The following is a 57,633-nucleotide window of genomic DNA, read 5'->3' as shown; positions in this document are numbered from 1 at the left end:
TACTCATCTGAGAGTGAACTGATTTCCACACCCTTGTGGTTGGTTCCAGCTCCAATAAGAGGAGGCTGGGGAGCCTCTGAGTGGATCAGAGCTGTTTCAACTGTCTATCACAGAGCCGAAAGGCCCAGACTGGTATTGTTTAGTTTGTTTGGCACTTTTTGCTTAATGTATTTTTTCTTGCAAGTATTATTTTCATTTTCAAGGAACAAAGGAGAGCCTACAGGCCCAGTGAATACCCAGTAAAGGTAAGTCAGCAGAGGTGTAAGAATGTTCCCTCTAAGCTCGCACATTCTCAGTGCACAAGAAAATATATGCAGCGCATAAAATAAAATTCAACATAAACGTATTAATTAATATCTAACATTAGACCTAGTCTAGTCTAATTAATTAGACCAAAAAAATTGTTTTCTGTACCATTTTACAACGTAACTCAGTGAGTGACAGTTAAAAACAAATGAGCTAAATGTCTTTAAATCTTTCTTTGTATTAAATATTTTGATGCAATGATTGCACTATTACAAAACAATTAAAATATCTTTTAAGCTATATATTTTGAAAAATTTTAAAAAACTGCAATTTTGCATAGTTAAAACCCACAAGTAAAATGTATCTGTGTAAATATTTTAAAAGCAATTTTTTTTATTGTTAAAACAATCTTTCAATCTAGTGTTTATTCAGTGTTTTGTCAACTGTTGCAATCTCACAATGATTCAAGACTCTAAGACAATTTATTTTCTTTTTTTCTTTTGTAATGGTTTAGATATTATACCCAGTTGGAAAAGTGTGTGTTCACAAGCACAAGTGAATACACACTTTTCCAACTGGGCATAATATCTAAACTGTTAAAAAGACACTAGTAAAATAAAAGGACTGAATATGTGTTTTTTTTTTTCTCTAAATTGAAAACTAAAAAGTAAGATGTTTGTCAGTGTTTATACATATTTTAAAAGCTTCTTTTTGCTCTGTTAAAAAAATCTTAAAATATGTTTTAAGCTATGTATTTTTAAATTTAAAATATTTTGCATAGTTAAAACCCACAAGTAGTGTATTTAAATCTTTATTTGTGTTAATATTTTAAAAACAGTTTTTTAACTGTTAACAGACCTCACCCTCCCCCGCCCATATATATCTATGCCCCCGCCCCCCAGGGGCGTGATGCGGGGTCAGGAGAGGTCGCGGAAAAAAAAGAAATCGCATAAAAATATGTTCTTTGTTTTTTTTTTACCAACATGTCTGCATTACTTTGTGGCACAGGAGAACGTATACAAATACACTTTTAAATAATAACAACAATAACAAATACACAATTTAAATTTGAACTCTGTTTCGCCGCGACCTCTCACATCATCCCTCCCTTCTCGGTGGGAGTGGGAGGCAGACGGTACTCGTGCGAAAAATGTTTTTATGTATACATAAAAAGTTGATGTTTATATTCGCCTATATGTTCCGATATTGACAGCGACAAAGCCAGTCCGTCTCTATCGTCTCAGATGTTTTAATGTTTGATAAGGTCAGGTATGCATTACTAACCGTGGCACAGGAGAATGTATAAAAATACACTTAATTTAAAGTTTAACTATGTTTTGCCAGATTGCTGTTGGAGTTTTACAAACGCTCAACAAGTGTCATCCTTGTCCTCTCAAAGTGTAGTTAGACCACTTTGGCTGTTGTATCTGAACTAATATGTCTTGTTGATTTGGTTCAAAGGAGTAACTGTGACAAGCCATACGACAGTCATCTCTCCTCTCCACACAACCAGACTCTAGCAGTTCATACAGGAGCTGAAAACTAAAACAGAGACCTTCCCTTTTTCCTGAAGTCAAACACATGACAATCTGCTCCCAGGACTTTTTTAAAAGATCAAATGAAGCTTAGCTCGCAGTGACAATGCAACTACGACACATTTTCTTACCTAAATGTTTTGATCCATATTTCTGAAGAAAATGTGTTTGTTTTGTTTGCTCAGTCATAAAATCAATAAATTTATGAAGAAGATCCTCTTCCCCATACTACATAGTGCACTTCTAGGACATAAAATGTAATATTAGAATGAAAAAAACCTTTTGAGCTGGAATCTTTGGGTCACCTTACAGTTTGTTTATTTGTTGTTGTTTCAATTTGACAGTCGCAGCATTCATGTTGACATTGCCCTTACAAATAACACTAACTTTATTTCAATCGTTTATAAGTTTGTATTGCCTATTTTGTATATCACATTAAAGCATATTTTAGGCAGCTGTGTGTAGTCTACAGAATAATGAAGTTGTATTCTTAGATGCACTGATATTATAAAAATTTTGTATGCAGAATTCAGTTCTTTAATCTAGTGTGCCTACTATTGTAAACTGTGATAAGTTGAAGTAACATAAAAGTTACTCCATCGTGGGTGTGGGAGGCAGGCGGGTTGGGCGAAGGTCACCCGAAAAAATTATTATTGCCACTATCATCTCTCGACTGCTTGACATCTTTTATCCAAATCAAGACAAATGCTTGGTATATTTGTGGCGTCTCTGCTGCCAGCTCTTTACCGTGACATCTACTTAATATTTTTGTTTAAATTTGGTTAATTTGTTCGTGTGCTTTATTTTAATCTACTCAATTTAAACAGGTTATTCTTAAGCAACTGATTTGAGTTACATTAACTCAACTTTTAACAAGGTTAGATTAATAATAATGTGTGCAATCTGCTGCCTCAATTTTATTGAGTAGTTAATGTGTATCTCTTTTTACAGTGTAGCCTAGCCTACACCATATAAGCAATGTTATGATGAATATCCATAACACACTTCACAATACAGCATATTAGATGTAACACCAGAAGCATCTCTCAAACATTGCCTTTTCAAGCAGTCAACAGAGGGATATGCATTGACATGTGACACACACATACACACACACAGACTTTGAAACTACCGGTACTTGCAGTGCAGCGCTGTCCTCTCGCCAGTCCTCCTGTTTGTCTGGAGGACTGGCGGGACATGCCTGGAACACCTCCCTAGGGAGGAGTCCAGGGGCCATCTGGGACAGATGCCCGAACCACCTCAACTGACTTCTCTCTATGTGAAGGAGTAGTGGCTCTTCTCCAAGCTCCTCCCTGGTGACTGATGACTGACCTATGTCGAAGGGTGCGCCCAGCCACCCTACAGAGGAAGCCCATTTTGGCCGCGTGTATCCGGGATCTCGTTCTTTTGGTCATGACCCAAAGCAGAGATGAGATCCTGTGGTCCCCGAACTGGACCCCCTCCGGCCCTTTGCTGTACCTAGAAATTCTGTCCATAAAAGTAATGAACAGAACCAGTGACAAAGGGCAGCCCTGCTGGAGGCCAACGCGCACCGGGAACAAGTCCGAATCAGACTCCTGCTCCAGTCGTACAAGGACCGGACTGCCCTTAGCAAAGGGCCCCGAACCCCATACTCTCGGAGCACCCCCTGCAGGATGCCACGGGGGACACAGTTGAACGCCTTCTCCAGGTGCACAAAGCACTTGTGGACTGGTTGGGCGAACTACCATGAACCCTCAAGCAACCGCTGGAGAGTGTGTTCTGCGGCCAGGATCCTCATCTCCAGTACACTGGAATAGACTTTCTCAGGGAGGAATAGAGGAGTGTGATTCCCCGGTAGTTGAAACACACCCTCAGATCCCCCTTCTTGAAAAGAGGGACCACCACCCTGGTCTGCCAGTCCAGAGGCACTGTCCCCGACCTCCACGCGATGTTACAGAGACGTGTCAACGATGACAGCCCCTGCACATCCAGAGACTTAAGATACTCAGGGTGAATCTCATCCACCCCCGGTGCCTTGCCACCGAGGAGTTTGTCAACCACCTCAGTGACTTCGGCTTGGGTGATGGACGAGTCTACCTCTGAGAACTCAGCCTCTCCTTCCTCAGTGGAAGATGTGACGGAAGGTTTGAGAAGATCCTTGGAGTATTCCTTCCACCGCCCAACTACATCCCCAGTTGAGGTCAGCAGCTCCCCACCTCCACTGTAAAAAGTGTTGAAGCACTGCTTCCCCCTCCTAAGGCGACGGACTGTTTGCCAGAATTTCCTCGAGGCCGTCTGAAAGTCCTCCTCCATGGCTTCCCCGAACTCCTCCCAGGCCCAAATTTTTGCCTCCACAACAGCCCGGGCTGCAGCACGCCTGGTCTGCCAGTACCCATCAGCTGCCTCAGAAGTCCTTTGCGCTTGCAACGCCCGATAAGAATCCTTCTTCAGCTTGATGGCCTCCCTTACTTTTGGTGTCCACCACCGGGTTCAGGGATTGCCGCCACGACAGGCACCAGAGACCCTGCAACCACAGCTCAGAGCAGCTGCTTTGACAATGGAGGTGGACAACATGGTCCACTCGGATTCAATGTCTCCAGCTTCCCCTGGGATCTGTGAAAAGCTCGTCTGGAGGTGGGAGTTGAGGACCTCGCTAACAGAGGGTTCAGCCAGATGTTCCCAGCAGACCCTCACTACATGTTTGGGCCTGCCGAGTCTGACCGGCTTCCTCCCCTGCCAGCGCATCCAACTCACCACCAGGTGGTGATCAGTTGATAGCTCAGCCCCTCTCTTCACCCGAGTGTCCGAGACACACGGCCATACTCCGCACTGATGTTTGGGCCGTAGGCCGAGACGACAGTGAGAGACCTGTCCCCTACCTGAAGGTGTGCGACCCTCTCGTTCACCGGGGTGAACTCCAACACCTGGCGGCTGAGCTGTGGGGCTATGAGCAAGCCCACATCAGCCCGCCTCTCACCGCGGGCAACTCCAGAGAAGTGAAGAGTCCAGCCCCTCTCGAGGAGCTGGGTTCCAGAGTCCAAGCAGTGTGTGGAGGTGAGCCCAACTATGTCTAGCCGGTACCTCTCAACCTCCCACACAAGCTCAGGCTCCTTCCCCCCCAGTGAGGTGATATTCCATGTCCCAAAAGCCAAAAGCTGCGTCTGGGGATCGGGTCGTCTAGGCCAGTGTTTTTCAACCTTTTCTGAGCCACGGTACACTTTTTTCATTGAAAAAATCTCAAGTTACACCACCAGTCGATAATGTTAAAAAAAATGAAACTATGTAGCCCATATTAACAATATAAAGTAATTCTCGTCAAAGTGTCTTGAATTGGTATCAAATAAACACAAATACAAATATTTCTACTCACTCAGTGTGAAACCTGGGCTTGTTTGGATGAACACAAAGTTGATATCCTGGCAGAAATTGAAGAAAGACACACACGAAGCTCTTCATCAACAGCTCTCAGTCTCTCTCTGCTTTTAGTTTTTATAGCAGTCAGGCTTGAAAAGCTCACCTCACACAGATATGTCGTGGAAAATGGGAGCAAAGTCAAAATTGCTTTGTTTGCCAGAATAGGGAACTCCTTGGCAGTAGCCAACCAAAAACTATCCAAAGGTAGATCTGCAAAGCTTAGCTTTAAACCACGATTTTGTCTCAGTTCAGTTAGGTCCTCCTGCTCCTGTAAAGTCATGTCCTTTCCAACAACTGATGCTGAGCTATAAGGGTCCCTAACCCAGTCAAGGCATTCAGTGAAGGCTGAAGAGAAATAAAATGACATCTTCTCCTCAAAAGTTTTCAAATGTTTAACTATTATCTCACACAATGCAGCAGTGTTAACATCTTGGTGCACCCAACCATAGCTGCCGCTCCATCAGTGCAGACACTCGTGCAGTTTTCCCACTTAAGTCCTCCTTTTTCAAGATATTCTGATGTGACCCGAAAATTTTCCTCTCCTGTTGTTCTTTCTGGCAATGCCTTGCAAAAGAAGAAGTTTTCTCTGATTGCGTCTCCATCCACAAAACGCACATTGGCCAAGAGTTGAGCATGTCCACTAATATCAGTAAACTCATCAAGTTGCAAAGCAAATTTCTTACTGATACAGATCTTTTCCAAAACCACACTTTCGATGTCTGCAGACATGTCATCAATACGTCTGGATATTGTGTTATCTGAGAGAGGAACTTTGGCTATTTCTTTTCAGGTCCGAGCATCTCATTTACAATGGCTTTGCAGGCGGGAAGTATTAATGTCTCTGCCACAGTGTGGGACTTTTTTGATTTAGCTACAAGTTCTGCAACGTGGTAGCTCGCTTTAAGGGCTCTCTCATTTACCTTTGTGGTTTTTCTCATGAAAGTTGCCTGTTTCTCGAACAAAATAGTCCACATTCTTGTTTTGAAGTGAAGGGTGTTTCGTTTGGAGATGGCGTTTAAGCTTACTTGGGACCATAGCACTGTTGGATAGCTTTTCACCACACACCAAGCACAGCGGAGTTTGTGCCGTTGCATCCCCGGTGTAAGTAAATCCAAATGAAAGATAGCTTTCGCTGTATTGCCTCCAAACTTTGCTCGAGCTCACAGTCTTTGCTTTCTTTTGACCTCCACTTATACTAGGGCCTTCATCTGGGTCCGAATTTTGTCCAGGGTCCAGTTCGGAGTGAGCATTTTTCTTTTTCAAAAACTTCTCCATCACTGTTACCGTATATACTCGCTAGCCAAAATGTCGCTGTCACCGCCACCTGTCTGTCACATCAAAGTATCACTAATTCTCTTGTCTCAGAGTACAATGCAATTATCTACCTGCTGCCACCTACTGATATGGAAGAGTATTACATGATAACTGCCAGGCACTTGACAGCACAGACACTCGACTTCTTTTTTAGACCAATTAGGTGAAATTTGACCATTTCCCACGGCACACCTGACAATATCTCGCGGCACACTGGTTGAAAAACACTGGTCTAGGCCCCCGCCGTCAAGCCACAATGCACCCGACCCCTACGGCTTCCTCTGTGGGCGGTGACTCCACAGAAGGACAGGCCTGTGTCATCCTTTCGGGGCCCGGCCACCAGGCGCTCTCCTGTGGGCCCTAACCCCAGGCCTGGCTCCAGGGCGGGGCCCCAGCTCCGCCATGCCGGGCGACGTCACGGTCCTTGATTTTAAAACTTTCATAGGGGTTTATGAACTGCTTTTATTCTGACCTGTCACCTAGGACCTGTTTGCCTTGGGTGACCCGGCTGGGGGCATAAAGCCCCCGACAACATGATCCTTGAACAGGATCATTCGGGTGCTCAAACTCCCCCATCACGATAAGGTAGCAGTTCAGGGGGGAGGTATGTTTAATAGTCGTCATGTATAAAGACCTTGCAACAGACTAATCTCGCAATCTGACAGAATATGCCTCATTGTAGCTATCTTTTAGCACAATGTGTCCCTGCAAATCAAATAGCCCCTATTAGGAATTTAAGACAACCCCTGTACTGCACAACAACTTCCTCTTGTCAACGCACCTCTTCCTTCTACCTATGGGACTGATCCAAAGTATTGGACTGACTGACAGGTACCATGAGCCTCTGAAGAACTGCTCACTGTTTGAGTTAAGCTTTACTTTATTCAGTTTCCTCCTAATAGACTAGTAAATAAACAGTAAATAATTTTGGATAAATGTCCTCTCAGTGATTGTGATAATACAACAGTAGACAGTTATGATTAACTTCTCTGTAATTATTATTTGAGCGTCACAAAGTTGCCAATCAAAAAACAACAGCGTTGATCAGGCAAAAGGCCTTCACATGTCGGTAGGCCTAGTTATCCTTTATCTATCTTTACCTTATATGACAACAGCATTTATTTCTTCTCTTTTAGATTTGAAATATTAACACAATGAAGCAAGAGAACGAAATACTTATATTTAGAAATGTATAATTATTGAATAACAGGCACAGTCTGCCATGAATTTGAGCATATGTCTGATAACAGGTCTGGTCTGTGACAGCTCATCAAATGTCAGCTTTGTGCTGATGGCAAGGAAACATGTTCTCTCCTTATTCCTGTTCTAAACACAAATGTAGCCACTTGCCGGCTTCTGACTAATTCTCCTTTTCCCAGAGACGCTCTACAAGGTGCCAGGGTGCTGGTGACAATGGGTGCCAGTACAGACAGCGGGGGGCAGTTGGCATATCATCACACCAGGCTGGATGCCCAAAGAGTAACAACAACGAGAAGGGAGAAAGAGAGCATGTCACACAAGGTCTGTGCTCCTAAGAAAGTGACTGATGCAAAGTGTCACCTGTTGTGCACTTCCTTTTACACATCCATTACCATTTTCCGCCAGTTTCTTTCTTCATAAAACCATCTGCCTGGACTCATGGTCATGGAAACTGTTTTTATTGTTCATGAATAATAATTATTAACCCAAGTTCCATGAATGTGAATTGCTTGTCTTCAAACAACTGTCTAATTCAAACTAATTATTTCAGATTAAAACTTTACAAAGAACAATGCTTTAGTAGGTAGACGATGCTCTCTTTTTTTTTTTTGCATTACTTAAAATCACAACCTCAGTCAACATCATTTGATCCTGTTGAGCTACACAGAATGATAACAGACATACAAGGTGGTTTTATTCAAACAATAAGGCTTTTACCATGGTTATGAGTGGTGACAGCCATCAATGTATATGAAAGTGACGAGAAGAAGAAAAAGGTTGGTTAAAGGTTAAAGAAGAGGGATTGAGGCTGGGATCTGTGTTCCAGCTCCATGAAGGCTTTTTTCGGTATGTAACACTAATAAGGCATTCACACAAATGTATGAAGGTTGTTCCAGAGAATCCTCGCTTATTTCTTTCAAGAGTGTCATTATGACAGGACCTTTCTCAAAAACCTTGAAACTTTGTCTAGGCTATATTCTTATTGGCCAATAAACAAATGCACTTGACTCTTTTGTGTTGCCTAGCAACGGCAGCCAGTCCCTGATTTTTATATATGAAAACCAGCATGCTGCCAATCTGGAGACTTGCAGGGTGCGGTGTGAATGAGACCATCCACGATGCATTTATAATTAAACCATTGTAGGCTTTGGGGGCTGTTAGCATTGTCTGGGATCGTTACTATACAAATAAAGATTGATTAATTGATTAGGAGATGGATGCATGATTGATTTCCATGTGGAAATTATGATTTGGTGTTCAAATGCAACTTACATGTTGGCTTTATGTATGCTTTAGATTTCACTGATGGTAAATCAAACAATTTTTACCCTATATTGATCAAGTTGCATTTGAAAAAGTGACTACATTAAGAAGTATTTTTTTTCTGTTCAGTGTAGGCTGTTTTGTCATTCGTAACAGTCAATATAGGGATCCTGTCAGGTCACTCATGCAGGTATCCTGGTAACAACAGCAAAAATAGAGCACAAGTGGTGTGTTTTGTAATTATCTATAGCCACAGGATTTAACCACCATTTCCCTCCAATCAATTTAAATTCCTCTCTATATAAATGTTTATCCTAACATCTACTGCTTTTATATATTTAAGTTTTTTAGAATCTGACAAATGAAGAATTTTGATAATTAGAAATCTTTATGTCACTGTTTTTTTTTGTGTTTAAGTGAGATATTCTATTTGAATATGGCATTAGCTATCAGACTGGTTGTGGAGCTAAGAAAAGGACATATTTGACTTATATCTTTTCTTGCACCTCTGCCCTTCAGATGTGTTAGTAACTGAAGACGTATATTTTATTTAAAGATTTGTTTAATGATATCAACGTGAAGAAAATGCCTTGTGTACTACCTTATTCACAGCCAACATTCTGACCTGTGTGTGTGTGTGTGTATATATATATATATATATATATGTATATATATATATATATATATATATATATATATATATATATATACACACATATAAGGGGTGGGGGGTTGCTTTTGTGTTTATGACTCAGTCTTTGATGTTTTTGTGACAAAAAACTACTAGAACTACTAATTAGTTAAAATTAAGAAAAAACGCAGAAACACCACTGAAGTGCTACAGAAGTAATGTCCATAACAGTGAATGGGACAGTCCTTCAAGTCCACAGAATGATCTAACCCTCTCCCAATGATGGATGATGTGCATTTAGTCCACTACGTAATCAGTGTTAAACAGTTATGCTTTAAGGCTTTCTGGCAGCAAGCCATCTCAACTAAAAGGAAGAAATATGTTAGATGACAGTATGGAGTCTAAAAAGAAAAGAATCTAAAGAAGATTTATTTTCTATTCTCCTTTAGGACCCAGTACGTGTTGCTTAGTATTGTGTGGTGGTTTGAGATGAGAAGCTGATAAAATACACACAAGAGGTTTACACCAAGTTTTTATTTATAAAATTGAGTGTTAAGAAAATAGGAAATACAGTTTATTGATGAACAACTGATATTTGGATCAACAATTACATTTTTGAAGCACGAGATGTAAAAACTGTAGTCTAAAAAGGATTGTGATTGTGGATTTTTTTCAGTCTGTTTAATCTGCTGTTAACCTTTTTCTTTTCTTCTTTTCTTTTACTGTAGTCCCCTGAGGTTTTAAATCTGTTTATATTTTTAAATTCTTTTCCATGCATACAAGATGGTTTTGATTGCAAATTTGCTGGTGATTGAAATTACTGAACATGAAAGCTTCCAGTCACATAGACACAAATAGGCAAGTATGAATCAGGGCTTGTTTAAGGGCAGGTTCTGCACTGATGCAACTGAATAAAAAGGAGAAAACTCAATCACAGACATGACTGAAATTTGAACACATGATTTGTGCAGGTTTAAGCAGACGTAGACTGAAGTACACTGCTTGTGCTTAGAGGCAGACTGGGACTTGTTGTTCTCTGATAAGCGTCACAACAAAATCACTAGTCTTCCACTCAGCACCAACAACACTTCCATTCTCAGGAGCGCCACGTCCACAGCTTCATTCTGCAATAAAAAAGAAGATTAACAACCTTGTAACAACACAGAGCCTTGGTAACAATAAAGCTTGACTCTCCCCTGCACTGTTCGAATGTGACAAGTGATTTATCGATTCTGCATCGTCACCTGTACAGACTTCAGAGTTAAAAAAAATAAATTAAAAAAAACATTTCAGGCTGTGTCAGAGCTTTTGCATGGCATCAGAGTATTGTGCTGATAGCTTGTGAACTTTATGTTTGAGAGATGGAAATACTACATGCAATTCCCATCTCTCTCTTTCTCTCAAACCCATTTCTCTCTGAAGCCTGTTGACATTCCATCCGTCCTTTGTTGTTGTAATGCCAACCTTTCAGTTCCCCTCAAAAGAGAGAGACAGGATGGGGGGGGGGGGGGTCACAGAACAGCACTTAGAATAAATACTGTGGAACATATGCAATACAATGTAGATTAGATTGGGAAAAATATAAATGCCCCCCCCCATAAGTTACATTTGGACTGAAAGAGAAAAGAGACAGACAGATTGTCCTGCATCTCCAGTATGTTTCTAAGCTGGTAGCTATGCAACAAGACTGGGAGTCAGTGGAAGTGGGGGGATGGGAAGATGGGGACAGTTTAGTGAGAGGACGAAAGGGAGGGAGGATGGATGGAAGGAAGGAAGCAAGTAAGGAGGGAGGGAAAGGGGGTGTACAAACTAGAGAAAAGACTAAAGCTGAGCAGAGAGGACACACTATTTGGACAAAGAGGAACCCCAGAGGAGATAATATGTCCACTAAAGTCAATACTATAGTATTGGTTAGGAAGAAATTATTTCATCTGTTGCTAATAACGAGAGACCTGTTGATTTAAAAAAAAATCCATTAAGTTTAAAAACAGCAAGGACAACAACAATGAGCTCTAACAAAGCAAGACAATACAAATAAAGATGTTACTCCATCCACACTGTAGCAAAAGGGAAACGAGCAGCACCTCGACGTGGGAGCTGTCCACTGTCTCGGTGCTGAATGACGCCCTACTTTTCCTCCGCGTCCATCTCTTTCCTCCTCAGCATCTTGCCTCGACTCAGGCCCGGGAAAGAAAAAATAACATGCCACCTGTTGCTGCACCAGAGTTTCGCTCTCTTAGGAGGTTATCAAGCTGGATAGATGTCTAATATCTCACACATCTAACCTACAACGGCCCTGGTGTGGATCTAAAGTGAGGTCAACTTTCATGTTTTCGGTTTTCTTTGCTCAAATCACGGCAACACGACGACACGATAAACATTTTTCCTCCAGGCGAGGCAGGAAGAGAAGGAAGGGGCTGCTATTTTAATTTCTCGGCCACGCAGTATGGATTTGAACAGCCACGTTGAAAGATGTACTACAATGCTTTCCGCGTGTATAGCTTTTAAGTATTTGTGTTTTAAATTCTGAAGTGCAAAGAAAGGGATAGGTAACATTTTAAAGCACGTTAAATACATGCTTACTGTGTAAATACATCAACTAACCCTTCGTTAGTTACATAAAACATGCAGGACAAACCCTATAAGTGATATACTCACCGTGTGTCGATGGGAACAACAGGTGAAGCCGACATAATGTTGTTCAGCGTGCTGGATGAGTAGCCGAAGCTGCGGCTCTTTCACTGTTCAGCTTTCTATTGAAATCAGCCACGATCTGAGCGCGTGCGCCCTCCCATTTGAGCTCCACGTAATGCTTATCATGATGTTACTGGGTAGGCTGGAGGAAGATGGATCAGCGTGTTTATATACGCCTGCTGCTGATGGAGAACACAAGCAGGGGGGGCGGGACAATGTGCAGTGGCGACAGGGGGAGGTGGCCAATCAACGTGGCTCTTTTTCAGACCTTGTTAAGGGTGCGGCCCCAAACCCAAGCAACCAAATTACATTATATAAAGGTTAAAGATGCATATGAATTAAGCACATGGAGGCTTGGGATATACGTTGACGCTGAAGAATATTTGTGGTTCTATTAATGGACAGGCTGATAGCTACAGGCAATAAATCAGTGCAGTATGTCGACCTTGTTTCTGCACGTCATTTTAAACTGGAGGAAACACACACATCAAACACACCAGACATAGAATTCACCTGAGCAGCTGACTGTATGACGAGCTCTCATTTAATTGAATTAAATCTGAGCTGTGAGATCAAGATTATGCATCAAATTAATTAGTAAATGGAAAGAACTATGTTATATACCTGAGGGCTGTAGAAATTGCAATTGGTAAAATTAATTGCTTCATACAATCGCGCTGAATACAAATAAATTAATCTACCTGTATATACTCACACTCAGACATTTTTCCTGTCAAGCTGATAAAAAGTACAATAAAACCAACGCCATTTCATTCATTAATGCTATTTAAAAAAATATTCAAAAAGGAAAAATCTGAAACATCACATACAATAAACACATTTGTTGTTTACTGTATGTGATAATCCTACAGTGTGAGCCAGGCTTTAAAGCAAGCATGAAAATGCAAAATCTACAAATGAAACCTAATGCACTAAAGAATGACAAAAAATAAAAAATAAAAAAATGATCCCATGGGGATGCTTTCCTTTTTTCAGAGTGTAATGGTACAAATTTCAGCAAATTACACAATAGTCACATTAAACTGTTACTCATTGTTTTTCGACCTCTTTTGCAGTTTAACACTAGATGTAGGCTGGCAGTGTACAAAAGAGTGATCTAAATGGGCAACTATTGGATATTCAAAACAGTGTTTTTCAAATTTACAGATTTTTGTTCCATTGTAGTACTGACTGTGAAACTGTTCAGCACAGTCAGTCGACGTTTTGTAACTTGTCCTCTCTGAACCAAAGGAAACAAACTGTGACCTCTCCACATGCTCCCTAATAAAAACTAGAAGTTCAATATTTTACATTTCAACTATAATAAGACTATTGTGAGTCATCTGCATTCATCTGTAAAGATAGGCAATGCAGCCAGAGTCATTTCAATGCCAATATACGGGCAGAAAAGTCAACAATAAAATGCCCTATTTTCCATTGTATCTACCAGTACTACCTTTACAGTAATAGCCAAAGCCCCTAGTAAAAAAAAAAAGATGTCAGTTTATTGTGACATGCAGGGAAAATTACTTTTAATATTTGCAAAGCTGCGCTTAACATTAGGATTTCTATTAGTAAGGGACCAAAAGCTCATCATTTCATGGGAACCCATTCATGAAGCAGCCAGGATTTGCAGCACAACTATACATTTTGTCTAAGGAACACGTTAAATAAAAAGAACACCATAATAATAATGTTTGCACTGACAATGTACCACAATCTTTGAAATAACTCATTTTATCTTCTGCAACACTGCCCCTTTGGACAATGTAACTACTATTCACTCTTCATATGTGTAACTGTTCAGAAACATATTTTATGTGCAATATAGGCAATAGGTATCCATTATATTTTTAACATGTAGTATTGTTGTTGTTTTTTTCTTTTAATGTGCAATTACATTGATGGCGACTCCATTACCATCAACAATAACATTACAACATTATTTGTTTTGTGGCTCCTATAATTTACCTGCGGGAATAATGGAATATTTTTATTCTGATTTTGATCGATGTCCGCAATGTGTTTTTGTCATTGCATCTTCTCTAAAGAGCAAAATGACAGCTCATCTTAGTTTAAAGGCTGATGAAAAACACCCCCAGTATAATGAATGCAGAGGGGAAGCTGGGATGAAGGACCATTGTCTTTTCACACACATAGACACACACAAACAAACAAACGCACGCACACAGATGACCCTCTCTGTGCTGTTCCTTGAGGCAAAATGACCAAAAAGAAAGCCCGGTTTGGCTATAGCCATTAGTCATCACAAAAGCCTGGTTCCTTTGATATTCCTGCAGGCCTGGTCTCAGTGCAGCTCAAGAGCCGAGCTTATGGAGGAACCTGGGAGAAGATCCTGCTTGTTATGTTTTGAGGCTTTACTCGTATAATGAAGATTTCACTCTGTGCCTCTTGATAGAAACATCAGGCGGTGGGATTACACATATTAGCTCACCCCCTCTGCTCTCCCCTTCTCTGCTTTCAGGGCTTAATGTTAACATCTGCCCACCCAGAGCCACCCAGATGAGCTGCAAGACTGTTGAATGTATTTATCTGATCACTATAATAGACTATGTAGATGACATTATAATGGAGTCTGAAGGGGAGAGAGGCTTGGGGCTCTTCGGTGTTGGTACAGAAGTTGATTCTTGAATGCCTATATTACCTAATCTTCACAGAAAATCCCCAAATACATTTTTTAATTCTCAAAATTACAGATTGTTTTTGTTTTTTTTTACTGTAAAGTGTATCGTAATTGAAGCCAAAGTTCAGTAAATGATTTAACATTTGCCCTTTTCTGATTTTTGAATCTAAATGATAGCAAAATCCTCAGGTGCAGAACCCTCGAAGTGTTTCTTTTTGTCTACATGTTTTCAGGCCCTTCAGCTGTTGTTTACACTGATAAAAATCCATTAACTGTTTAAATGTGTAAGAGAGCTTGGATGGGCCACAGGGCACAGGCAGAGGTGTTGGAGCTTTGGGAGGCGTTTAGTGAGCGTTCATTATTTTTCATGCTCTAGGTCATAACCATGCATGTGTGGGCTGGACTAGTAATATGATGGAAATGTGCAGACTTCCACAGAGCAATGTGAGACTACATGTGTTTTTAGCTCTGTTTGTCCCCTTTTATAAAAATGTTGTGCAGCGTGACTGAGGGTAAAATTTAAATAAATTTACACTGGGAGGATATTCAACCTTCCTCAGAGCCGAAAATGAATTCAGTGAACTTTACTGCCAGAACACTTTTTCTTCTAAGTGTTACATCCGAGTCTCACCTTCAAGGTAACAGAGTTGAGGTCTAGGTGTGAAAACAGCAGAGTATAGTTTAGTGCTGCTCTCATGTTAACGCCCTCTGGTGTTCACTCTCAGTTTGGAAAAAACTAAAAGCCACCATAGAACTGTTAACAGTTGGGTGACAAACAGAGAAATGAAAATGAAGCAGAGGAAAACTGATGAATACTGGCTTATCATTTTGTTAATTATACACATCTCCCCCATTATCAAAATCCTCCAATGTGAGCTTATCTGCAAGATCTCCATAACTGTCATCAAATGTGGAATTACCGGGGATGCTTATTGATGATAGTTCACAACTTGTCTTGGCATTTAAACGCTGAAGCCGTTATGGAGGCTTATGGAGAGCTGACAAGTTGCAGTGTTTTTCACCCAATATTTTGTCATCACACTGTTTCACACAGGCTATTTTGTAGTTATCTTGAATGAAAACAAACAACAGTCTTGGTGTGTGCCATTCTGTCCCATTGGTACCTACTGAAGATTTAAATCTTAAATACACAGGTGATACATATTAGTTTGACTATTTCCTCAAAATGCAGTTCTTTTTTTAATCAATTATCATTTGAACTGAAATAAAGTGCAACAACTGCACTGATCATACATTTAGTTCTTAAGGTGGCAGAACAGAAATGAAATGATAAGCTACAATGCTAGTTCTTGTTCATGGCAGCTTATGGTTATATCATTTAATGCAGTGTGATAAACCCCCCCAGCTTCATCTTGTGTGATAGAAACAGGAAGACATATGTCAACTTTTAAGTACAAAGACAATGAATTAGCAACAACATAAGGTACAAGATATGTTCATTTAATGGTTGATTATCGCAGTACAGAAATATCTTTTAACATTCTTTCTGTAATTCAAGTTGGCAGCATCGTCTTGATTTCTAAGTAAGCTTAAAAGAAATGTCCACAGAGTGTGGCAGTGAAACTGCCAATCAGGTTCCCTCACATATCAGAAAACAAACATGACATTTCTGTACACCACACAAATAAATAGCAGTCATTTATATGGGGTATGCTAGTTGACTTTAACATTCAAACAAGGAGGGGAAAAAAAGAGAGAAAATGATGCAGATTATACAGTATTTTTTTTCCTTATTAAAAAACAAAGTACACTGGCACTTCTTAACACAGAAAAGCTCTGAACGCTGCAAAATAAAAGTGCCTGGAGCTTGAATATCTTAGCAAACAGCACAAATCAGAAGCTCTGCATTTCACTCCGATTAAATCCCAAATGTTTTTTCTTTTGCCTAAGTCGCTGTTACCAAAACCGAAGTGTTTTTGTTTGAATGCGCTCTGCCTCATTTTCAATGAGAGAAAAAAAACAAATGAAAAGCTTCAACACAGGTCATAATAAAAACTCCTTTTTCTCTGAGCAATTGTTCCAATAGTTATTTTCTTCTTAGATGTCGAGTATGCCAATACAACATTTTCTAGTGAGATTATGAAACATGAACAGACACCGTTTAAAAAAAATTTTTATTAGACTATTATGAATTAGATTTCTTTTTAAAAAAAACCTCTGTCCTGTTTGTCCAATCCTTGATAAAACATCAACACTGCATTATGTGATCTGTAAGTCAGTGTCCACGAAACATAATCATCTCTCAGTGAAATTAAAAGATTAGTAAGGATTTTTCTGCAGACCTGAACAAAGCTAAACACACTCCACAGATACAACTAAAAACCTCAGTCACACAAACAAAAGAAAATCCACCAACCCTTAAAACAAACACACTCGTAAGAATATGTTAAAATTAGACTTAAAAAAGAAACAGAATCAAATAAATAAACAATCAAAAGGACAAACTTATAATTTGGCAGGTGAGGGCAACACCACTCTGTAAACAAACAAAAAAAAAATCACATGGGGGAAGGAAACCCCATCCACAAAAATCTCTATGTCATCAGAGATCTCTGTTTGAGGAACCAGTGACTCCATCATATAGGAATAAGTAGAATACTGTATATTTGCATGTAAAAGCCCCCTCTTTACTCGACACACAGGTTGTGCACCTCCCTCCCTCACACCTCTATCTACAACTCCTAAAAAGCCCTCTGTCGACCACTGAGGTGAATACTTAAAGAAGGGGCCGCTTACAGCTTGCAATAACACGTTACATGCAAAGATTCCCTTCCTGGATTTATTCCCTCGCAGCACAGAGGTGCCCTCACTACCGGATCCTGGTGAAAAGGTTCAGCACTGACACAGATTCCTAAAAGACACACCATGACAGAAAAAGGAGGTCATGAGGAACAAAATAAAATACTAATGAAAATTGAAGGAATCTAAAAAATGGAATTGACTTAGAATCACAGTGAAAAGGTGTTTTAGATTTGAAACAAATGAGAAATGGAGAGACTACCTTAGTGGATCTCATCTTGCTAAAGACGTTCCAGAAGCGAAGGGTTTCATCTCCAGCTCCTGTTACTATGGCCTCTCCATCAGGGGACATGGCCTGTAAAAACATTCATTATTATGTACAGTATTCATAGTATTTTTACAGCACGTCATCAGAGTGATCCACCTGTAAATGTGAGCATGTGGATCACACCTACATTCAACAAAATGGGTCAATTCAAAGCAAAATGCATACAGACGAGGGGTAAGATCAAAGGTTTCCAGCGCTGGATCACAACTGGAATTTAGATGAAGAAAATAAACTTTCTGACCCAGAAATAAAGGTGCTGCAGCTGGAGGGTTACAAACTACTGGAACAATCTGAGAATGACACCATGCTGCTGCGTTCACACAGTCCTAATCGAGTGCCAATTTAGCAGGGCAAACTGCACTGTGACCAACTATGAGGTTATATTGGCCTCATGATCATCTAAGTTAATGTACAAACATTACTCATTTACAGAATAATGATGTGCAGAGTACAAAGAATGTTTGAAACAACCACCAGTGTGTCTCTGTGCGTCTTATAGCTCAGTAATACTTTTTACTCAAACTGGTGGCGTTATGGTTTTTATGAAAACACAGAAATACAGAAAGTAAATACTGACCAGGTAGAGTACTCTGTAGGAATGTCCTGTTAGTTTGGCCACTTGAGTGAGAGAGGGATACTTCCACACCAGTATCTGATTCTGGGAATATCCATGTGTGCTGACCTGTAGAAAACCAAGCAATGCAGTGTTTTGAATAAACCTCACAAATAGAAGGAACATTGTCGCTTTAGCCCCGTTTCCACACAGTCCGGTACGGATCAGTACAGTTTGGTATGGTTTGGCTGGGTAAAGCCTGATCCTGTTTGCGTTTCCACAGACAACCGTGCCCTGTTTAATAAGCGGGGTGTAAGCCAGGTGCTGATAGCAGCGTCAGCTATGTAATAGGGTCACATGACAGCAGCTAAACGCTAACAGACAACCTAAATTCAACAAAAGGAGAAAAACGTGACACAAACAAAACCAACAATGGAAGACATTGGCATGTGACTCTTTATTACAAAACTCAATCAAGCTTTGTTTCAGAGAAGGTTGCGTGCCGCGAGGAGAAATACAGACAAATAAAATCGACTGTGTTTAAACACGGCGGGGTTGCGTTTGCCGCTGTCACACAGGAAGTGAAGATTCTTTCGACCAATCAAAGGACTGCAGGGGTTGGATCGAAATACTTGGCACCCCAACATAAGAATACCAAAAAGTAGGACGGTACGGTCTGTGGAAATGCCACAAAATGCAAGCTGTGCTGAGACGAACCGAACTGAACCGTTTGGTGGAAACGAGGCTTTTGGTAGCAGATTACAGGTAAATAAAATGAGCAACAATAGTCCAGAACTGATTAATTTATTCAGCTTAGCTCAGACGGTGGAAGTAGTGAAAATGTCTTATAGCATTTACTTTAAGTGTGCTATTTACTTATTCCATCTTGTTTATTTACCATGATAACATACAGAGAATGTTGTGCAGTGAGACATAAAAAGAAATGGATGTTTCCAAAACAGAGTTTGTATTACCGAGCTGCATCTTTACTTCAATTGAAAACAATCATACACAGAAAGTTTGTTCTATTTAAAAATAAAACCTCCAGGTTACTCACCAATTCATTGGTGTGCTTGGACCAGGCCAGGTTGCAGACCTGAGAGCCGGTGTCTGTGCACTGCAAGGGCTGCCCTGTCAGGGTGTTCCAGAAACGAATGCAGCGGTCGGCAGTGCCACCTCCAGAGGCGAGCAGGCCGTGCTGGTGAGGAGACCAGGCAATAGCCTTCACTGCAGCCAAGTGCTCTGTGTACTGCTGCACTGGGAGCACACTTGAGTGGTTCCACACCAGCAACTAAACACAGCAGGAAGAGGAATAAAGACCAGGATACTTGCATGCAGCTCACATTCAGCCTGGTGAGTATCTCTGTATGCATACCTTGTTATCATTTCCACCTGAAGCAAGCAGCTGGTGGTCCGTGCTCCACTTAAGGCCGCACACTTCCTGTCTGTGTCCTTGGAGACGTCGCTCCGACTGGAGAGGCGGGGCCCTGATGTCACGCTGCAGAATCACTCGATCGCGGCTACCAGATGACAGTTGATCTGCGTTCCAGGCCAAGGCACCTAGCAGCAGGGTTGAATGAGATGTTGTTTATGAACTGCGGTATGAAAAAGAACGATTGTATTGTTACACCTGAATCCCTCAAGCTTGTTGACTCACCCACTCTGGCTGTGTGCCCTTCTAATACAGAAAGCTTCTTCCCTGCTGCTGCATCCCAGATCTGAACAAAGCCTTTATGAGTCCCCACCGCCACCAGGTTACCCTGAAGTTAGAGAACACACCTTAAATATCCCGCGGACTTGAAATAGACTTTCATGACTTCAGACAGAATTTACCAAAAACAAAGAACAGTGAGCATCGAAAATACAAATACATTTTCTCCAGGTAAGACTGAGTATCTGACAATCTCCCCGTGTGATCAGTACTAAAGTGAAACATGACAGGGAGACGAGCTATAAAAGATATGAGACGAAAACTCACCCTCTCTGACCAGCCCACTGACGTTACAGAATCTCCTTCTACAGAAAGGTCACATAAGCGGGTCACCTAAGAAGATGGAGAAGAAAAAATATGAGTAGGTTTTATTTCATGGAACAAATGTCAATAGAAACATTGCAGTTGATCCTCATCGATTCATTTGGAGGGGGGCCCAGCTCTCTACAATCTCGCACCCCACGGAAAGAAAGGCCCCAAATAGTTCAAATGCGTGTGTGCTCGTATTATTACAGATGAGCACGAGCAACTTTCATGCATTTTGCTGTCCTGTCCTGCTTGTGTGTTCCTACAGCGACCTGAGTGCGTCCATTGAACATGCTCATATTTTTAGTGTGTACCAAAGTGCAGCACTTAGAATAAATCTGAAATGGCAGGCATCCATTGTGTTTTTCAAAGTAAAAGCTCGCTCAGTTTTTTTTCTTTCTATGGAGACAACCCTGGTTTCATTAAATGCTTTTATTCTGAATTGTTTTCTCGGGGAGCGTTGTCTCATGAATGAAATCACTTTGTAGAGGTACAGCAAACAGCCTGTTGGGTGAAGACTCATTCATATGCATATTTTACGGATATGTATTGATTATATTTTACGGTTGGACGCACGTTGTTTTACCTTTTCCTATTTGGGACCAATTCTTTCTACATCTATAAAAGCGAGACATTTTAATACATTTTTAGTTCATAGTTTTCATACTTCAATAGTTATGGATTTAATTTAGGTAAAAATTGCATGTAAGTAACTACAAGACGAGATGGTATTTCAGTAGGCTCTGCTGAAGAAAAAAAAAAGTTTAATCATTTTTGGACCGCAAACTTAGTTCAAGATTTAAATCAATAAAGCAAACTAGAACATGTTAATATGACTGAACAGGGGCTTTGTCTTTGGTCTTTTTAATAATTATATAAGTGCAACATCTTCCCTTAAACAAGTTGAATCAAAGGGAAAACACTTTATTGCTATTTGTTATCAGATATGAAACACACCTGGCTGGTGCAGGCACTCCACAGGTAGACACAAGTACCAAGTCCAACACTGAGCACATTCAGAGAGGACCAGTCCACTAGGTTGAGGTAGAAGTCATCCTGCAGCTCCGGAGCGTCCAGAACTTTGAAGGGAATTTTCGATATTTTGCGCGTAGGTTTCCTTGGCGATCGCAACAGTTTCTGGCTGATGTGCAAAACACAGTTTAGTGGAAAAAAAAAAGTATTAAAGTATCATGTAAATTGAGCACATAATATTTGAGAATTGATGAGAAGAATGTTTTACCTGTTGCTACTGACAGGTGACAGAGAGTATGGAGAGACTGTGTTTCCATCCTCTTCAGGCAGGGCTCGCTTAGTACTAACAGAATACTACAAAACACAAAGAGGTTTAGTGACGGAAAAGCTTCCTAAGAAACAAGACTAGTATATACAGAGTAAGGTCCACGTTAAATGTTTTTACACTAAAAAGGCTTCTTTTGGCAGGAGTAGATGGCTGCAGGCGCCGGTCCTCTGACTGAGGGTCCTGGACTTTTTCGATACCGGCTCCTAACAGCTCATTTTTCAGCAGTGCCGAGTATGCAAGACCGTCGGCTAAAGGTAAAGAAAGAGACAGAGGGGAAATCAAACAAGGCTGTGGAGATGATGAAGTTCAAACACTGAGCCCATTTCTTAGCTCTACCTCACACCTCTAAGGACCAGGGAGAATTTTTCACAAGACTTCCCTCTCTTTGACAAGAGAAGGTCAAATATTACAGACCGATCAGAGCACACAGAGACCTCTAGAAATGAGCTGAAAGAGGGAATAAAACTCACAGAAGTGTACCGCTACAGCAGCAATTTCGATTTTAGTATTAGCCCCAAATATCAAGCAGTGGCAACAATGCCAACGTTAGAAGCTCAAACAAACAATGAATTACAAAATAGTGAACACTTGAAATGACTGACTGTGTCAGAACATAATCATTCACTGTTTGTGCAAGGGAATTATTAAATACATCTGCAACAAATAGCCAAATGATGAATGTGTACATTGGGCATAGAGTCGTGAAAACGATCATTTCTCTAAAAGTAAGAACTTCAATTTAGAACAAACAACATTTTGATGTTAATTTACTCATTACAGGATATTGTAACACCATTATTGGGATTACAGTGGGACTTTAAAGGTGGATAAATTACCTTTGTTGTTGTCTGTTGTTCCGTCTTTGGTTTTCCTGTTTTGATTGTGTGACTTTTCAATTTCCTGGAGCAGAAAATGAAACAAACCAATGAATACTGTAAGACAAACATGTATACATGTTGTGTGAAAGTATTGCTCGACAAACAAAAGAACAACAGTGATAACTGATGAGATGTTCCTTCTCAGTCATAACCCACTCCACCATCAGCAGAAGCCTGTTCTTTTGAAAGGACAGTGAAGTCCTGCACTGAGCTGCAGCAGCTATGCAAGGTTCAAATGTAGCAATGTCAGCAGAAGTTCAAACTTGAATCTTACTCCTTCCTCCTGGTAGGTGTAAAGTCTTACATAAAACAGTGGTTGTCATGGTGTATTGTTTTCAGGGGTTGGATGAGAGAGTTTTACTTTATTTTTTTTGCGACCGAAACACATTACCCACAAAATGTGTCTCCTTTTGAAATGAACGAGTTTGATATGTAATCCTGCTTTTGTTTTCCATGAGCGAAGATAATGTCATCAGTGCAATAATACAGTCCCGTTAAATGACTGTATGTTGTAGTTGAAACTTTTCTACAGGACATCACTGTTGTTTTAAACTAGTTGAAGCTCTATTCATACTTCTGTGTCCAACCTACACAGTTGTTTCTTTAATCTGTGCACCTCCACAGAAGCCTGTGTACATAGCCTGATGTGAACCTCCTCAAAAGTGTGCCATGGTTTCCTGTACACAAACAAGCAGAGAATGTGGAAGAACCGGACACTGGCAACATTAAAAGCAGCAGAGGGGAGTATCAAGTATGATAGCTCGTGATGGCATAGATTCATCACAGAAGGAGAAAAGGCTTAAAGGTTCAGTCATCATGTAGTTAAAATGCTGTGTCATATTTATTATACATTTGGGTGTTTTTAGCACGAGAGGCAACACTGGTACAATGGAACACTTTGTACACTTTGGTTACAGCAAAAAAAACATTTTGGAGGTTTTTGGAATGAGCTGCATGTGTGAACGCAAACACACGGACTCTGAAGTATGAATGAGTTCACATTAGAACACAGTTGAAAGTATTCAGGAGCATTATCCTCGAGAGAGTGGGAAGGAGTGCTGATGTTTATTCCCTTCAATCAGTATATGACCAAAGACTGGATGTAAGCAACCAATCTTTGTGCATGTGACTGAACGGCTGCATCATGTGTTCTTGTCCCCTGTTTTGTTGGTATTACGTTTCTGTCAAAGTACACATCGCACTGCTATAAAGGCAAACATTCTCATTATAGCGTCATAAAGCAGACTCAGACATTTCAGCAACAACATTTTGATTAGTTTGGATGTTCCACTCTAGTAGTCCAGAGGAACCTTATGTGCAACTAAACAGTGACCCCACTTGAGTTACAAACTAACTAGTACAATGTAGTAGTGTGTGGACTTTTCAGTCAAACTAAAGACAGAACTTGTACATAGCTGGTGCAAGAGGCCACTGGTGTGCTGCTGCAGACTCACATTGATGCGGTGGAAGTTAACACTCCAGTTGGCTCCGGCCCGGGAGGGAATGAAGCGATCACCATGCTTGCTAGGTGATGATAGAGGGGAGCTTGTGGGTGTCAGAGCTCGCATTGCCCCTACAGCTTTCTACAAAAGAGAAGAGGGAGTCTTTTCTGACTGGAGGCAAACACACAAACAGGCTCTGGAGAGAAATCGGAAACTTTACAACCGAACAAGACCATTAAAAAACCTGTTTCCATTGAGCGGTTCGTCTCGGTACAGCATGCATTTTGTGGCATTTCCATTGATTACACTACAGTAAAGATCCCCAAATTACCGACCCATACTGTCCCACTGTTTGGTACTGTTCTGTGGGGGGGCCAAGAATATCAATCTAACCCTAAAAGGTGGAGCTAAACACTGCAGTCCGTTGATTGGTCCCGTACGACAGCGGCATTAAAATACAAAAACAATCCCTCCATGTTTAAATACACAGTCGATTGTTTATTCGTCTGTATTTCTCCTCGCAGCACACAGCTGTCTCTGAATCAAAGCTTGATTGCCTTTTGTAACAAAGAGCCACATGTCAAAGCACAGTTTCTCACTCAGGTGTGTTCATTGTCCTGCTAGCAAGAGTCCGTAGCACAAAATAATATGAACTTATTTCTCCTCTTTCGTTTCCCGTTCCTCTCTCTTAAATTAAAAAAAATCAGCAGGGGTCACATTTGAGCCCTTAGTGCAAATAAAATAATTTTAGTTTCTAAAGAGACTTTGGGCGGTTGGTTGTGGAAATGCAAACAAGATCAGGCTTTACCGAACCAAACTGGACCGCTTGGTGGAAACGGGGCTTAAGAGACAGATGGTGCTTCTGTTTTAGGTGTTAAGTAACACAGGGCTACGTTCACAAAATCCACCCATTTGGCCATATGAACACTAATGACACAGTCAGATGGTAGAGACTGGTGTTTTAAATAGTATACTCTTACAACAATTCAACACAATGCCCTTTCTACTCATTGTAAAGCCTTTGCCAGTTGACAGTCGTGTTTGGTCGAGGCTATCATCAGGGTATCACCAAGATAATGAATGAATTGTTCAAGACTTAGTGTCAAGGCTGTATGACTTTCTATAGGTTGAAAAAATATGAAGCGCCTTTCTGCACTAAGACAGGGCAATCATTAGAAAAAATACATTATTATATGTTATTTACTTACTATGGGACTGGCGTTCTCATTTTGAATGTTGATCTGTCTGAGTAGCCTGCACTCATAGTCCTGATCCATGATGTCTGAAAACCAGATAAACAAATTAACAGCAATTCAAACTTGTGTTCTCAAACTGTGGCTAAAACAAAAACTTCTGTTAAATAGTGATTACTTTTTGTGTTTTGATGAGACTGTTGCCTGATAAAGTACTTACTTATGGTCTAAAAATGTAACACTACTGCTGCAAAATAAGCAATTCTTTTACACTTTTTATCAAAAACAACAACAACAACACAAGCCTACTGACTAATGGTTGACTCCACCCAAAACTGTGTTAAGTTTTCCATATAAACAATATAAAAAAGAAAGAAGCAACACAAACTAATCAAATGAATTGATTATTAATTCATTGTAAGTATTCTCGGTTCAAGAAATTCATTAATAGACGGTTTCAGGAACAGTGACAAGTTTTTAAACTTCTACACGCTTTCTGAAAAACAACAATTCAATAAAAAAACGACTGAGGCGATCAGTGTTGCATTAAGCACAAGACAAGTATTACATTTGTGTAACTGAGATTTCATTCATATTTAAGAAATAAGAAAGCAATCCACTTCTTTAAGAAAGCTTACTTCTAATGACTCTCATAAACAGGACCACGTGGATACGATACACTATATTAAAGAAGCAAAAGTTAATCTGTTCCTCTGTAAAGATTACATTAGTTACAGTGCAGATGTTCGACAACACAACTTTAAGTGTCTCATCGAAACCAACATTATACTGCCATACTACTCGAACCGCAAGCATTCACTCGCTTCGTCTTCATTACAAAAACAACTGAAGCTTGTTTGTAATTGTGCCAATGAAACTAACTGATTCAATAATCCAATCACCCAATAAATAACAGGTTTGCTAATGCTAACACTAGCAATTCAGTAGGATGCGTTAGCTAACCGGCTAACATATTAGCAACATTGTTTGTTCTCCACCGACACCACTTTAAATACTTACCGTGCCCGGATAAACGCCTTCCGTTAAATGCCGTGACAGTCTTGGGTCAGTGTTGTTGGTTCTAGTTTGAATCGTTTGTTTTAATGACTTATTTTGCAACAAACGGAACACACACAAAATAACAAATGTTTTCTTTCACCGAGCGTTCAATTCGGGCTCGCACAGGATCACGGGAAGGATGTGACGTCACTGATTTTGAATCACACTTCTCTGCGTTGCTAAGGAAACATGGCAGTCACAACACTAACTGTTTTACTGTCCCCAAATCTTCATCATTAACCCAAAGCCGTACTAAATTACTGATGTGTTTTATGCTGATATTAACTGCTTTTGTTGATAACTGCATGTTTTTTTTCAGTCAGCATCTTTTGATAAGCGATTGACTTAATGCATTCTTTGTCAAATGATCAGCTTTACTTGACAGACCGAATAACTTTACATTTTGGTTTTATCATATTTCATTGTAGTTTCTGAATGACAGCCGACAAGAATGTACAACTCATTTTAAATGACTTTATTAGTAAAATAAAAGCGTTGCCAGTGAAACAAACATAACCGAACATGAAGTCAAAACAGAATGAAAATATTTATGTGCAAAAGTTTAAAATGAATACACATTCAATGACATGTTTTCTGGGGAGACTCCTGATTTAAAAATAATGACATACATATTTAAACAATTTCAGGATACAGCAATGCCACATAGTGAAAGGTTGAAAGCAAAATTTCTCCTCAACATTAGCAGCTACTGTGTTGTAGCCACACGGATGAAGAACTTAAAAAAAAGTCATGTTACAAGTCACGAGCAGTTTGGCCCAACAGCTTAGCTAAAGGAGTCTGATACAAAGTGCCACATAAAAGGTACAGTAAGTTCAAGTCAATTACTGAAATTAATGTAAAAAAAAAAAAAACTCCCAGATGTGCAAAAGTAGTTTAAAAAGATATAGCTCTAAATTAGCTGGATTATAAATGAAAATATGGATCACATTAAATTATTTCTCAAAATGAAAAAAGGGTAAATTGTGGCTCAAATCAACATCAAAGGGCCCATGCAGTCAAAAATACAAAATGTTTTAAAGTTTAAGATATCCAATAATCCTATTCTTTTCCATAGGAATTATACATCTTATTTTAGCATCTTTTCCACTCCTCTCCACTGCACTAATGTATTTTGTAGGCTTGTTTATATTAGTTATTATCTGAATATTTTATTTTTTGAATGGTTGTACACAGGGTGCAAAGATAACCAGTCAAAACCTGGTCAATAAAGCTGATCTGGATCCAGTGTGCGTTTACTTCAACACAGTCGTAGCTGGTTTACTTAGTTAATATCAGTTGTCAACAAATATATTCTGGATTCACATCATTTAACACACTTGTGTTTATGATACAGACAGACAGTATTGAAAAAGTCACAGCTAAAGCTTGACAGCACCATTACAACCAGATGCTCTCAGTCACATTGTCTAGAAGTACAGCATGTCCAGTAAAAATATAGTATAAAACATGTTTTATACAGAAACAATAAACCCAGGCAGAACTTGAATGTGAAAAAGTAAGTGGTGTATAAAATCCCACAAACTCAGTTGTTACCTAAATGATTGATATTAAGAAATGTTTCAAGTGATCCATTTGCAGAGCTCAGGTACTTTACCTTAACATCCACTCTGTAAGTCTGGAGCAAGCCTTTAAAACATTCAGAGCAAAACAAAATAAACAAAGCTTGTGTGCTTACATCATAGATTTCAAACCAATGGAGTGAATAAAGACAACTTTGAATGTTGAAGATGCAGGTTGAACTAAAATGAAAAAGTGGAATATCTGAACAAAGGACATTGTTTTACAGGGAAGAGGTATCTCTCATCATCAGTTGCAGGCCATTGCTGACCTGGAAGCGAGCTTCATCTGATATGCCGTACTGCTCCAAGGGGTCCTAAACATAAGGAACATAACAAGTAAATTAGCAGAAGCAGAATAAAGATATTTTACAGATCATTTTAACAGCAACATCACACACTAGACCATTCTTCTGCACTATGCCTTGAACAAGTTTCATTGGAAACTATTTTTCTTTACACTTAATAAAATACAAATCTAAAACCTCTACGTCTTTCTCTAAGACCCATCTATCTTCTGCCAGCATTTGTGATACTGAGTATCAGTTGGTGGAGCCTGGCAGACAAACACTTTACACTTCACTTCTTCCCAGTATGTTGGGTAAAGCACCATCTCTGTTACATTAAGTGTCTGAGTGTGCTACTTTGGGTCTTACCTTGCCAGTGAGCCTGTGGATTTCTGTTCTGTAGAATATCAGGTTCTTCCTCATGAACTCGTAACTACAGAGATAGGATGAAAACATTGGGGTAAGAAAGAAATAGGGTATCAACTTGACATGTAACATGGTGAGGATAATCATCCGTTTCATTTTTAACGTGTTTTAAGTCAGTACTTCCTTTGAGTGAAATTTAAGACTGTTTTATAAAGAACATCTTGAAAAACATGGAAAAAGTCACTCTAGCTGCATAGATACCAACAATCCTCAACACTTTACCTGTTATTATTTGAACTGAGAATGTAATACTATAAGTAATCTACTGTGTTTTAAATGGATATATCAGGTAATGTCAGGTTTTTAAACCCACATGAACTTGATCAAATAAGATTAAAAACACTCTTTCCTACCTGGCTTTGATGATGGAGTCTATCCACTCGCCACACTGCTCCTCTGAGTCACACTCAAACAGGTACTTCCTTTCCGCTTCATCCAGAAATGCTTCAAAGAGAAACACACAGAGTTACACAGATCCAAAGCCAGTACACAAACAGTAACTGCTAGATAAAGAAAGGCCTGGCAAATAGTTTATATCTCTGATATACTGTATGTTGTTGATGTGGATTAATTACAGATAAATCTGTATCAGTGTAAATTGTGATTTTCTTTGTAATGCAATTTTTTGTTTACTGTATATTATTATATCAAGCTAAACAGGGTCTACTTTCCCTGCTGATTCTGCCAAGCCTATTCCTTTGGCACACTAACCATTAGGTTACAAATGCCACATAATGCTAATTATTTTACAGAAAATATCCGAAATAATCATTGAACTACAAATTGTGTGTTTACATTTGCCAATAACACTCTCATCACTCTCTGCATAACATATAGTAATAATAATAATGTAATAATGTATTAAAAAAACCCATTGATAAATGTATTTTGTTTTTTGAAGAATGCAGCCCTTGGTGTCATTTCATAGTCATGCCATGCTAATATTGATGCCTTACCCTATGATATACAGTAGATCTATAATAGTCTGTAAACCCCATATTGGTGGGTCTAAAAAGCCATAAATAATGGACTTTGACACACGTATCTATTGTTCTTCAGTGACTCATTAACTTCATAGTTTGAACTAGAAAGCATTTGACAAAGTGTAGTTTTGACTGTGTCCCTCTTTCAATGCTGTAGTTCACCAAGAATTGGTGTTATGGGCAGGCATAGTTATCATCAGTACTGTTGATTATATTCATTTGGTTGGTATTTAATGCGATAATTATTCTGCTAGTGGTTATATTGATGCTTGTTCAAAATGTTTTTAGTATTCAACTGTCCTGTAACATTAGTGAATGGAATAGGATATGTTTTGGGGGGGATGAATGTCTGATAGACAGGATTTAAGTTTCTAAAAAAATTAAATGTCAAGGACACCCTCTGCTGGCAGTGTGTAACATAAAACCTCTCAAGGGTTCTGAAGGTTTTTATTTTACAAGTCATTGGGGGGCTTCACTGCAGCCAGCACTGAGCTGACTTTGTCTTGATTTCAATGTGTAGATACATACTTTACAAATATGAGTACTTGAATTTCCCTCGGGATCAATAAAGTGTCTATCTATCTATCCATCTATCTATCTATCTATGAGCCACTGCCAGCTGCTTTGTTAGAGACTCCATCAAAATGACTTCTGTAGTTTAATTAGTCCTAGCCTGAGCCACAGCCCCTTACTGTGAGTAGACCGTCATTAAAGTAAATCCTATTTGTGAACATTGTTTTTCTTCCACAGTCATTGTTTGTTGTATCATTTTTGTTATTACTCTTTATGAAACGTTCCAGCCCCAGCTAGATAGTTTAAATATTTGGTCTTATTCAGCGGATGTTTTCCAAAGTCAAGTAACAGACGTGTGAGAGAGTAGAATAATGTCCTTGGAGCAGTCTCTATTGTCAGGGTGGTTTGATGTGTAGTGCTGTCCATGGTGTTGGCCCAACTGTTTCGTCACCACTTCTGACTTTGTCTTTCATTTATAATAGGATACATTACATCTATGTCCCTGTTTGGGATCAATAAAGTACATTTACTGTATCTATCAAAGAAACAGGTGTATCATACTTCTGACATAATAAATACATTTTGACTGGTTTGTGAAAATAAGCATATAAACGTTGTTGTAGCTCTGCTGGTGCTATGTAAAAGAAATCCTTTCAAGTGTTTTGGTGAACTATTTGCTGTGACTCTGTTACTGTATGAAGAGTTTGAAAACGATGACTGTTTTATAGGCTGTTTTTCTTCCTGGTGCCAGGCCTGAGCTTACCAATAGAGAAGATCAAGTTGTCCTCCTTCTCCACCCGACACTGCTCCAGCAACAAAGCACCTATTGGCTGAAAAGATAAACAACGGCTTCAATTTTGGATAAGGCATGGTCGTGTCCCTCGGTGATATGGACACATAAAGAAAATACTGAAACAATACAGGTGTTCAATCATTGACTCAACACACCTCTTCCTCATCTGTCCGGAAATAAAATAGGAAGTTTACGACCAGTTTCACCAGCCTCTTCTTCACCACTGAGAGAGAAAGAAACAAGTCAGTGTTGGCAGAGTTGTCATGACTGTTTGTGGTTGTAGTTTCAGCTGCTGCTGTCCTGACTACATGACACGGAAGTAGCTGTGATAATAAACCGTGTTACCGTCTCCTTTCTTTGGTCCTCTCATCCCCAGCTCAGCTGCCTTCTCTGAGGGCTGGCGGCTCAGAGACATCAGCTCCTTCTCGTTGAAACGCATCACTTTATGCTCACTGGCGCAGTAAAACTTGTATAGAAAGCACACTCACACACCTGCGTCCTTTTCACGACTACAACACGTAAATGATCATGCTAAGATAATAACAATGTGCCAGAAGCGCTTACTTCTTACGTATATGTGTGTCCTTTAAAAGTCGCTGTGTCGCCTTCTGATGTTCTCGAAATGTGAACGAGTATGTTTGTATGACATGTCTACGGTAATTTGTTGGACAAGGAAATCCTGCTGTGAAGTGTTTCGTCTTTCCTCTTCATGCCAGTCATGATCGGACACTCCTCCCGGACAGCAGTGACACTCAAAGCTGGCAATAGTACGGTAGTCGCCGAGGGTCAAATTTAGCAACGAACGGAACGTGATGGAGGATGTGTATCAGTAAGCTCAAGCTGTGTATTAAATCCTGGTCATGATTGCGTTAACAGTGCGCTTATAACTTCATTCAGTCCAACAGATTTATAAAATTGTTGATGGGGCTTTTCAACAAAAAAAACAACATGTAATCGTTTAGAAAATAAAGCACGGTATATAAACAGTCACTTGCTCCAATCCAGTAGGGGGCGGTCTTACACCGGGAAATAATTATAAACCTTGTGTGAGGAAGTCTACTAGGCATGCGCAGTACACATTTACGTTTGCATGATCCTAACGTTGTGGAGTTGGTGAGTGTTTGAGAGACTAAGAACCCAGTTTATCACATTAATTCAATGAATGATAGTCGAGGTTTTTATCCGTTACTAACATATCTACTATCACATATCGGCCTCACGAAGTTTGACTTTTCGTGTTTAAATCTTTACTAAGCCGAAGCATTGTTAGCCTAGCATTAGCATTAACGTTGTGTATTCAGTAACATTTCTCAAACAACATGCATCAAGTTGGGTTCGATTTTTATTTATATTGGACTGATACGACTTATAATTTCACACGTTATTTAATTTGCCAAGAAAAAATGTGTTGGTATTGTCGTGCTGTTTATTTATGTACAATAATAATATCTTATATAAACGTACACACGAGATGAATTTATAATTAAACTGGGTTTTGAGAACCAAAGTGAAGTTTCAATAAGGCAATTACAGAGTTATGGTTTGTCTTTTTAATCTGATGTTGTGGTGTATCTAAAGGTTACTTTGTCACGATGAAGTTGCTTTTAGTATTTTTATAACAGCAACAACAGTCTTTCTCTATTTACAGCCTTGGCAATGTTGTATTCTTTATTTTTCCTCAGATAAATCCAGGACAGGTCCAATAAATACACCAATCCAGTGGTAACTGGGAAAATTCACTCTGTGACTGAGCCCATCAATTGCAAAAATGGATTTCCAGCATCGTGCTGGAGGGAAGACGGGGAGCGGTGGGGTGGCATCTTCCTCTGAGAGTAACCGTGATAGGCGAGAGCGGTTACGCCAGCTGGCTCTTGAGACCATTGACATCAACAAAGACCCCTACTTTATGAAGAATCATTTAGGATCATATGAGTGCAAACTTTGCTTGACTCTTCACAACAATGAGGTGAGGGTGCCCACGATGATTGGAACAAGACTGTTTTATTTTATCTTTTTTGAGTATTTTGTTAATAAGAAAAAAACTGCTATCCTCTTTATTACAGGGAAGTTACTTGGCTCACACACAGGGAAAGAAACATCAGACCAACTTGTAAGTCCACATCTCGTCTATTTTGCGTAACATGGTGCACATTAAAATCTCACTGTTGCATCGTCTCTATTGTCTGGTTAACAACAATTTTTATGTACCAATAATCATTGTGACTATACTGATTTAATTTTACCCTGCATCCCCATGTCTTTTGATAAGCACATGTCCTCTATCTTTGAACTGTGGTGGATCATTAGCTATATAATGGTTTTCAAAACCTTGTTTCTATCAGAGCACGGAGAGCAGCCAAGGAGGCAAAGGAAGCTCCTGCTCAGCCAGCTCCAGCAAAAGTAAAAGTTGAGGTCAAGAAGTTTGTCAAAATTGGTCGTCCAGGATACAAAGGTGGGGTGGCTCAGAGATTATGAATTGGTGTAATCATCCTTTGTTTGGGCTGTTTCTGCTGTCCAAGTACATATGCTGTGTTTTAACTTATAATTTAAATTCTTCTTTGTAGTAACCAAACAGAGGGACCCAGAGACCGGACAGCAGTCCCTACTTTTCCAGGTTTGTGAAATCAATATAATGGATATGCTTGATATCCAGCTGTCTGGTCCACATGCTTAATCTGTAGGTGTTATTTAAATTTGCTCTATACAACATGTGTCAGTCAACATTACTTTTAGCCATAGAGGTCAGACTGTCGAAGAAAAATTAATAAAAAATTCTTTCTGTTCATCAGATTGATTACCCAGAGATTGCTGAAGGAATTGGACCGAGGCATCGTTTCATGTCTGCTTATGAACAGCGCATCGAGCCTCCTGATCGTCGCTGGCAGTACCTGCTCCTTGCTGCCGAACCATATGAGACTATCGCCTTTAAGGTGTGTTAAGAGTTGTATTTTTCTTGTGCTTTTTATCTATTTGTGTTTTTGCTGTGAGTTAACATGAACATTTTTGATCTTTCAGGTCCCCAGTAGAGAAATCGATAAAGCAGAAAACCGCTTCTGGACCCACTGGAACAGAGAAACCAAACAGGTACTGATGAGCTGATTAACATTTATTCATACAAAGCCTGTCTTGGTATTAGGTTTTAGACTTTTGTGTTTTTCTTTTTTCCTCTTACAGTTTTTCCTGCAATTCCACTTCAAAATGGAGAAAGCTGTCACTCAGTCCAGTGGGCCAGCCCCTCCTGCGAGTGTCAAGCGTCCTCCTCCTCTCATGAGTGGGGGTGGACCTCGCCCACCCAGTGACAGTTTACCCCCTCCCCCACCAGGAGGGATGTCCATCCCCCCTCTCCCACCTGGTGCACCAGGTACCCCACATATGCCCCCTCGGATGCCCATGCCCCCCATGCCAATGCGACCACCTCCTCCCGATGGCCTCACAATATCTAATAACTGAGCCCTGACCGGTTTTTCATGTTTTATTTTCTGAGGTGAAGTCAGACTGACCTGCTGGTCTACAATTACAATCTCCTTGTAAACATTGTAGGATCACAAAATTTGATTATTCCCAAAAAGGTTTGAGCCCACATTTTATGATACTTTTTTTTTTTTTAGTTAATGTAAATGTGTAGGTCCAGCCCATGTGATCACACTGTTTTGTACAATACTTTGAATCTGCATTTTAAGCTATGACTCAAAATAGCTTATCTTTTAAGATTCTGTTTTTGTAATAAAATTCTGTGGAGAGGAAAATTCGAGTCATTGTATTTATCAAGGTAATCACATACACACTTTTCAATGTGTCAGTATTTTCATGTGATTGGTTCACAGCAGAAGAGAGAAAAAACAAACAGAAGGTCGGAAAACAACATTTAAGATCGAAATAAGTTTGATGTGCCAGAAATAAAAGCAGAGTCTCTGAAGATATGTATGGAGGGAAATGGGTCAATTAATAACTGCTGAATCTAGATCTGTAGTTTACCAAGTTCAGTGCTTTTTTACTACTTCTATTACTGAAATGTAACCGGTGACACGATTTTAAGCAATTTGATTTTAGATGAAGAACTTTCAAAAAACATGTAATTTATAAAATGACCAAGAAAATGTGAATCTCCAAACTGGAAACTCAAATGTATACAACTCTGTTTCTGTGACAAAACTAGCATAAGAATCTGTTAACAACTTTAACAAACCTTATCTCCTTTAACACATTATTGAATAAATTCATTTGAAAATTATTGAGAAAATGTAATTCTGTCTGTGAAAGAGAAACAAAGAAAACATCCTATCCCTTTAGAATCGTCTTCTTTACCACCATTTTTTTAGTTTTCTTAGGCACTGCCTCTTCCTCTCCTTCCTCTGTTTCTTCATCACCTACTTCCTCATCAAGTTCCTCAGATTTATCTCTTTCTTTCTTCTTTTTGTATTCTTCATCCTTGGCCTTTTTGGCTCTTTTGTCCTTTACTTTTCCCTCTCTTTGCTTCATGAGCTTTTTGTCTAGTTGCTTGTTTCTCAGACCCTTTGATGCTCGTGCTGCTGCTCCTCTCTTTGACTTTCCTCTTTTAACTCCTTCGTCGTCTTCATCTTCTTCATCATCATCTTCATCATCAAGGTCTGGCAACCACCACAACATGACTTCCCATAGTGTTGTTTCAGGCTAAAGGGGTTAGATCACATGAAGTTACTCAGTAAAATCAAGTCAAAAATGAAGTAGTATAAGTCAACCCTTTTACCTCTGCAGGCTGTCCTCTGTGTCGTAATGCACCTGGCCGTCTCACTGTCAGTTCGACTTCCTCTTCCTCCTCTGCTGGCCCATTTCCTCGCATGGTTTCTGTTTGGTAAAAGACACCATTGAGTCACAGAAGATGTATTTTTTTTTATCAATGGTCCCACTTTTTTGTTTACTTGCCATGAAGCCTCTGAAAGCCTGAGGAAAGCACCAGGATAGTTATGGCCACAAACAGACAGCGGTTGAGAGTGACATTTTCCCATGGTGTTTCAATCTGGACCAGGTTTTGACTGGACACCGTTTTAGGCAAGATTGCTAAAGAAAATCACAAAAGGGAGAGGTTTAATTTGAATAGAGAATTGTAAACAATTAATAAAGGCTAGCATGAGTTGGACTGGATTTACTCACTTGTTCTGGGAAGGCTGGGTTCTCGGGGTAAAGTCTTGGGTTCTGCTCTCAGTTGCTGTGGTGCCATTTCCTATTAGAGTTTAATATAGGATTAGAATCAAATAGACTAGTAAACTAGGGTTTCAAACACAATGAACATTTGATTATGTTTTTCTACTTACCTCTCTGACTTTTCTTGTAGTATACATTTCTGAAACAACAGAATAACAAATGAGGATATAATTAACCTTAGAAGAAAAAAACACCATACCCTCGATCTGGAGCTATCAACAATTCATTAATGTATGGCATATTTAGACATCATTTCTGGCTTACATATTCCTCACTATATTACCCTCAAAATAACACAACACAAACATTAGCACTGAGCTCAATTTAAGGATTCAAATTAATTAGTTTTTTTAAAATTACAAATAAGAGCAAAAAAAAAACCAAAAAACAATAATCCAGCTCATAATTTAAGTTAATTAAATAGTGTAGACATTTAGCCTATATACTTTAATGAAATACATTTGATATTTCAAAGTTTGGGAGGATGCTAGCAGTTTTTAAATTAGCATTTAACACAGCGGCATTATCTCGAGCTGAGGCTAATGGGAATTTCATGAGTGTATAGGCGTGTTGTGACTATACAGTAAATAATAATGTTGTGACTTGTGACATACACAAATATGGAAGAAATATGCCATATTCATGTGGCAGGTGTTTTCCACTGAGTTTAAGTTTATGGTGACAACTTTGAATATTGCTTAATGTCCTTGCTGTGCTCCAGGTTTGCAAATAGTATTGATGTCTGTAATCTGACAAAACTTTACCAGTTTCTTTCAGTTGATCAGCTACTAGAAAAATAATGGAAACCAAGAGAAAACCAGGCTAGAAGTAAAACAATGATATTTAACAATAACTCATCAGCTAATTTTAGATGCAAGCTCAAGGACCATTTCTCAGCTAAAATAACCATTTTAAAGTGAAAAAGTAACTAGCTAACTGTATATCTAGCTAGCTAGCTTTTTCCTCTGAATATGGCAGCACTTTCTCACTATTCACTGTCTTTTTGCTAATCAATCTGTAGGCGGTGAGTGATGATGGTTACATATAAGATGGCAGCCGTGTGACTAGAAGAATTTACAAGTGTTGGTTGAATTCAAATGTTGACCTGAATCTGACACAAGATAAAAAAAAAAGTGATCACCAAAGTCAGCATAAGCTACTTATCCTCTGGGGCAGTGCTGTACAAATATAATATCTGGATGTGTACTCCTATATGGTCTTTGAAGACATTTTAATGCTCTGTCTCACAAGGGGGATTTTGTATTTTAAAGGATTGAGGCTGATTACACCCACCATCCAGTCAGCACGACTGAGCTGCATTATCACTGTGCTGCATGTCTATGACCAGGAGTCATATTTCAGCTCCCTGTGCTGCTGCTCCAAGGTATTTATAGAGTAGTACAATATATGTACAATGGATGAAGGCTTTTATTTGTATTCATTACTGTTGTGCTTGAGTGTGTGTCTGTGTTTTGTGTGTGTGTGGCCACCTGGTCTCCGGATCTGTCGAACAGGCTTCTGTGGAGGAGAATCTGCTCTTGGTGGCCCTAACTCCTCCTCAAATGTCTCATAGCTTTCTTCCATCCCTTCCCTGTGAGAAGGAAGGTAATAAGATCAACTAAAACTGAGTTTGCTGAACATGATTCGGCAGATGAAGAATGTATACAACACAAAGCTTTGAACAATGCTGTGTCAGACGCCAGGCAAAGGACTTTTGGTATTATAAGAAATGCTTTGCTTGCCAGCTTTAGCAGTAACAATATTATTTATTTGTTTGAAATAATGTAGTTCTTTTCAGCATTATTCACCTTCACTAAAGAAATAAGTTATCTTGTATCTCACTAGTTTCATTTTGGGGAAACAAAAAAATTCAAGTTCAAGGGCAAATTGTCCAGTTTGTAGAGACTGGAGCAGTTTCTTGACCTTCACATTTACAGATGAAAGCAGTAAGGCCTTGATGTCGTGTATGACATTTCTACACAGGCACAGAGCTAATGTCCTAGCAACCCTATAAATAGACAAAGCAATACCACTGGAGGGATAGATGGGTACACGCTGAATATCAATGCATAAAAAGAAACGGGCTGTTACCATTGTGCCCCTAATTATACCCTAGGTTATAGGCTATCAGATGCTGAAGGCTAAACTTTAAACCTCGCTGAATGAAGGACCTACCTGCCTCAACATTTGGGGTCCCTTGGGTGGCTTCGGAGGAACCTTTGTCACTGAGCCTGTTGTTTCTCTGCAAAGATGACAGCAGTCACACGCTGAACCGTCTGACAGCCGGGCACAGGTGCCAGAGAAAGAAAAAGCAGTCAGAGGCGTTCACTGCACCATACAGCTGTCAAATCCCAAGAGGGACTAAGCAGTAGGAAACTAAAAGGACAGTATACCAAGTTTTGGAAAACCCTTTTTCCATGTTGTAAAAATCTTTTCAGTATTTGAGGAATTAAAATTCACCCATCACACAGCGCAAAATGATTCAACACTTAAAGCATTACCTTTTTTTAAGGAAACTCATGGAACCAAAAAAGAGAAATGTATTTTAAATGTTTTGTTTGGAGATAATAGTTTCCTTTTTACATTACATTAACACTTTTTTTCTATATTATATATATATATATATATAAACACAGATGTATATATATATATATATATTATACTTCTATTCTATTATACCAGCAGAGGGCGCCACTGGACTTTTTTAAAGACTTCTTGCTCAAGAAATGAAATCTGTCAGACAGACTAAATGTCACAGAGATTAGCAGAAGGGCTGACACATTATCTTTTTTAAGCGCTGACAAGGAGTTGCACTCTTTTTATCCAATACGTAACTCACATGATCATATTTCACATATTTCAGTGTTTTTTCTTTGCTATAATGTTGCCCCGATGCATCATTCTTCAAAATGTAACCACCCTGAACGAGACAAGGGAATATTATCTGTGTTGTAAAGATGTCTGAAAAATTCCGCAATACTGTGGCTGATTACAATCAGCAATGTAAACAGATGTAACGGTGATCAAGTTTTATCAGGGTGAGGTGGTTGCAGGCCACCTTTATGAGGGAGGGGGAGGAAGTGTTGGTAAACAGATATGTGTTGATGTTGATGACTCACACCTTTGTTGGGAGTCTGCCCAGCTGAGTCAAACATCTCGACACCTATACCTACTATATCACTTCATATTGTTTATGCTCAGCAGCCTTTTCCTGGGATAGAGTGACTACTAAAAACAGGGCTTTAAAATGCTAACCAGAACTGCAACATGTAATGAACAGACACAACAGCTAGCCAACTCTTTAAAGGTGCACTATGGAGTTTTGGTAGAGAAATGTGGAAGTTGGAGAAATTAACAAATTCTGTGTTATATTTTCATGACTCTATCCACAAACTGTCCTCAGGGGAACATGTGGTCCCTGTAATACTGTTTGAAGATAAAATGCTACGAGAGAAGTTATGATGGGGGCCTGCAACAGTGATCCCTTAACTCTCCTGGTAGCTTTTTAGCTGCAAACAGTTTTCAAGGACCAATTTGTGTCTTTGAGTAAAGTATTTAGTTCCAAATGACCAAATATACATAGTGCACCTTAAAATATAAATATACCTGATAAACATTGTAATGTGAAATTAATAATGTTTTAAAAGCATAATAATGACAAAACATTTCGTTTCTAGTTTATTCTCCATGTTGAATTAAAAAAAGCTCTGTCAGCATAAGGATATGATGCATTTTTCAGAACACAAAAAATATTCAATAAACAAAAAAATGAATACCTTTAACTATTATGAAGTCAGTTTGCATTTGACTTTAACGTAGTGCTGGTCCAACATAAAGTTGTTTTCTTCTCAATGCATTTATTTGCAAAGTCATAGTTGCAGGAAAATACTTCTTTAAAAGGCAGTAACACTGAACAACACTCAACTCATAATTCCTGCTTATTATGAGTTTAGCTGCAGGCTGTATTCACAAGATACATACTCTCCCCTCTTTTTTTCTCAACGTTTATTAATCCAGGACACCACAGTTCATCAACTGTGGATGAAGTTACATTTGATTGCAGTAGATACATTTTCCCAAATTAGGTCTCAATTATCACAATATCAATAAAAAATCTAAACACTTTTCTTATTTATAAGCACATGATGTGGAAATGTGTCTGGATTGAGTCAATGTCCTGAAGTGTTTCAAGGGCGGAACTGGATGGGCAAAGACTGCCTGCAGGTACGAGTTCCAGATTGAGACACTGGTTTAGCTTTCTGCTCCTTGTTGTCCTTACATAATTGGGACTGTGCTCTGAAGGGCACAGTGACTGTCCAGCACCCAGTGGGAGCTGCTCTGCCACTGAGGAGTATGCTGGAGCGTAAAACAACATTTACTTTTTGGTCTGTCTAGAGCTTACAGACTAACACAACTTATTGGTACTTGAGTTATATTTGTACTTAACTTTTGTGTTTAGATTCACAACAAAAATAGATTTCCCAGAAGAGGGACTGTAACATAAAATCCAGGGACAAACACAGAGAAAACATAGTACAAGCTATAACTTAAGAGATGTATTCAACACACAAGGAAAACATAAATTACTTAAATTAACAGCCATAAACAAGCTTAATCTCAGTCAGAAAAGAGAAGCCCATCTCATACAAACAAACACAAAGACACTCAAGTATATGTTAAGACACCCTTGTTCTCAAGAAGTATGCACTTGTTCAATTGATAATTGCTTCTTATAAGTAAAATTTCATTTTACTTAAGCACTTGCTAGCCTTATTTCCCATGTTAACTGTTTTGCACCAATACACCAAGACAAATTCCTTGTATATATAAATGTATTTGGTATATATAAATGTATTTGGCAATAAAAAACAATTCAGCCTCAGAGCTGGGTAGTCTTTATAACATTGATGCTAAAAGTTGATGTGTCCTGAGCTGCAGACCTGAGATTTGTCAATTACTTATGGCTTCAGAATGCTTTAAGTAAAGTGTCTGTTCTATGGTGTCAAAAACAGGGTCATATGTTCCTTCCTTTATACTTTCCAATCTCAGTGTCAGGTTAGCAGTGTTGATTCACTTCTCTTTCCAACACATACATCACCTGTCTGTTGTTTATTGTTTACAAGAGTGCAAATGCAAGTGCAGATTTAGATTCTTTGTCATTCTTTATTGTGCTCTGTCAAGGGAATTTGTCTTTATAGTCTGTACTCCAAGAAACCTCAAAACACGGTACAAACAGTGAAGTAAATTACATTAAAATAAGTCTGTTTCAGTGTGTCAGGCCTTCAGATTAGTTTTCTTTAACTTTCGGGGAAGTAACAACTTTTCTTTATTAGTAGCATACAGAACCCTTCAAGTTACTGAAGGTTAGTTTACTTTTACTTCTTTGATTTGAGACTGGATTTGCTTCAATTTAACGCCTTAAAGATTTTTTGACAAGAAGAATATCTTACATTTTCTGCCCCTGAATTTCCTACCTCTTGCAAGTTATTCATAACTTCCAAGTTATTTTGTAGGATAAAACAATACATATTAAAATATGATCTTGTTACAGCTGTCACCAAAATGTCAGTACTGCAGAAGGAAACAAGACTGTAGGGAACAAGGATGTGACAACTGGGACGAACACTGGGTACCAATGAGGTACGGTGCTGTTAACAGAGCAGAACTGGGATACCTTATAGTGTAATAATAGCACAATATTTTTTCACTGACATTATATGCTACCACAATATATATACTAAAGGACAAAAACAATCAAAACTGATGATTTTTCCTTTTTTTTCTGTCAGTTTTGAAAGCCTGTTTGTTTCAGATGTGGCTTTGGCAGCAAAGCTACACCCACACTCAAGCTATTTATAATGCATGTCCTCTACTTCATTGAATGATTTTTAAAAACAAAAGTTGAGAAAAGGCGCTATTATTCAGTCATTCAGCCCTGTAGGAGATCGTATTTGGCAGGCTAAGAAAGAAAACTATACTTTGTCAAGCATGCAGCTAGTTTCTCCATAAGGGCAAAATATGTCATTATTAAGTCAGATAGTACTTTAACAATCTATAACGTGTTAATAGATAAGAGTGTGTCACCACTAATCTGAGTGTTAAATGAGGTGCAGCAAAACAGATATATTTTCCAAGTTAAAGAAATCCAGGGGATCACAGTGTCTTGGGTCTTTTCCAGCTGCAAAGATGCGAGCACTGAGCAACATAGATCTTTCTTGATAACAATTTTAGCAAAACTATTTCCAATCAAGTTCTATGCAGGAGCATTTTCCAAAAAATACCAGGATAATCACAGGATCATCATCATTCAGCATATTTTTTTATTGTCCTGCAATTGTTTTTTGGGGGGGTTTTTTTACATTCACGCTTTGTCTATGTTATAATTTACTCTACACCTTTCTAACATTAATGTTCCCTCTTGACCTTGTAAACAACAAAAAGGGAACTTTAGTCATAAAATTTGTACTAATATTTTTTACTCTTGAAAGTCCCAGAATGAGCAGGTCATTGAGCTTTGATTAGATATCTGAAAACATTTCTGGATGTTCCACACACATCTGGGGGGGACTTAGTGCAAGACCTGAAGCATTGTTACTGTGTCATGATTAAACAATAAAAGGCCAACCCAGAAGGATCTGGGTTGGCCTGTTTGATGAACGTGAACCTGTAGAGATGAAGAGGAAGCTGTCAAGATACATAACAGAAGAAAATAATAAATCCTCTTTGCTATTTCTGCAATCTCCAGTTTATGTTATTGAAACATCTCCACTCTGTTCTCTTCATTGACTAAACCGGCTTTGAAGCAGCATCAGCGCATTTAATTCTGATTGTTAACATACATGTTAGGTTTTGTTTTAGGTGGACCCCAAAATGCAGAGACAGAGACGAACACAAGTGGTTTAACCAAAAGATATTTAATGTTCCAAACCAAGGAGCAGGCAGTGAAGGCAGGAGGCTGGCTGGCTCAACGATCCAGGAGGCACACCAAAAAACTAGAAAAAAGGAAAAACATACGATCAGTCCAACTGTTCCAAAAAACGAGAGCACAAAAACCACAAGAGGTTATCAAACAATATGCTGGAAGGCAATACGTGACCACTACCGAGTAATACGGAATTATCTGGCACAGGAGTAGGGTGACAGCCAGGTTTATATGGAGGGGTTGATTAGATGGGAGACAGGTGTGCCTCGTCTGCTGCCTGGAGGAGCCAGCCACACCCCCTGCCACTCACATACCTGCAGAGGGAAAAAGGACCAGAGAAGGGAGGGGGAGAAAAGACAACACACACAGAAAAAACAAAACAGAACTGAAACCTCACAATACAAGGGACAAGCATTGGTTACATGTTGAAAAGGATATGGAAAAGATGTCCATCACATTGCAGTGTTTTACATATTAAGTTGAATGTGTTTGACATGATTCAGACTGCTTCCTTGACTTGTGTGGTGTTTAAGGAGACTTAATCATATTCTATGCACACATGTCCAAGTGCTTGCATGATTGATCATTTGCCTAGCCAGCAATACAGCTACCTTTAGAGACTTTAAAGTGTATGCATACACAGAGGTGAACCCATATGTACCTTTTATTTCCTCAGACTTAGAAATTATTATTATTTTTTATTATTATATTTTAATCTGTTTTGCATTTGTATTGCTTCATTAACTTTGATTTTGAGTCGGACTAAACCAGCAGCCATCCTTTATCAGATAGCCTCGCAGGACAATCTGCCTAACTTCCAGCTCCATGTGTTAAACATCTTCCCTCTCAGATGTGCTGATAGTGTAAAGACCTGTGTTTGAAGAGGAGTAACACTGGATTCACAAGGACTGCGTCATCATTTGTGAAAGCTACACGCCTTTCACTTAGAATCTCAAACCAGAGCCATCGTGTTTTTCAGAGTCACACTGGGTCTCTAGTGGTTCTTTGTGTATCTTCAGGCAGCTCGCTAAGGCTTTGATCTTCCGGAGACCACAACATGTTTCTGACTGGGTCATAAGTGCAATATACTGCCGAGGGCTCTGCTGCAGCCGTGCCCTCAGGCAGATAAACGCTCACATGTCCAGTGTGACATGTCCCTCGTTTTCCCACCGAGGGAGGAATAAGGTCCAGAGAGAGGATTGAAAAACAAGCTGGAGTAGACTGGGACTTACTGGTGCATGAGGCTTGCACAAGAAATTCAATGATCAGAGAAAAAGATTCGGCAAAACATTGTTCCTATTTGTTGGCCGGGACCTGTTTCCCTGCATTGATCTTTTTCTCCAGATTTCTTCCAGCCTTGTTTCATCATTTTAAGACTAGTGCACAGAGATCAAGAGAAATATGATAAAAGCAAAGAAGAGAGAAGAGTAGTTGGTTAAAGATTGGATTTCTTAAAAGGCATGGAAAATCCAATTGGACTTGTTTGATCAGGATGATGAAGTTCTACCATCATATCCCTGCTACAAAGTCCTGTGTGTTTTTTGTGGTAATTTTATAACAAGGGGATATGAGAAAGATGATTTCTTTAGTTTAAACATTGTGCACATTATCTTTCCTTTATTCTGGTCCTTCTCTCCCCCCTTAATATTCACCTTTTAAGATATTTTCTGCATATTCCTTTTTATTTCTTGAGAAGGTATTTCTGGATTTTTGAACAGGGTATCCCAACAATAGGACACTGACTCATGCATGGATTGCCTGAAGTATAAGTGGCCACACATGTTTAGCAGCTATTATAGGTAGTTCTATTCCCCTGCAATAACAATGTGAAAAGCTCTTATTTCAAGTGAGATCAAATTTAGCAAATCAGCCTTTAGGGTGGCCTCTGTCACCCCAGGCCACCTCTTTATCACGCCCCTGCCAACTGAGCCACGATTGAGTGATGGACTCATTTTTGAGAAATGAAGTACTCCATTCTCACAGTCAAACACCTGCGACTTACTTTGCCCTAACATGTACAGTTTTCTCCCCCCCCCCCTCTCCTCCTCTTTGTCTCTCATTGTATCTGTAGGCCAAGCTTATTGATAGGGTAATTTGCCCTGAGATTGTACTGCCGTCTCCAGGGTGCTATGTGTATTAATTACCATCTATTCATCTGAAGCCGTTCAGCCTTTCAGCGTGGTTCCAGGCCGGTGCTTCACAGCTTCTGTTACGGTCCTAATGCCCGGGTAGAAGTGTGTGTGCCTGCGTGAGACGAGTAATGAAACCTCCTGCACCGAGGAAGAGTGATTTATTACTGCTCTAAAGTGATAACCATATTATGGGCATCTGAAGTAGTATCAGCCCAAGTGAGTCTGGACATGCAAAATATGTAGGTTTGGTAAGTTAATATCAAAGATTATACTTCTTACTCTTTGTCTTCATTGAACTCTTACACCCCCCTTTTGTTTTCAATACATGTTCGTGCAGGTTCATTGTTCACACTCAGGTCTATAATCAATAACTCATTCCAGTGTCGTAAAGTCATTATGAATTTGTGAACCTGCAAATCAATTTCACCTTTAATTTCGAGACAGCTAGACAGTTCAGGAGGATGGGGAGACAAACAGGAGGAGAAGGTTGTTTTTGTTTGCATAGACTGATAAATAATTGAACATGAAATTGTCTTATATTCATATTTCATGAAAAAGTAATCACCTTCTCTGTTTACGTTCTGCTATCTGAGACATTCAGTAGAGATGAACCTTTTCTTTTTTTCTTTTTGTTTTGTACAGTTCATCCAGCAATAGAGCATTACATCCCCTTCGCAGAATGTAAACCCCGTCTCATCATGTAACAAGAAGTTGCCTCTCCTTTTACGTGTTGGCTGTTAAAAGGAGTGGTTGCTGCATTGCCACCTCCTAAACCCTCCTCTTACTCATCCATCATCCTTCCTCCCTGTCTAATCATGGAGCCTACAAGCACTGAGCTTCTCTGTGTGTGTAAGTCGGAGCCAGCAGTGGCAGTGTCTAACCTGTGCATTAGAAAGATAATCTTCTAAGGCAAGATCATGTAAGTGTTATGTCTGACAAAAATATCCTACTTATGTGACTCTTGACTCAACTTAAATGTATTCCAGCAAAATATGACTTATTTATTTTATTGAAGTAAATTTTAGATGTAGGTTGATTTAAATAGGTATACACAACATGTGTTAAATCTGATTATTTAAATAAGTGTGAACTTCAGGTTCAAAGTGAACCCTATTATTATGTACTCCAATATTAACTCCACGCCCCCAAACATTATACTTTTCGCATGTTGTTCTTGATTGTCAGATGTCAAACCTAAGGGTTACTTAAAAATGATTTTCCAACTACTTAAATTTTCTGGCAACTTGGCAACATGCATTCTCTGATGAAGATCATGCAATAAGGTTGAAAGAACCAGAACTGCTCTAGGAACATCTTCAGCTAAGTCTGTCCTGCTATAATTAAGAAAGCACCTGCAAATCCTGAGAATGTTAAACGAGTGCACACACACATGTTCAGTTGTTGTTATAGTAGCAGTATCTTCCTTTTTAGATGTATCCTCTTTATTATAAATAACTGCATCCAGATCAAAACAATACAGCCTTGGGGGTTTCTTTGATCACTTTATTTGTTATTTAATCCTTTTATATTAACCCAATATTTTGTTCTCTATTTGTCTTTGAGGCACAAAATACGCATACTGTATACGTATAAATGCTATATGTGTTAACTCTTCAAGACAACAATGTGTGTTATACACAGTTTCGGTTTAGAGAAACATTCACGTTTTTAGGAAATACAAGAGAGCTAGGAGTCAATCCTGTTATTTGCTACTCTGATTTATATTCACGTCTGCTACATCTTATTTGAGATTTCACTCACAAAGTGTTTATCACAATGTTCCTTGCTGGTTTTGAATCATACTTCTGTGCCATCTTTCTCTTCTGTTCCTGAGATATTTTACTCTCCACTCCCCATGCCGCTCTCACTCCACAGTGTTTGTATGTGAGCAGCTTTCAGCCGGCCCCTGGTTGTCAACTGATTGTAGATAATTACAGCAATTTGACTGCAGCTTTCACAGCCAGTGATTTTCTGCAGGCACTTACAGAGGGGGAACATGCCAAGCAGAGACCCTCAAACTGCCTCTGTGGATAACTACACATACAATGGATCAGTGACTATGTGAGAATATAAGCATGAATCTAGCAGATGCAGTTACACATACTGTTTACAACTCTAATAGATGTTGAGATTACTGTTGAAACCTCAACATCTCAAGTTTAATCTCATCTGTTGAGGAGAAATATCAAAGATGTAATTATATTGTCTTTATAGCTCAGTTCCAATGGGGAAAAATAGAAAATCCTTTCCTGTGCCTTTAAGAACATTCAATCACTTCTCAAGGACACAAGTTTTTATATGAGATTTAACTAAAACCAAGTTTATTCATTTCATTAAAATGAATAAAATTACATACAACTAGACATATTTTTGTTGCATTTACGTTGGAGCTCTTCCTCGGCTTATTTTGCAGAGAAAGCCCCACTCTCTCATATATTATGAGACTAATCCTTGTTTGAAGGACTGTAATTGTTCTGGAGCTGTCGTACATTAGCTACAGGCCTCTCAGCTCAGTGCTATATCCAGAACAGTAGGAATGAGTCAGACTCTTTATGGTGACAGCTCTCCCCATCTTTCTGTCTCCCTCTGTTTCTTTCACTGCCTGTCTTACACTTTTTTTCTCTTCCACTTCCTCATTGTCTTCTTTTCTCTGCTTATTGTTTTCTCCCCCTCATCCCTCTCTTGCTCCCTTCCTTCACCTGCCCTCCTTCCTCCCTCATCTTCTGCTTACATAAGACGTGATGTGCGCAGTGACAGCCGAGACTTGAGGACTCATCACAACCCTCACTCAACAGGAACCCCCCTTTCTGTCTTTCTGTCTGCTTATTTCATGGGGAGCCATGACAGCTGCACACTTGACCGCAGGCTAAAGCGGATAATAGCAAGAGAGATCAAAGCAGAAAAAGACAACACACATGCACTTTCCCTCTCCATCTCTGTGCATCTCACTCACATACACGCTTTCTGTCTGACTCTCACTTGTCATACATGAGGCATTTTCTGTCATTTAGACCTAAACTTCAAAGCAATGATTTATTTTCTGGATTTTTTTCAGGGAATCACTGGACTCTGTCAGATGTCGCCTCTGTGTGACATGGGTTGGAAGCAAAAGAAGGACAAGTATACGTCTCTACTTAAGAAGCAACTAACAAGATCCTTAAATCCTTGGCGAAGTTTGAACTTCAAGACTAAATTAATGATACAAAACTGTGTGGCATGACTATATATTTGTATCAAACTAATGGACTCAAAACCATTCTTAAAATTGTCAGAACTTAACAGAAATTATTGTGGTTTGAAGACAGCATTATCGTGGATATATTCATGGACATGTTTTCAATTTATAGGAAAAGTGACAAGTGTGGAGTGGATGGTTGTATCACAATGCTCTATACTCAAAACATTCAAACTTGGCCCTCCTTTTGGGCTTATTGCCACCAGACATTTACTTCTTGTACGTACACTGCAAACTATCTCAGAATATAACATTTGTTGTAATGGAAAGTACGATAATTTAGCAAGCTAGCAAAGCTCACCACCAGTGTTTGGCACCTGCCGGTCCACCAGAAAGCAGGCCAACTCTGTGTCCCTGGGTGGAAGCCAACCCAAGATTAAACCCTTGTTTTGGAACAATCTTTATGGCGTTGCATTTCGCCTCACTATAATGACATTTTCTCTTCTTTACCACTACATTTGTATTTGAATGGCATTGAATCTCTAAATTGTATCTAAACACAAACTCATCTGCACACTGTTATTGGCTGGGAGAAACACTTCCACTCCATACCCAGGAATGTCCAGAGCCAACCAAATCATCCAACATCCAGACAGAGGACAAGGTCTCTGCAGACACAGTCACACAGTCACCCCGTCTATGTAAAGAGTTACTAATTTGGGAAAATATGGACTTATTTTTTTTTTTCAAAAGCAAAAATACAGTGACACAAAATAAAAGCTACTTAAGTTATTACACTGAGGCAGCCACAATGTACTTTGTCTATCAGCCTACATAAAACAGCTTTAGTCATTTTAAAAGCTGGCTAATAGCAACCTGTCTGATATTTGTTCGGCAACAGAGCTCCCATTATGACAGGCTAACAAGAACACAGTCTTAATGTGTGCCCTGATAGGATGTTTTCCCTTCTTTCTGTTTCAGCGCTGGTCTCAGTTTGAATTTATGGGCTGTAAAATGAGGTTCGCCGGAGGAAAAGCAGGGGATAGAAAAAGTATACGAAGGAAAGATGGCAGTAAGGAACGGTTATGTACTGAGCTGTGCCCCTGGTCTCCTTCAGGCTTGTGTTTCATACTCAGATTCACACAAACACACACACTGACATCGGCAATTGCTGCTTTTTGTTTATCTCACCACTTCAGGCACTGGGACAAGCCCGTCTGATTTCTCATGTGGGCTCACACATGTGAGTGTTTCCTGGCACCCGACTGATGATTTCTATAGCCTGTTTGTTGACTGTATATGCACATTAAACATGCCTGTGCATAATTGTGTGCTGTAACCTGTCTAAACATAGGAATCAGCTATAGAATATTAAAATTTAGGCAACATGAATGCTTTTGCCCATTTCATTCTGCCACTTTGTTCAGCTGAATTTTATTGCGCGTGTGAATGGTTGCATAAAAGGAGGAACTACTGCTGCTATTTACATGGCTTTAATCCTGTAAATGCCATCTGGAAATTCTGTGATTATTCACATAGCTCTTTAAGATGCTCTTTAGCATCTTTAGTTCTCTAGATATGTGCTTTTTATGTATTTGGCATTAACTGTATTTCAGCAGAGAGTTAGATATACAGCTCAGTTCAACACAGAACTGCTGCAAAAAAAACAACAATCAATACAGAATCAATACAAGAGGAAGATGTGTGACAGGCTGCCTGTAGAGTGTGTGTATAGTGAATCGGCTGTCTGATTGTGCCTATGTGTGTGTTTCTCTTTCTGTGGATCTGCAGCTGGTGATAAGAGCGTGAACAATGTATGCCTCATAATAATATTCCAAGAGTGTTTCCATTTCAGCTGTGCGTAGGAGTTCCTCGCCAGGTGCCAAAGTAAAATAACGTTAATTTTCTCAATGCAGTAAGAGAGAAATATATAGCGCAAACATGAGCCTCATTTATTACTGTTCTTTGTTTGCCTGAATTGACAAAGTGCAAGTTAAATTGTTCTATATCAAAAGATAATGTGTGCCCTTATTGGATGTACACCAATAAAGACTTGACTAAACTTGAGCAATAGTGATTAATTGTTTTGCAGATGTAATGCATAAAAAACAAGCATTTTTAAATGCATTTAGCCAGGCTTCTGCTGAGCCAATTATTTATTGTGCTCTCTGTTAAAATGAGGCCCGTAAAAATCTGTCTGTGTATGCTGCTGTGTCCTCGGTCTCAGGTGTTAGGTAAACATGAAAGGTAAAATGCTGCCCAGCCTGCATCAGCACACATAATCCATCCACCTCAGACTCATTCTGCAGGGAAACACAGTTCTCATCACTCACCTCTCTCTCAGCACTGTTGATTGGCTTATTATGTCCTGCACAGAGGAAGAGTAGGCCATGCATCACTGCACACATCTCTGCTTCCACACTCATAAACACTTCTTTACACAAACACATTGACTACACACAAATACACATCAAGGAAACTAAAAGAATAACACCTTTAGGTGTCTGTCACTTGTAAAACCTGTTGGGACATCAGCATTACACAAACTTGAATGAGATGAACTTGTTAGTGCAAACACACACAAACACTCGGCAGGAGAAGGAGACAAATGCCACTCTCACACTCTCTTGTCATGGAAACACCATGATGGAACAAGAACCAAGTTTTTTACAATTTATATCTTCTGTGGCACCACACACTTTACAAAAAGTGAGGAAGAATGTGAAAGGTGAGGAGAGCACAACAAAATATGTCGTGTAATTGCATCATGGGAAGTGTAGGATACAATGTTTCAGGGACCCGTAAAAGGGACTGACAGTCATGATATTGGATTCTGCGGATAAAATGTTGACTTTTTTTCATCCATTTCTTTTAACAAGTCATCAGACATTATGGAAGTTTGATTCATCATTTTGAAATGGCAACAGTTTTCCTTTTTTTTTTTTTTTTTTTTTTTTTTTAACCAAAAAGGGAAATAACTTAACAGACAGATTTGCAAGAGATGCCATTATAACCTTGTAAGCCCCACAGTCAGAAAACAAAAAAACCTTTAATAAAATAAAAACAACTTATAAAAGGTAAAGAAGTTCAAATAAAACTTAAAACTTTTTCTTTTTTATTTAACTTGTTAATTGTTTTGCACCAATACACTAAGACAGATTCCTATTATGCAAATGTATTTAGCAATAAAAACCGATTCTGATTCAGATCCTGTTTTGAGCTTCCCATATGTTAGAGCGAAAAATGTCTGCCTGTTTTTCTGGAGTGCTTTTAAGGAATTGCAAATCAGCTTATACATGCACTTATGGGAGTCTTACATACCTTTCAGTATACTGCATGGCTGCAGCAGGCTATTTAAAGCCCATAGAAACTATAATGGCGCATTACATCACAGTGACTTCATAGAGCTTAGCCCAGTGTACCAGCTGCTACCCATCTCTGTTTGTGGTAAGATATATTGGTTATGGGCTTACTCTTTCCTTGGCTGAGGGCCTACGACATCTAGGATAAGGTTTCAAATCCAAAATCTTTATATAAAATCATTACCAGAGGGGAAACAACAATGAACAACTGGTGAAGGCCTGTGTGGTTTATTGGCTGAGCTCTTCACTGGATGCATCTGCAGCTGAGCGTAGTTCGTGTATAATAAACTGCAGTGTGCTGGAATAATCACTATGTGTTTTAGGCCTGATTTCCCCTTAGCCACTCAGCGAAGACAAAGAGAAAAGAGACAGAAATAAAGTGTGGTGGCACAGACTCCAAGAGACTCAAGAGGTCCAGGGTTGAGCTTACCATCTCACTGTGTGAAAGTGAGAGAGAGAGAGAGAGAGAGAGAGAGAGAGAGAGAGAGAGAGAGATACATGTGGGTGTGTTGTTTAGCCTATAGCAGAGGATATATTTTTCAGTCTGAGGTGAACAGAGGTAACCGCTCTCCCACCTTCCTTCTCCTTTATCCTCTTTGCACAATCCTTTCATTTTTCTGGCCTCTCAGCCATCCTGTCTCCAAAATGCACTCTAATTCTGCAACCAATTTCATACAGTATTTCTGCCAAAGCCTCCATTTTCCCGTCACTTCTACCCACTCACTTGTCAATCCTCCTCCACTTCAAGCATTAAATATTCTGATTTAGACCTCCCTCTTTCATGCCGCTTAATCTCTCACTCTGCTGCTCCAATCCCCACCTTTACTTTCCTCCTTTTCAGAATCCTATCCTTTATTTCTCCTCCCTGGTTCTGTGACCTTCTCTTTAACCTTTCCAAACCAGGCTCTAAGCCTTCCTTCTCTTAACTCAAGAGATGCCCACAAGTGCTTTAACATCATTGAACCTGTGCTTCTTCTCTAAAAGCTCAAGGGTGTGTGAGGTTCATTATCTCTTATGTTTGTGTGTGTGTGTGTGTGTGTGTGTGTGTGTGTGTGTGTGTGTGTGTGTGTGTGTGTGTGTGTGTGTGTGTGTGTGTGTGTGTGTGTGTGTGTGTGTGTGTGTGTGTGTTTAAGAAACTGCCTGGGGAGTTGTGAGTAGTACCTCTGGTGATTAATGTTCCATCTTTTCTCCTGTCATGCAGATCGGACATCCTGGGAGGCGAAAGTCAGCACAAGGACAGGAAACAGGACATGAGGAGGAAGTCAGTTTGTCCTTGTACATGCGTTATTTTTTGTTTTATTTTTTTCTTTAACAGAAACTTTCTCTCTCAAGGACATCAGTGGGATGAGTTAAAGTTAGAGAATGACAGAGGTTGTAGTTTATTATGGCAGGCCAGGCTGGTTATTGGATTTAAACTTCAGTTTCTACTCTTTAATGAATTCAATCCTGTTGCTCATCCATCCATCAACCAGACCTTCAGTCATAATCATATTATCAATGCCATTTACCTGAGAAGCATTATGAAGCCCAATACTGCTATGTGTTAAGTCACTTGGCTAAAAATACACAAAACCTTAGTCAACTATCTTTAGGAACCATTATCAAGGACATCGTAGCAAAACTGTTTAAACACCTTATATAACTCAGAGACACACATTTTCCAAATAGTATAAAGATACCATTACTTTACCCAAGTGTGCTTGTTCACTAATCATAAACTTCCTCATAGTTTATTGATACAGACCATCCTTTCACTCACACTTACTTAACCTTTGGTTGCAACTTGCAAGTGGAAATATCTACCAGAAAGAAAGACATTTAAATTAAATCACCAAGGAGTGCTTCTAGGGCCAAACATTGGGGGCCCCTCCAACCAGTGTTCATTATGAATTTCCAGCAATAATGTATGCGACAATTAGCAGGGCATTGAGAGTTAGTTCTGTCAGATAGGGCCCCATTAGGGAGGTTATTGTTGCAAAATGTGCACATTTTGAGGCCTTGCTGTAGTTTAAAGTTTGTCAGCCGTTAGGGGTCCCCTACTGGTCTGGGACCCCTGCCTTTCCTATTGACAAGCAGCGCCTCTAGAATCATTGAACATAATAAAGGTTTGGTCTAAACATCAACTCAAAGCTTTCTGTCTGACAACATTGTTGGTTAAATCCCCAAATGTGGTCACATTCACATATTTCTCAATTTCTGTATTTTGACAGCTTGTAGTCGGCACAGTTACTGTCATGTGTGCACAACTCTGCTAAATCCAATTACTGTATTTACATCCAAGATCTGAAATTAACTTTTCGACTCATCAGCCAAGGTTGTCATGTCTGTTTTAGTTTTGTATTTCTCATTCTTCCCTTGTGTTGCTTCGTTGTTGTTTTCTGTCTTGTTTAGTATTGTCTATCCAAGTGTTGCTTGTTTCCATTGTTGTTAATGTTTCCTAATGTCGATAGTTTACTAGTTTAGTCTTCAGTATACTGTTTTATTTGTTATACTTGTTTCTTGGTGCTAGTGTGTATTATTATTACATTCTTGAGTTATCTGTGTATTCAGTTTTTTGTGATTTGTAGTTCTAGTCCTCAGTGTTTCTTTTCTTGCGTTGTCCTCATGCCTCTGTGTTTCTCTCCAGTGTGATTGCCCTTATTGTCTTCACCTGTGTCGTTAGTCTCACCTGTGTTTAATTATCTCTGTCTATTTAGTCTCAGTGTTCTTGATTGAAATCCTGTCTGTCATACCTTCACTGTGCCTGTGACTTCTGTTCCCTGTGTTTGGAAGTTTTAGTTTTTAAAGAAGCTTTGCTTGCCTGTGGCCTTGTTGTTTAAAAAATAAATAGGTTTCATTTCTGCACATGGTTCCTCCTACTTTGTTTCTTCTGAAATATGATGAAGATGGCAGGGAGATGGAAAAAATCTATCAACCAAGCATATTTTTACCAGCCAAAATAAAAAACATGTACTGTATATTTTTGTGTCACATACACGTTTGTCTCAGTGCTTTTTAAAGAGTAAATACAGTATTATTTTCCCTTGGGTCCATCATCGATATAAATCACAGATTGGATCATCTTTCGGGTCAGGAAATTAAGAAATGGTTACACTTCTTTTTTTTTTTTTTTTTACACTATTTGCTCACCATTTTTGAAGGTGGTAGTGACCGGCATAGTTAAACAGATTGGGAAGAATAAGACAATATATGAAATAAAGCAGTGCCAGTGTTATTGTGACCCATAATTTCAATAAAGGGCAACAATGTATGGTGTGTCTGCAATTCAACATTTTTACAGCTTTTAGATAATCTTATTGGGTTTTAATCCTCAACTACTCCATCCAACAGAGCAGCGCAGCAAAATGAGATTTGTGGCCCACTGGATAACAAAAAGGGGTGACTATATTTACTTGTTAAATTTTAAGCTAAAAAAATGATGGAAAACGTAGCTGTGCTCAGTTTCAGGAAGAAGGGTTTAAAAGAGAAAATATGGGTTGAAATATGTGCTTATGAGGTGTGATAAGGGTGTTGAGAAAATAATTGCAATTCTGAAGGGATGAAGGGAGATACAGACATGAACATTAATTACAATTCTTACTCTCCTCCCTTTGTCTTTTAATGCATATTTAGCAACTCCCTACCCATGACCACAGGGTTAAGATCTGCAAAACTGGAGAGAGGCCAGATACTGAAAGGTTAAAGTCGGAAAGAGCCTGGTCTACAGGCAGCAGGTGAAAGATTAATAACTGCCTGATGCTTACTTTACAGGCCATGTAGCTATATCTGTCATTGTTCTGCAACTGCTGGTAACTGTTAATTACTGTAGTCTTTTCCTACTGTGGAGTTTATTTTATTTTTTGGTAGCTTTTTATTTCTTAGGTCCCTACATTACCAAGCTTCAACTATCAGCAGGTCAACTATCACAAACTTTTGTGAAACCATGATAAGGAGGGTGCCTAAACTGTAGCATAAAACTTGTATTAAATTTGTGTGCGCTAGAAAGTGTCAATTTAACCTTGTGCATTTGAATGCATAAAAATATGCAATTTGAAAGGCTAACTTTTACAAGCCTTAAAAGTGTATATTTTCAAGTGGATCTAGCTATACACTTGAGATAGTGAAATTTCAAGTGAGATTTTTTTAGTGCACTTAGAAGTTTGTACTTCAAAATTAACTTTAAAGTGTAGACTTGAAAGTGTGAATTTAATAGCGTGCACTTTGAAATGACTTTGAGGTTTAAATAGAAGCATGGACTTTAAAGTATGTACTTGGAAGTGTTCTTTTAAGTGTCCATCAGGAAGTGCCCTGAAAAAACTGTTTACTATAAAATGCTCAATATTAGGTGTAAACTTTAAGTGCATATTTTCATCTGCTACTTAAAGCACTCTGTCATATCTCTTTCAGTATGTCTGAGTCTTTATACCACAGACTGAAACATTTGTGAGGATCAAAGGTCATTTTTCAAAACACAAAGAAGTCAGTGCGAATAATATTGAACTACTATAGGGCTCCTGAAAGGGCACTTGATCACATTTTAACTGGAAGCGCATCCCCCTTCCCTTCTCTTTATCACTGCTTGTAAGAGCTTCTGAGATTCCCATGACAATTTCTTGGTCAGAACATGCTAATGTGTGTCCAAGTTACCCTTTATAGGAGAAGATCTTGGTAACAGGTATATCTTTTTTCCTTGCAACACACACAATCATTTTTTTTTAACTTTCTTTCTTTTTCTGCATTTCTCAGTAGATAGATAGATAGATAGATAGATAGATAGATAGATAGATAGATAGATAGATAGATAGATAGATAGATAGATAGATAGATAGATAGATAGATAGATAGATAGATAGATAGATAGATAGATAGATAGATAGATAGATAGATAGATAGATAGACAATAAGTGAACGAACAGAATAAACTTTGAATTTTGAGAGTTGCATTTTGCAGATCAGTGGAAAGAGTGTGTTTAAAGGGTTTTGTGTGTGGTTGTTTGTTTGTGTGGTGTGTGTGTGTGTGTGTGTGTGTGTGTGAGTGCGTGTGTGCGTGCGTGCACGCATGCATGCGTGCTTGTGTGCGCTTTGGCGTGTGTGTGTATCTGAGTGCTTTCATTGGGTTTTTTAATCAGTGCGTCACGCTCTCGGTTCCGATTAGGTACAGCAGGAAGGGCTCTCCAGCCGGCTGCTTCTGAACAACAACAACCTCTAAAAAGCAGATAATGCTTCAACACTCAGACTCAAAGAAAATCAACCTCTCTATTTCTCCTGCCTTCTAACTTGTCCTCCTCCACATCTATGCTGCAAATCAGATCGATGCTGATGGAAAATGAAACTCCACAAAAACAGCAAGGTGAGAGCAGCCCCAGGTGTGAGATGTTTGCTATGTCACGTGACAAAAAGAAAACAAGACAATCTAATATGAGGGAGCAACCAATATGGTTCAGTGCTGTGTCCTCTGGCTTTCAGCATGTCAAAAACTATGTTCAAAGATCATAAAAGGGGAGGCACACACACACACACACACACACACACACACACACACACACACACACACAAACTGCAGAGTAAGCTGCAGAAATAAAGGGCCTCAATAGTTGTGTAATTGCATTGTATGTTTGCTGTAACAATTTGAGGTCCTCACACTCCATTCCACGTGTCAAAAGACATTATTCTTGTTGTTCGCCTTAATGGACTCATCTTGCTTCCATTTCATCTCTAGAGAGCATGGAATCATCTCTGTGCGCCACTTGCTGCTGAAGAGGTTTTGCAGAACATAAAAAGGACAACAATGAAGATGAATATGTGCATAAACAATTGTTCCTTCTGCACTCTTTCTATTGGAATAAAAAA

At 39.2% G+C, this 57,633-nt stretch overlaps 4 protein-coding genes and 1 long non-coding RNA gene across 7 annotated transcripts; 1 reads left to right on the top strand and 4 right to left on the bottom strand.

The window, feature by feature from the left end:
* Window positions 1-16,363: 16,363 nt before the first annotated feature.
* Window positions 16,364-26,621, bottom strand: fzr1a (fizzy/cell division cycle 20 related 1a). The gene is made up of 14 exons (XM_079348947.1): window positions 26,415-26,621; window positions 25,410-25,483; window positions 24,214-24,342; window positions 22,718-22,781; window positions 21,999-22,129; window positions 21,822-21,907; window positions 21,539-21,722; window positions 20,543-20,608; window positions 20,222-20,324; window positions 19,940-20,124; window positions 19,622-19,855; window positions 18,589-18,693; window positions 17,946-18,038; window positions 16,364-17,795 (listed from the first exon to the last, which is right to left on the bottom strand). Exons 2-14 carry the CDS (start codon window positions 25,476-25,478, stop codon window positions 17,754-17,756), a joined length of 1,491 nt encoding a protein of 496 aa, XP_079205073.1. The 5' UTR covers window positions 25,479-25,483; window positions 26,415-26,621; the 3' UTR covers window positions 16,364-17,753.
* Window positions 26,622-26,913: 292 nt separating this feature from the next.
* plekhj1 (pleckstrin homology domain containing, family J member 1) lies at window positions 26,914-31,819 on the bottom strand. 3 transcript variants are annotated; one of them, XM_079348642.1, is made up of 7 exons: window positions 31,597-31,819; window positions 31,378-31,498; window positions 31,188-31,255; window positions 31,003-31,069; window positions 29,097-29,187; window positions 28,687-28,750; window positions 26,914-28,347 (listed from the first exon to the last, which is right to left on the bottom strand). In XM_079348642.1, exons 2-7 carry the CDS (start codon window positions 31,469-31,471, stop codon window positions 28,255-28,257), a joined length of 477 nt encoding a protein of 158 aa, XP_079204768.1. In that variant the 5' UTR covers window positions 31,472-31,498; window positions 31,597-31,819; the 3' UTR covers window positions 26,914-28,254. The 3 variants fall into 3 exon arrangements, with proteins under 3 accessions (XP_079204768.1, XP_079204769.1, XP_079204767.1); XM_079348643.1 differs by having other exon boundaries at window positions 31,604-31,819; XM_079348641.1 differs by having other exon boundaries at window positions 31,378-31,819.
* A 219-nt stretch (window positions 31,820-32,038) lies between these two features.
* sf3a2 (splicing factor 3a, subunit 2) lies at window positions 32,039-34,778 on the top strand. Its single transcript, XM_079348639.1, has 8 exons — window positions 32,039-32,145; window positions 32,715-32,998; window positions 33,096-33,142; window positions 33,375-33,484; window positions 33,597-33,646; window positions 33,822-33,962; window positions 34,048-34,116; window positions 34,207-34,778. Exons 2-8 carry the CDS (start codon window positions 32,801-32,803, stop codon window positions 34,480-34,482), a joined length of 891 nt encoding a protein of 296 aa, XP_079204765.1. The 5' UTR covers window positions 32,039-32,145; window positions 32,715-32,800; the 3' UTR covers window positions 34,483-34,778.
* On the bottom strand, window positions 34,594-38,463 carry LOC306827020 (uncharacterized protein). Its single transcript, XM_079348640.1, has 7 exons — window positions 38,389-38,463; window positions 37,704-37,804; window positions 36,324-36,352; window positions 36,163-36,232; window positions 35,935-36,069; window positions 35,759-35,856; window positions 34,594-35,682 (listed from the first exon to the last, which is right to left on the bottom strand). Exons 2-7 carry the CDS (start codon window positions 37,795-37,797, stop codon window positions 35,311-35,313), a joined length of 798 nt encoding a protein of 265 aa, XP_079204766.1. The 5' UTR covers window positions 37,798-37,804; window positions 38,389-38,463; the 3' UTR covers window positions 34,594-35,310.
* A 4,648-nt stretch (window positions 38,464-43,111) lies between these two features.
* On the bottom strand, window positions 43,112-43,514 carry LOC306826149. Its single transcript, XR_013779375.1, has 2 exons — window positions 43,316-43,514; window positions 43,112-43,205 (listed from the first exon to the last, which is right to left on the bottom strand). It is a non-coding gene; the product is annotated as an uncharacterized lncRNA (long non-coding RNA).
* Window positions 43,515-57,633: the final 14,119 nt, after the last annotated feature.

The sequence above is a fragment of the Symphodus melops genome (assembly GCF_947650265.1).
Source record: "Symphodus melops genome assembly, chromosome: 7".
Taxonomy (NCBI): domain Eukaryota; kingdom Metazoa; phylum Chordata; class Actinopteri; order Labriformes; family Labridae; genus Symphodus; species Symphodus melops.
Note: the sequence above shows the minus strand (reverse complement) of the source record. Positions and strands in the feature narration are given on the sequence as shown.

Excerpts from the sequence above, each read along its gene's own strand:
- fzr1a (XM_079348947.1), bottom strand. The coding sequence starts at position 25,478 with ATGGATCAGGACTATGAGTGCAGGCTACTCAGACAGATCAACATTCAA. Across the intron at positions 20,325-20,542 it reads CAGTGGGCTGGTCAGAGAGG|GGTAACCTGGTGGCGGTGGG; the intron begins GTGAGTTTTCGT and ends CTCTAACTTCAG. Across the intron at positions 19,856-19,939 it reads CAGGTGGAAATGATAACAAG|TTGCTGGTGTGGAACCACTC; the intron begins GTATGCATACAG and ends TGCTGTGTTTAG.
- plekhj1 (XM_079348641.1), bottom strand. The coding sequence starts at position 31,471 with ATGCGTTTCAACGAGAAGGAGCTGATGTCTCTGAGCCGCCAGCCCTCA. Across the intron at positions 31,256-31,377 it reads AGGACCAAAGAAAGGAGACG|TGGTGAAGAAGAGGCTGGTG; the intron begins GTAACACGGTTT and ends TTTCTCTCTCAG. Across the intron at positions 29,188-31,002 it reads CAACTTGATCTTCTCTATTG|CATTTCTGGATGAAGCGGAA; the intron begins GTAAGCTCAGGC and ends TTCTCTTTGAAG.
- sf3a2 (XM_079348639.1), top strand. The coding sequence starts at position 32,801 with ATGGATTTCCAGCATCGTGCTGGAGGGAAGACGGGGAGCGGTGGGGTG. Across the intron at positions 32,999-33,095 it reads TGACTCTTCACAACAATGAG|GGAAGTTACTTGGCTCACAC; the intron begins GTGAGGGTGCCC and ends TCTTTATTACAG. Across the intron at positions 33,143-33,374 it reads AAGAAACATCAGACCAACTT|AGCACGGAGAGCAGCCAAGG; the intron begins GTAAGTCCACAT and ends TGTTTCTATCAG.
- LOC306827020 (XM_079348640.1), bottom strand. The coding sequence starts at position 37,797 with ATGGAAGAAAGCTATGAGACATTTGAGGAGGAGTTAGGGCCACCAAGA. Across the intron at positions 36,233-36,323 it reads CTACAAGAAAAGTCAGAGAG|GAAATGGCACCACAGCAACT; the intron begins GTAAGTAGAAAA and ends AAACTCTAATAG. Across the intron at positions 36,070-36,162 it reads ACCCAGCCTTCCCAGAACAA|CAATCTTGCCTAAAACGGTG; the intron begins GTGAGTAAATCC and ends GATTTTCTTTAG.